Source organism: Procambarus clarkii, chromosome 30 (genome assembly GCF_040958095.1).
Source record: "Procambarus clarkii isolate CNS0578487 chromosome 30, FALCON_Pclarkii_2.0, whole genome shotgun sequence".
In the NCBI taxonomy this organism is placed as follows: domain Eukaryota; kingdom Metazoa; phylum Arthropoda; class Malacostraca; order Decapoda; family Cambaridae; genus Procambarus; species Procambarus clarkii.
In genome coordinates, this window is record NC_091179.1 from 32,441,647 (window position 1) to 32,513,497 (window position 71,851).

General features: G+C 45.4%; 1 protein-coding gene across 2 annotated transcripts; it reads left to right on the forward strand.

Moving 5' to 3' along the window:
* Positions 1-53,255: 53,255 nt before the first annotated feature.
* Positions 53,256-55,272, forward strand: LOC123751380 (cerebellin-2). Of its 2 annotated transcripts, none has more exons than XM_045733474.2 (5): positions 53,256-53,411; positions 53,738-53,922; positions 54,566-54,635; positions 54,807-54,925; positions 55,017-55,272. In XM_045733474.2, exons 1-5 carry the CDS (start codon positions 53,379-53,381, stop codon positions 55,216-55,218), a joined length of 609 nt encoding a protein of 202 aa, XP_045589430.2. In that variant the 5' UTR covers positions 53,256-53,378; the 3' UTR covers positions 55,219-55,272. The 2 variants fall into 2 exon arrangements, with proteins under 2 accessions (XP_045589430.2, XP_069189713.1); XM_069333612.1 differs by having other exon boundaries at positions 53,296-53,369.
* The last annotated feature ends 16,579 nt before the right edge of the window (positions 55,273-71,851 follow it).

The window sequence follows — 71,851 nt, forward strand, 5'->3', positions numbered from 1 at the left end:
TTAGAACTTGCATTTCCCTGATTTTATATCTACTTTTGAGTGAGGTGGGAAGGGTGATGTGGCATTACATTTGAGTGAGGTGGGAAGGATGATGTGGCATTAGAGGATATTAATAGGGTATTAAAAGTATCAACACAAGACAGAACACGAAACAATGGATATTGAATAGAAGTGTTTGTAGAAAGCCTATTGGTCCATATTTCTTGATGCTTCTATATTGGAGCGGAGTCTTGAGGTGGGTAGAATATAGTTGTGCAATAATTGGCTGTTGATTGCTGGTGTTGACTTCTTGATGTGTAGTGCCTCGCAAACGTCAAGCCGCCTGCTATCGCTGTATCTATCGATGATTTCTGTGTTGTTTACTAGGATTTCTCTGGCGATGGTTTGGTTATGGGAAGAGATTATATGTTCCTTAATGGAGCCCTGTTGTTTATGCATCGTTAAACGCCTAGAAAGAGATGTTGTTGTCTTGCCTATATACTGGGTTTTTTGGAGCTTACAGTCCCCAAGTGGGCATTTGAAGGCATAGACGACGTTAGTCTCTTTTAAAGCGTTCTGTTTCGTGTCTGGAGAGTTTCTCATGAGTAGGCTGGCCGTTTTTCTGGTTTTATAGTAAATCGCCAGTTGTATCCTCTGATTTTTGTCTGTAGGGATAACGTTTCTATTAACAATATCTTTCAGGACCCTTTCCTCTGTTTTATGAGCTGTGGAAAAGAAGTTCCTGTAAAATAGTCTAATAGGGGGTATAGGTGTTGTGTTAGTTGTCTCTTCAGAGGTTGCATGGCTTTTCACTTTCCTTCTTATGATGTCTTCGATGAAACCATTGGAGAAGCCGTTATTGACTAGAACCTGCCTTACCCTACAGAGTTCTTCGTCGACTTGCTTCCATTCTGAGCTGTGGCTGAGAGCACGGTCGACGTATGCGTTAACAACACTCCTCTTGTACCTGTCAGGGCAGTCGCTGTTGGCATTTAGGCACATTCCTATGTTTGTTTCCTTTGTGTAGACTGCAGTGTGGAAACCTCCGCCCTTTTCCATGACTGTTACATCTAGAAAAGGCAGCTTCCCATCCTTTTCCGTCTCGTAAGTGAAACGCAGCACGGAACTCTGCTCAAATGCCTCCTTCAGCTCCTGCAGATGTCTGACATCAGGTACCTGTGTAAAAATGTCGTCAACATACCTGCAGTATATGGCCGGTTTCAAGTTCATGTCGACTAAGACTTTTTGCTCGATGGTACCCATGTAGAAGTTTGCAAACAGGACACCTAGGGGAGAACCCATAGCGACCCCATCTACTTGCTTATACATATGCCCATCCGGGCTCAAGAAGGGTGCCTCTTTAGTACAAGCTTGGAGTAGTTTCCTCAGAATACTTTCTGGCATGTCAAGAGGAGTACAGGCTGGATCACGATACACTCTGTCGGCTATCATTCCGATTGTCTCGTCCACAGGTACGTTGGTAAACAGCGATTCTACGTCCAACGAGGCTCTTATCCCTGTGGCCCGTGCGCCCCGCAGTAAGTCCACAAATTCCTTTGGAGACTTCAGGCTGAAGGCGCAAGGAACATAAGGAGTCAGCAGGCCGTTGAGTCGCTTTGCCAATCTGTACGTGGGTGTGGGTATCTGGCTAATGATTGGCCGAAGTGGGTTTCCAGGCTTGTGCGTCTTGACATTTCCATACGCATATCCAGGTTTATATTCCCCAATGATCTTTGGCAGGTGGAGTCCGGATTTCTTGGCGTTCACAGTTTCGATCAGTTTGTTGACCTTTGCTTTTAATTCGGCTGTAGTGTCCTTCGTTACCCTTTGGAACTTAGTTTGGTCAGAGAGTATGATGTTCATTTTCGCCAGATATTCGTCTTTTTTAAGAATGACATATATTGGCGACTTGTCACCTCTCCTGACAACTATCTCCTTGTTCTCGCGAAGGCTTTTAGCTGCCGCTCTAAGCTCGGGGGACAGTATGGTGCTTCTGTAGTTGCCTCGATTCTTTCCTCCTTCTGCAATAAGTTCTGCTTGTAAGGTATCTTTGGTAGTGACCTTTTTTGTGTCTCGAGGTCGAATATGTCGTCCAACAGAATTTCCAACTCCACTTTCCGGGCCATTTCACTCGGTCTGGACATAACATGACAGTTTATGCCCAGATTTAGGAGAGTGACTTGGTCCTCAGTGAGGTTAATTCCTGCAAGGTTCAGGAAGCCATCTCTTGGTCGTGGAATTGCCATAGGTCCTCCATATAATGTTGTTAGTTTCTTGATAATCCTTGTTTCAGTGCTGAGGTGATGTTGGTCTGTGAGGATGTCGAGGTGTTGTTCAATGCGGGTACGGATACTATGGTCGATGTTGCTATTTCTCCACTCGTTTGTAGCATGAAGTAGTTGCGTTTTTTTGTCTTTGATTTCATTCTCTGCCTTGTATATCTGATCACGAATCAGATCCTGGCGATATTTTATCGTGAAGGCTTGATTCCTTGCTGCTGGGTCGTGCACTTTAACATTAGTATATTTTGGTAGCAGTCTTTCCTGTAGACATATTTTATTAAATATGACCGAAAAAGTAAGATTAATAATTCTAACACGAATTTTCTCAATCTTTCGTACATTATGCTTCACTGTTGGAGGTAAATCAAAAATCACTTCTCCAAAATTCATTTTTATTTCTAGTCTGACGCGACACGGGCGCGTTTCGTAAAACTTATTACATTTTCAAAGACTTCACAAATACACAACTGATTAGAACTTGCATTTCCCTGATTTTATATCTACTTTTGAGTGAAGTGGGAAGGGTGATGTGGCATTACATTTGAGTGAGGTGGGAAGGATGATGTGGCATTAGAGGATATTAATAGGGTATTAAAAGTATCAACACAAGACAGAACACGAAACAATGGATATTGAATAGAAGTGTTTGTAGAAAGCCTATTGGTCCATATTTCTTGATGCTTCTATATTGGAGCGGAGTCTTGAGGTGGGTAGAATATAGTTGTGCAATAATTGGCTGTTGATTGCTGGTGTTGACTTCTTGATGTGTAGTGCCTCGCAAACGTCAAGCCGCCTGCTATCGCTGTATCTATCGATGATTTCTGTGTTGTTTACTAGGATTTCTCTGGCGATGGTTTGGTTATGGGAAGAGATTATATGTTCCTTAATGGAGCCCTGTTGTTTATGCATCGTTAAACGCCTAGAAAGAGATGTTGTTGTCTTGCCTATATACTGGGTTTTTTGGAGCTTACAGTCCCCAAGTGGGCATTTGAAGGCATAGACGACGTTAGTCTCTTTTAAAGCGTTCTGTTTCGTGTCTGGAGAGTTTCTCATGAGTAGGCTGGCCGTTTTTTCTGGTTTTATAGTAAATCGTCAGTTGTATCCTCTGATTTTTGTCTGTAGGGATAACGTTTCTATTAACAATATCTTTCAGGACCCTTTCCTCTGTTTTATGAGCTGTGGAAAAGAAGTTCCTGTAAAATAGTCTAATAGGGGGTATAGGTGTTGTGTTAGTTGTCTCTTCAGAGGTTGCATGGCTTTTCACTTTCCTTCTTATGATGTCTTCGATGAAACCATTGGAGAAGCCGTTATTGACTAGAACCTGCCTTACCCTACAGAGTTCTTCGTCGACTTGCTTCCATTCTGAGCTGTGGCTGAGAGCACGGTCGACGTATGCGTTAACAACACTCCTCTTGTACCTGTCAGGGAAATGAGGGAAATCAGGGAAATGCAAGTTCTAATCAGTTGTGTATTTGTGAAGTCTTTGAAAATGTAATAAGTTTTACGAAACGCGCCCGTGTCGCGTCAGACTAGAAATAAAAATGAATTTTGGAGAAGTGATTTTTGATTTACCTCCAACAGTGAAGCATAATGTACGAAAGATTGAGAAAATTCGTGTTAGAATTATTAATCTTACTTTTTCGGTCATATTTAATAAAATATGTCTACAGGAAAGACTGCTACCAAAATATACTAATGTTAAAGTGCACGACCCAGCAGCAAGGAATCAAGCCTTCACGATAAAATATCGCCAGGATCTGATTCGTGATCAGATATACAAGGCAGAGAATGAAATCAAAGACAAAAAAACGCAACTACTTCATGCTACAAACGAGTGGAGAAATAGCAACATCGACCATAGTATCCGTACCCGCATTGAACAACACCTCGACATCCTCACAGACCAACATCACCTCAGCACTGAAACAAGGATTATCAAGAAACTAACAACATTATATGGAGGACCTATGGCAATTCCACGACCAAGAGATGGCTTCCTGAACCTTGCAGGAATTAACCTCACTGAGGACCAAGTCACTCTCCTAAATCTGGGCATAAACTGTCATGTTATGTCCAGACCGAGTGAAATGGCCCGGAAAGTGGAGTTGGAAATTCTGTTGGACGACATATTCGACCTCGAGACACAAAAAAAGGTCACTACCAAAGATACCTTACAAGCAGAACTTATTGCAGAAGGAGGAAAGAATCGAGGCAACTACAGAAGCACCATACTGTCCCCCGAGCTTAGAGCGGCAGCTAAAAGCCTTCGCGAGAACAAGGAGATAGTTGTCAGGAGAGGTGACAAGTCGCCAATATATGTCATTCTTAAAAAAAGACGAATATCTGGCGAAAATGAACATCATACTCTCTGACCAAACTAAGTTCCAAAGGGTAACGAAGGACACTACAGCCGAATTAAAAGCAAAGGTCAACAAACTGATCGAAACTGTGAACGCCAAGAAATCCGGACTCCACCTGCCAAAGATCATTGGGGAATATAAACCTGGATATGCGTATGGAAATGTCAAGACCCACAAGCCTGGAAACCCACTTCGGCCAATCATTAGCCAGATACCCACACCCACGTACAGATTGGCAAAGCGACTCAACGGCCTGCTGACTCCTTATGTTCCTTGCGCCTTCAGCCTGAAGTCTCCAAAGGAATTTGTGGACTTACTGCGGGGCGCACGGGCCACAGGGATAAGAGCCTCGTTGGACGTAGAATCGCTGTTTACCAACGTACCTGTGGACGAGACAATCGGAATGATAGCCGACAGAGTGTATCGTGATCCAGCCTGTACTCCTCTTGACATGCCAGAAAGTATTCTGAGGAAACTACTCCAAGCTTGTACTAAAGAGGCACCCTTCTTGAGCCCGGATGGGCATATGTATAAGCAAGTAGATGGGGTCGCTATGGGTTCTCCCCTAGGTGTCCTGTTTGCAAACTTCTACATGGGTACCATCGAGCAAAAAGTCTTAGTCGACATGAACTTGAAACCGGCCATATACTGCAGGTATGTTGACGACATTTTTACACAGGTACCTGATGTCAGACATCTGCAGGAGCTGAAGGAGGCATTTGAGCAGAGTTCCGTGCTGCGTTTCACTTACGAGACGGAAAAGGATGGGAAGCTGCCTTTTCTAGATGTAACAGTCATGGAAAAGGGCGGAGGTTTCCACACTGCAGTCTACACAAAGGAAACAAACATAGGAATGTGCCTAAATGCCAACAGCGACTGCCCTGACAGGTACAAGAGGAGTGTTGTTAACGCATACGTCGACCGTGCTCTCAGCCACAGCTCAGAATGGAAGCAAGTCGACGAAGAACTCTGTAGGGTAAGGCAGGTTCTAGTCAATAACGGCTTCTCCAATGGTTTCATCGAAGACATCATAAGAAGGAAAGTGAAAAGCCATGCAACCTCTGAAGAGACAACTAACACAACACCTATACCCCCTATTAGACTATTTTACAGGAACTTCTTTTCCACAGCTCATAAAACAGAGGGAAGGGTCCTGAAAGATATTGTTAATAGAAACGTTATCCCTACAGACAAAAATCAGAGGATACAACTGACGATTTACTATAAAACCAGAAAAACGGCCAGCCTACTCATGAGAAACTCTCCAGACACGAAACAGAACGCTTTAAAAGAGACTAACGTCGTCTATGCCTTCAAATGCCCACTTGGGGACTGTAAGCTCCAAAAAACCCAGTATATAGGCAAGACAACAACATCTCTTTCTAGGCGTTTAACGATGCATAAACAACAGGGCTCCATTAAGGAACATATAATCTCTTCCCATAACCAAACCATCGCCAGAGAAATCCTAGTAAACAACACAGAAATCATCGATAGATACAGCGATAGCAGGCGGCTTGACGTTTGCGAGGCACTACACATCAAGAAGTCAACACCAGCAATCAACAGCCAATTATTGCACAACTATATTCTACCCACCTCAAGACTCCGCTCCAATATAGAAGCATCAAGAAATATGGACCAATAGGCTTTCTACAAACACTTCTATTCAATATCCATTGTTTCGTGTTCTGTCTTGTGTTGATACTTTTAATACCCTATTAATATCCTCTAATGCCACATCATCCTTCCCACCTCACTCAAATGTAATGCCACATCACCCTTCCCACCTCACTCAAAAGTAGATATAAAATCAGGGAAATGCAAGTTCTAATCAGTTGTGTATTTGTGAAGTCTTTGAAAATGTAATAAGTTTTACGAAACGCGCCCGTGTCGCGTCAGACTAGAAATAAAAATGAATTTTGGAGAAGTGATTTTTGATTTACCTCCAACAGTGAAGCATAATGTACGAAAGATTGAGAAAATTCGTGTTAGAATTATTAATCTTACTTTTTCGGTCATATTTAATAAAATATATATATATATATATATATATATATATATATATATATATATATATATATATATATATATATATATATATATATATATATATATATATATACATGGTGTTGGTGTTGGTGACGGCTCTGGATGGTGTTGGTGACGGCTGGGGATGGTGTTGGTGACGGCTGGGATGGTGTTGGTGACACCTGGGGATTGTGTTCGATCGGCTAGGGCTGGTGTTCGATCGGCTAGGGCTGGTGTTGGTGACGGCTGGGGGTGGTGTTGGTGACACCTGGGGATTGTGTTCGATCGGCTAGGGCTGGTGTTGGTGACGGCTGGGGGTGGTGTTGGTGACGGCTGGGGGTGGTGCTGGTGACGGCTGGGGGTGGTGTTGGTGACGGCTGGGGGTGGTGTTGGTGACGGCTGGGGGTGGTGTTGGTGACGGCTGGGGGTGGTGTTGGTGACGGCTGGGGGTGGTGCTGGTGACGGCTGGGGGTGGTGTTGGTGACGGCTGAGGGTGGTGCTGGTGACGGCTGGGGGTGGTGTTGGTGACGGCTGGGGGTGGTGCTGGTGACGGCTGGGGGTTGTGCTGGTGCCTGCTGGGGGTGGTGTTGGTGACGGCTGGGGGTGGTGTTGGTGACGGCTGGGGGTGGTGTTGGTGACGGCTGGGGGTGGTGTTGGGTGACGGCTGGGGGTGGTGTTGGTGACGGCTGGGGGTGGTGCTGGTGACGGCTGGGGGTGGTGTTGGTGACGGCTGGGGGTGGTGTTGGTGACGGCTGGGGGTGGTGTTGGTGACGGCTGGATGTGGTGCTGGTGACGGCTGGGGGTGGTGTTGGTGACGGCTGGGGGTGGTGCTGGTGACGGCTGGGGGTTGTGCTGGTGCCTGCTGGGGGTGGTGTTGGTGACGGCTGGGGGTGGTGTTGGTGACGGCTGGGGGTGGTGTTGGTGACGGCTGGGGGTGGTGTTGGTGACGGCTGGGGGTGGTGTTGGTGATGGCTGGGGGTGGTGCTGGTGACGGCTGGGGGTGGTGCTGGTGCCGGCTGGGGGTGGTGTTGGTGACGACTGGGGGTGGTGTTGGTGATGGCTGGGGGTGGTGTTGGTGACGGCTGGGGGTGGTGTTGGTGACGGCTGGGGGTGGTGTTGGTGATGGCTGGGGGTGGTGTTGGTGACGGCTGGGAGTGGTGTTGGTGATGGCTGGGGTGGTGTTGGTGATGGCTGGGGGTGGTGTTGGTGACGGCTGGGAGTGGTGTTGGTGATGGCTGGGGGTGGTGTTGGTGACGGCTGGGGGTGGTGTTGGTCATGGCTGGGAGTGGTGTTGGTGATGGCTGGGGGTGGTGATGGTGATGGCTGGGGGTGGTGTTGGTGACGACTGGGGGTGGTGTTGGTGACGGCTGGGGGTGGTGTTGGTGACGACTGGGGGTGGTGTTGGTGACGGCTGGGGGTGGTGCTGGTGACGGCTGGGGGTGGTGTTGGTGACGGCTGGGAGTGGTGTTGGTGACGGCTGGGGGTGGTGCTGGTGACGGCTGGGGGTGGTGTTGGTGAGGGCTGGGGGTGGTGTTGGTGACGGCTGGGGGTGGTGTTGGTGTCGGCTGGGGGTGGTGTTGGTGACGGCTGGGAGTGGTGTTGGTGACGGCTGGGGGTGGTGTTGGTGACGGCTGGGGGTGGTGTTGGTGACGGCTGGGGGTGGTGTTGGTGACGGCTGGGGGTGGTGTTGGTGATGGCTGGGGGTGGTGCTGGTGACGGCTGGGGGTGGTGCTGGTGCCGGCTGGGGGTGGTGTTGGTGACGACTGGGGGTGGTGTTGGTGATGGCTGGGGGTGGTGTTGGTGACGGCTGGGGGTGGTGTTGGTGACGGCTGGGGGTGGTGTTGGTGATGGCTGGGGGTGGTGTTGGTGACGGCTGGGAGTGGTGTTGGTGATGGCTGGGGTGGTGTTGGTGATGGCTGGGGGTGGTGTTGGTGACGGCTGGGAGTGGTGTTGGTGATGGCTGGGGGTGGTGTTGGTGACGGCTGGGGGTGGTGTTGGTCATGGCTGGGAGTGGTGTTGGTGATGGCTGGGGGTGGTGATGGTGATGGCTGGGGGTGGTGTTGGTGACGGCTGGGGGTGGTGTTGGTGACGGCTGGGGGTGGTGCTGGTGACGGCTGGGGGTGGTGTTGGTGATGGCTGGGGGTGGTGTTGGTGACGACTGGGGGTGGTGTTGGTGACGGCTGGGGGTGGTGTTGGTGAGGGCTGGGGGTGGTGTTGGTGACGACTGGGGGTGGTGTTGGTGACGGCTGGGGGTGGTGTTGGTGACGACTGGGGGTGGTGTTGGTGACGGCTGGGGGTGGTGCTGGTGACGGCTGGGGGTGGTGTTGGTGACGGCTGGGAGTGGTGTTGGTGACGGCTGGGGGTGGTGCTGGTGACGGCTGGGGGTGGTGTTGGTGAGGGCTGGGGGTGGTGTTGGTGACGGCTGGGGGTGGTGTTGGTGTCGGCTGGGGGTGGTGTTGGTGACGGCTGGGAGTGGTGTTGGTGACGGCTGGGAGTGGTACTGGTGACGGCTGGGGGTGGTGTTGGTGACGGCTGGGGGTGGTGTTGGTGACGGCTGGGGGTGGTGTTGGTGACGGCTGGGAGTGGTGTTGGTGACGGCTGGGGGTGGTGCTGGTGACTGCTGGGGGTGGTGTTGGTGACGGCAGGGGGTGGTGTTGGTGACGGCTGGGGGTGGTGTTGGTGACGGCTGGGGGTGGTGTTGGTGACGACTGGGGGTGGTGTTGGTGACGGCAGGGGGTGGTGTTGGTGACGACTGGGGGTGGTGTTGGTGACGGCTGGGGGTGGTGCTGGTGACGGCTGGGGGTGGTGTTGGTGACGGCTGGGAGTGGTGTTGGTGACGGCTGGGGGTGGTGCTGGTGACGGCTGGGGGTGTTGTTGGTGACGGCTGGGGGTGGTGTTGGTGACGGCTGGGGGTGGTGTTGGTGACGGCTGGGAGTGGTGTTGGTGACGGCTGGGGGTGGTGCTGGTGGCGGCTGGGGGTGGTGTTGGTGACGGCAGGAGGTGGTGTTGGTGACGGCTGGGGGTGGTGTTGGTGACGGCTGGGGGTGGTGTTGGTGACGGCTGGGAGTGGTGTTGGTGACGGCTGGGAGTGGTGTTGGTGACGGCTGGGGGTGGTGTTGGTGACGGCTGGGGGTGGTACTGGTGACGGCTGGGGGTGGTGTTGGTGACGGCTGGGGGTGGTGTTGGTGACGGCTGGGGGTGGTGTTGGTGACGGCTGGGAGTGGTGTTGGTGACGGCTGGGAGTGGTGTTGGTGACGGCTGGGGGTGGTGTTGGTGACGGCTGGGGGTGGTACTGGTGACGGCTGGGGGTGGTGTTGGTGACGGCTGGGGGTGGTGTTGGTGACGGCTGGGGGTGGTGTTGGTGACGGCTGGGGGTGGTGTTGGTGACGACTGGGGGTGGTGATGGTGACGGCTGGGGGTGGTGTTGGTGACGGCTGGGGGTGGTGTTGGTGACGGCTGGGGGTGGTGTTGGTGACGGCTGGGGGTGGTGCTGGTGCCGGCTGGGGGTGGTGTTGGTGACGGCTGGGGATGGTGTTGGTGACGGCTGGGGGTGGTGTGGGTGACGGCTGGGGGTGGTACTGGTGACGGCTGGGGGTGGTGTTGGTGACGGCTGGGGGTGGTACTGGTGACGGCTGGGGATGGTGTTGGTGACGTCTGGGGGTGGTGTTGGTGACGGCTGGGGGTGGTGTTGGTGACGGCTGGGGGTGGTGTTGGTGACGGCTGGGGGTGGTGTTGGTGACGGCTGGGGGTGGTGCTGGTGCCGGCTGGGGGTGGTGTTGGTGACGGCTGGGGATGGTGTTGGTGACGGCTGGGGGTGGTGTGGGTGACGGCTGGGGGTGGTACTGGTGACGGCTGGGGGTGGTGTTGGTGACGGCTGGGGGTGGTACTGGTGACGGCTGGGGGTGGTGTTGGTGACGGCTGGGGGTGGTGTTGGTGACGGCTGGGGGTGGTGTTGGTGACGGCTGGGGGTGGTGTTGGTGACGGCTGGGGGTGGTGTTGGTGACTTTAGGGTGGCGCTACTCCTGCATTAACCTGTCCTCACACTTATTGCTCCTAAAATCACACACAATCGTATACGTTCCCCATTGATTGTATAACTACCAAAGCCACAAAAGTACAATCAAACAGAGAATATTCGATATCCTGAAGCTAAAATGAAATTGCCTTAAATTCTGTTGTCTTTCTGGTGGAGCAAATAAATTAGATGCATCGTTGACACCTTTCTTCCCTCCCTGAGTCCCCCCTCACAGTCATCTGTCTGTTACTAAGCCAGTTCAGCGGGCTTGGAGGTCCCGGGGTCCCCTTACACTCTACACAGACACCACATTAAATGAAAGTCTTTTATTCACCAATGTAACCGTTGAAGGAGACTGTTGTGGCGGGAGTGGGTGTCAAGAGACTATTGAACTGTCCCTCTTAGATTATTCCACTATTCATTAAATAACATTAATTTTGAGTAGCATTAATTTTGTGTCTGAATTTTAATCTACAAAAATATGTATTTGAAATTATTTAATAATTTAGTCATATGTTTTGTTCTTTGCTTTAATCCTCTCTCGGAGTATTTAAAAAATGTAATTTGCAATCTTAATCAATATTTCTTATGTAAGTGCGGGATATTTTCCTGTGTCTACATAGTTCTTTGGCTGATATGTAGCGTACGAACTGCAAGTAACTTATGTGTCATTCTTTACTTATTTCGTTGGGAGAGAGTGCATGGAAGTGACTTTGGGTCTTGGTTTAGAGGACAGCATGCAACCCATCCTGTAAACAATGACCCGAAGTCCATTCCATGCATCCGCCAAACCCCCTGTTTATGAATGAAAAACGGTTTCACACGACTCGCAATTGATGACGTCCGAACACTTCCGGAACAAGTGCTTCACTTAGGAATTTTGTTCGAACCACAACGCTGTTAATGCTTCACCCACGTACTACAAATACAAATAATCACTAACAGAACCTAAATACCTAACCTAACCTAACCTTACCTAACCTAACCTAACCTAACCTAACCTAACCTTACCTAACCTAACCTAACCTAACCTAACCAGTGAATAAATATGTACATTATGGTAATATAATATAATATTAATTTATATTTGAGAAAATTCTTGTTTTGAATGAACAGCATCTTAAAATTTTATGAATGCGTCTGTGGGGTCGACCGCTGGATGTAATGGACTTGAGTCGAGGACGGGTTGCAAATACAAATAATCGCCAACAGAACCTAAATACCTAACCTACGCCTAATTATATAGATAATGTTTAATTATAATAATATTAATTTATATATGAGAAGAAACCAACGTTAACATTGATGAATGCGTCTGGGGAGGACGACCGCTGCTTTAACCAGCCTAGTGTGAGGACGGGTTGCATAAACATATACATGTTAGTAGAAACAAAGACCAGATACTTAGAAAGAAACACAAATCAATATATAATATCCCGAGACATAAGGTAAAGAACTCGTTGTTTTTACTCAGCCCATCAAAATATGATTTAAGGAGTAATTTTGCAGGAAAGTTCTTTTCAGTGCAGAAAATCCCTTTTTGGGGGGGATTTTCCTTCATACACAAGAAACAACCTTTTTTCGGCCTCGTTTTACCCAGTGGGTTAAAATTATCGTGCTCAAACGCTTTTATCGTCGGACAGACAAGACAACTTTCAAGACTTCAGTTTTTTCCTCACCCCAATGTGCGTTACGATCTTCTATAACGCCAAGCAGCCGAGGGATTGTATCTTCCACAGCCTTCACTTACCGTCTTGCAGCCCCGAATAAATCCCTCGCTACATATTTATGAGATGATAATTCCAGAGGGGCGTGAGAAAATGTTCCGGGGCAGGGAATATTGACTTCCCTGGAGCTTATTACCGCGTGCGGGAGGAGAACCTTGTGGGCTCTTTAGCTCTCATTGTCTCAAGATACTACCTGATGCAAAGCTCTCTGGGATGTGCCCAGAATATTTACAGAGGACTGAAATTTGTTAGACTATTTTGGGTTGAACAGATTAGAGATCAAGGAGCTCACAGCAGATTTTCATCGTTGTGCAGAAGCATGAAGTTAAATGTTTTGGAAAGTTCTTCATCATAGGTTCAACACTGTAAATAATATTTGAATATGCTTCAAATAGATTTAACGCCTTTGATTTTAACCCGACAAAAAATTAATAATTATAAGGTTTCAAAAATAATCTTCTTTATAATTCTTATATTCCTTTTCATTTGGTAAAAAATTTAAAAAATTACTATGTATAGTTTAATTTAAAATTTGAATATACCTAAAAAGGCCCAAAAAAATTGTGCACGTCACTTAATGACTTTTTATTTTAAATTGTCACTAGCGGACGTGTCTTTAATACTGAGTTGTTGGAGTATTTTTTGTTTCTAATTTTGTATATAAATATTGAGAGATAGTAGTAACTATCAGTGTTTCATATGCTTCAAGTTTCTTGAAATACCTGTTTAATAAAAGCGTTTACTCATAATAAACGCTTCATCTCTTGAAACGCTTTACTTCATTTTGCCCGAAACGCTATGCGTGCTAGTGACTTTACAAGAAATTAAAATGAACTTCATTTCTATGTTCTCTCTTAACCCCCAATGTACTTTCTTGAATATAAATAAATAAATAAATAATAATAATATTTAGTGATATGTTGTTGTTGTTGTTTAAGATTCGCTACCTGGAACAAAACGTTCCAAGTAGCACGGGCTATGGTGAGCCCGTAGCTCAGTGATACACTCACCAATCACCAAACACGCTGGAGCAGATGCAACAATTGTACTGCCAAAGGGCAAGAACAGTGTTTTTTAACCATATGTCCCATCAATTTTTTGTTAACTTTCATTTACACTCTCTCTCTCCCTCTCTCTCTCTGCCTCTCTCTCTCTCTCTGCCTCTCTCTCTCTCTCTGCCTCTCTCTCTCTCTCTGCCTCTCTCTCTCTCTCTGCCTCTCTCTCTCTCTCTGCCTCTCTCTCTCTCTCTGCCTCTCTCTCTCTCTCTCTCTCTGCCTCTCTCTCTCTCTCTCTCTCTCTCTGCCTCTCTCTCTGCCTCTCTCTCTGCCTCTCTCTCTGCCTCTCTCTCTGCCTCTCTCTCTGCCTCTCTCTCTGCCTCTCTCTCTGCCTCTCTCTCTGCCTCTCTCTCTCTCTCTCTCTCTCTCTCTCTCTCTCTCTCTCTCTCTCTCTCTCTCTCTCTCTCTCTCTCTCTCTCTCTCTCTCTCTCTCTCTCTCTCTCTCTCTCTCTCTCTCTCTCTCTCTCTCTCTCTCTCTCTCTCTCTCTATCTATCTCTCTCTATCTCTCTCTTTGTCACGTCACACTCACATTTTCATGCTGCTGCTGACAACTCTAAGTGGCAATTTATTTTGAGCTCAATAGCGAAGGAAGTTAACAGGTAACTCAGAATTCCTGTTCACGTCTTCCTTGATGTAAGAGAAAGAAGAAGAAAAATCATAAAAAGGTGGATCATAAGGTAGACAAGAGAATGAGAAGAGGAATAAAGGAGAATATGACGAGGATAATTATTTTAAATGAAAGATCCAATTTCCTTCAACAATTTATGTTGAATTGTTCATGGAAAAAAATTACTTGACATAAATGTTATTATACAATTTTCTGGGGGCTTTGGGGGACAAGGTAACCAGGCAGGAGAAAGGGCATGAGCTTGGGGCATTAACAGAGAGGAAAAATGGAAGGAGCCAGAATGGGAGTACTCTTGCAGGAGATGGAGAAGAATGATTGAGTTGGGTAGAGGTTCAGTTGAACAGGAGGACTTACGCTAATGGAGGATATGGCAACTAGCGGGACTCGACTGACGCCAGGTTCACTAGGGAACAGAGGAACGTACTAAGCGAGTTACATGGTGATGGAACTCACCATCACCACGTTACTTGGTTGGTGAGATAAACGTTGTGATATCGGTTTTCCGTGTAGGTAATTTTTCTCTAATGGATACCGCGATTACTCTCTCAATCTATTCCATCTTCCTGTCCCATTTCTTACCTTTCTTCTTCCTGCCTACCCATGCACCATCCTTCCCTATTCCTAACACCTTTACCCAAAGCTTTTCGTTTCCATCACCAACTCACATTAATACCTTCCCTTCTCAAAACTCACTCTCCATCACTTTCCATCCCTTATATCTTCCCATCCCGATTATATTCCCTCCCCATCTCCCTTCCACACCAACATCCCATCATCTTCCCTTTTCATCACTTCCCCTCCGCATCATCTGACCTTCCGACCACCTTGTGCTATATTGTCGTAATGGCCCATTGTTAAACACCTTCAATATAGCAAACATTTATAGACTACGAACTCTCTCTCATTCCCCCTCTCTCCCCCTCCCCTCAATCTGGCAGATTCACACAAGACCTCAGACTCAAGCCTGCCCAGAGAATGGCAGAGTGCAGGGATGTAGTGGTCTTAAGAGACAGAGGAAACACGCTTTACTGGAAATAATTCCATTCCCATCCCCACTTCTCCGGTGCTCAACTTTGAAAGATTGAAGTCAAGAGTTCCCTCTCATCGGCTGGCATCCAATTATTTCTCCTCTTGGCTCGTATTACTCACTGAGAAGCGTGAAGGAGTAACATATGAAAGACTTCCGAGTCCCCCGACGAGAGCTCTTTCCCATTCTCTTCAGCCTCCTTCACTGACTCCTTCTGGTGTAGTGTTATTGACATCCACGGCTCTTCCGGATGACCCAGGCCAGAGAGACAGGAAGCTTAAGGTGGCGGAACCTAACCAAGGATTCTTGATACATTTTTTACCAGTTGCTACGAAGATCAAACAAGAAGTTAGTCCTAACGATTTATTTTTAATTTTATAATATATTTTTAATCCCTCGTGGCTTCACCAGAGGCAAATTCTGATTCAGATAGATATGCCAAGTCAGTTTATGAAATCCTTGTGAGTTCGCTCTCATACTCAGCCTTAAAATTCCAGAAACACTGACTAGGAGGCTTCCTAGTGGGACTCTCTGACCCCTCCGTCTGCTGTGTTAATCATCCAGCCTTCTCAATAATTTTGACGAAAAGTGTTCGTGGAAATCAGATTAAACGGACTCGAGGGGCGATAGTCTCAGAATCGTACTTCTCATGTTCTTTCGGAATTTCGAAGCTGCCAAGGAGATCAGAAATAAGCTGGGTAGTGTCGCGCTTGTGGCTGGGAAAGGCCTCGAGAGAATGTCGGGCAGGAGATAAACGAGTTTTCTTTCTTTTCTCTTTAATTCTTCTCCCTTCTCTCACTTTTTCGTTTCCCGGGACACACAGGAATAACATATAAACACCGCTAGTCTTAGCGGATACATGTCTGTACAGTGTACTTTCTAAACTTTAATACAAACGAGTTCATATAGCACATAGATACTGACAGATGATTCATACAAGCACACATACATACATACATACCCGCTATACCTCTCCCCCCCCCCAATACACAATGAATGACCCTCGCGGCTGAGTGGACAGCTAATGGAATGGAGTCCTAATCCTAAGGGCCGGGGTTCGATTCGTGACCGAAGCATTAACAAATCGGCACTTTCTTTCTCCCGATGCACTGTTCACCTAGTAATAAATAGGTACCGGGAGTTAGACAACTGTTGTGGACCGCTTCCTAAGGTAAGGTGTGTGTGCTACAGAGATATACATATAGTAAATATAGTAGAGGAAAACTAGATCGGCTAGAAAGGCGGGGTCCTAGAGCTAATAGCACGATTCTACCGGCAAACATATTAAATATAAATAGTAAGTACACACACCGAGCCACGACCAGGAAATTTCTCTGCCAATGAAAACTGCACAAACTATTTACACCAAAACAATACGTTAATTTGGATAAGGTGGCTGACACAATCGAAAATTGAAGAAAAAAATCTAATTTAATAAATTATTTTTTTATACATCCTATAATCTTGCATTTTTTTATGAACGATATTTGTATTAATTTAAATGATTACTGCTCATTCCAAACTTTAAACAAAAAATGGAGTTATATTCCAACTGTGAAGATGTAATTCTGAAGTTACCCCTCTTTCAAAATTACAGAATTCAGATGATTTTGCTGTATATTCTCAACGATATTGCATTCAAAACTGTCCATATATCGTCAAATTATATGGTTTTTGGGCTAAAGAACTTAAACATTGCCTTATTTACTTTATTCGACAAGTCTATTTCAACTTTCTTAGAAATTTAAATAAGGAGTATTTCAAAATATAAAAATGATCAACTAAACATCGCCTGTAAATGTGACTGTGTTGCAATAAATTATGAATAAATTGTTATAACAGTTGAAAAAATTGCTGGAACAACCGTGGACATCTTCAAGAGTGGACATCTTCAAGAGTGGACATCTTCAAGAGTGGACACCTTCAAGAGTGGACATCTTCAAGAGTGGACACCTTCAAGAGTGGACATCTTCAAGAGTGGACATCTTCAAGAGTGGACACCTTCAAGAGTGGACATCTTCAAGAGTGGACATCTTCAAGAGTGGACATCTTCAAGAGTGGACATCTTCAAGAGTGCACATCTTCAAGAGTGGACATCTTCAAATGGTGCCAGACCAACCTAGCTGTGGTGTATATATGGGCCTGCGGACCGCTCCAAGCAACAGCCTGTTGGACCAAGTTATCACAAGTCAGGCCGGGCTTGGGAAGTAGAAGAACTCCCAGAAACCCATCATGCAGGTAAATCTTAAGCAAATACTGTAAAAGTGAAGGAAAGATGAAGACATCTGCATCTGCCAATATGCAGACGATGAGTCACAATAACGTGGCTGAACACATGATGACCAAACCACACACCTGAATATAAGGAAAGAGGAAATTATAAGGGGAAAGCGCCAAGCCATTACGATTATAAAGCACTTGGATGGGATCAAGATAAGGATTTGTGTTGGGATGGAGGAAAGGAATGAAGCCCGACCATTTGGACGGTTGGGGGGGATTGACCGCCGTCTTATTTGAAGCGAGACTGTCAGTCTACCGTCCACCCCAAGTGGTTGAGAGAAACTGAGGGGACGACGACGCTTCAGTCCGTTCTGGACCATTATCAAGTCGACTGTCGAAAGTCGTCGTCCCCTCATCTTCTGCTGTGTGATTTAGTCTTCAAAAAGACCCAATGTGTGTAAGTGTATTGCAAAAACAAGTTTTCAGATGTAACCTACATCCTTTCTCAATATACTGTATCTTGAATTTATATACAGTACAAGATATATACAATGTGCTGAACACATACATACAATGAAATATACATATATACAATGAGAACATTGTATACCGTGTCTTGAGAATGAATGCAGGTTACATCCGAAAAATTACGTTTTTAATAATGTTACGTGAAGTTAGGTGCTGAGGTTATACCAGGCTGTTGGTATACTCATCCAGAATAAAGGAAACACCGCGCATGATCTTTACAATGTGACTATGAGGAACAAGAGTAAAGTAAACAAACACGTTTACAAATATAAGTTAATTTAATAAAAGAAATAAAAGTGACTTTATTATGTGCAATATAACTGGCTGTGCACACTTGAAATAATGAATTAACAAAAATGTTAATACTGATTTCAACTCAATGACCTGGACACTAATGCAATAAGGTAATAAAAGCAAAAGACTACAACATACTTTACCTAACACCATAACTCGCAATGGTGTCCATAAGAGTGTCCGGCCTGTGTCATCAGGAGGTAGATGTGAATTGAGCTCCGGAGCGACTTAAAGTCAGAGCTTGTGCTACTACTTGGACTATCAACTCTAGACGCTCATAATACAGAGGCTGAGACTATCTAGTCTAGACGCTCAGTATACAGTGGCTGAGACTATCTAGTCTAGTCGCTCGGTATACAGTAGCTAAGACTATCTAGTCTAGACGCTCAGTATACAGTGGCTTAGAATATCTAGTCTAGTCGCTCAGTATACAGTGGCTGAGACTATCTAGTCTAGTAGCTCGGTATACAGTAGCTGAGACTATCTAGTCTAGTAACTCGGTATACAGTAGCTGAGACTATCTAGTCTAGACGCTCAGTATACAGTGGCTTAGAATATCTAGTCTAGTCGCTCAGTATACAGTGGCTGAGACTATCTAGTCTAGTAGCTCGGTATACAGTAGCTGAGACTATCTAGTCTAGTAGCTCGGTATACAGTAGCTGAGACTATCTAGTCTAGACGCTCAGTATACAGTAGCTGAGACTATCTAGTCTAGTAGCTCGGTATACAGTAGCTGAGACTATCTAGTCTAGACGCTCAGTATACAGTGATCGCGTTAAATGCCAGCAGGGTAGTTAACTAGCGGTGTCGTCACCTGTGGAGGTGCGATGCTCTGAGCGATCATACACAATTTTATTTTACAAGATACTACTATTTATTTATATAAAAACCGAAATTTGACTAAAATTTACACTGACGATTTACTGTTGACGTTGACTGCAGAAGTTACTACGTTACTTGAAAAGGTTAAATTACGTGACAAAATTATTTACATATATATTGAGTACTTACTTAATTCAAGCACTCCAGTACTGTTGTAAGTTTTCCCACTGAGAAGGTATTAATTAACTCGACTATAACCGGGTACAAATTTATGAATATCATAGTTTGAACAAAATTTCACTCTAAGCAAATTTTGCTGATATTTATGAAAGTATGTAAACAATAAACAATATAAATATATAAATGTTTCAGCATTGATTTTCATGTACCAATTTCATTTGCACATGAAAAACACAACTCTGTTTGGACTCTAACAAAGATAACATATTTATAAGGTTATTATTGATTATATTTTGAATGCAAATAATCCAACACTTATTTTGAAAATCAAAGTGAAGACGATTCGCTCCGTCATGGACCATAATCAAGTTGAATCTGAGGGAAGAGACGGGTAGCGTCCATAAGCAGGTAAGACAGTAGGTGAGGCGAGAGGTAAGGTGAGTTCTTGAGGTGAAGTTATATGAGGTTAAGTTATATAAGAAGAAGACCATAAGGATAAATGTAACTTCAGAAGTCCTATTGGCCCATACAAGACAGTTCCTATTTATAACCTCCCAATATCATTCATATATATGTCTAACCAGATGCAGATGATGAGTCACAATAACGTGGCTGAAAAATGTTGACCAAACCACACACTAGAAACTGAGGAGACGACGACGTTTCGGTCAGTCCTAAACCATTATAAACCATTATTGGGAACCATGACCATTATAAAGTATTATCGAGCCCATTATCATAATCGACTTGATAATGGTCCAGGACGGATTGAGATGTCGTCGTCTCTTCAATTCCTAGTGTGTGGTTTGGTCAATCAAGGGATCCTACCTCTATTACGTTACGCGGTAATTGGTTCCACAAATCAACAACTCTGTTATCGAACTAGTATTTACCAAGGTCTTTCCCAAATCTAAGCTTATCCAATATATACCAATTGTTTCGTGTTCTCTCTTGTGTTAGAGAGAGAGAACACGAAATATGTTCTGATGTGCTGATACTTTTATTACCCTATTAATGTCCCCCTTTGTTATGTCCATTCATCCACTTCAACACCGCTATCATGTCTCCCCTAATTCTTTGCCTTTCTATAGAATGTAATTTAAGATTTGTCAATCTTTCTTCATATGACAGGTTTCTAATTTAGAACACTAACTTTGTCATCCTACACTGGACGTGTTCTAGTGAATTTATATCCATTCTTTGGTGCAGCGAACAAAACTGAACTGCATTATCTAAATGGGGCCTAACCAGAGCAAGATACAGCTGAAGAACAACACCAGGGGTTTTATTACTAATGCTTTAATAAATAAATCCCAGTGTCTGATTTGCCTTATTAAGAACATTTATGCATTGATATTTTTGCTTTAAATTCTTTTTAATAATAACTTCCAGGTCCCTTTTGCAATCCGACTTCACAATCTCAACACCATCCAGCAAGTATCTTGTAACTCTATCATCACTACCTAGCCTCAAAACCTTACATTTGTCAGCATTAAACTGCATCTGCCAATCTTTTGACCATTTCAAAACCCTATTTAGATCGTCATGAATTGTTAGCGAGTCTTTTTCCGTGTTTATTTCACTCCCGATTTTTGTATCATCGGCAAATTTGCAAATATTGCTGCTCAAACCGGAATCTAAATCATTTATATATATTATGAATAACAGAGATCCCAGGACATAGTCTTGAGGCACGCCACTTACAACATTTTCCCACTCTGACTTAAGCCCGTTGATACTAACTCTTTCTTTCCTGTGGTATAGCCATGCCCTAATCCAACTTATGAGGTTAAATTATATGAGGTTAAGTTTCCTCTCGAATAACTTCATCTCGAAGTTATTCGACTTCGAAATGAAATTATACGAGGTGAAGTTATACGAGGGGAAGTTATACGAGGTGAAGTTATACGAGGTGAAGTTATACGAGCTGATGTTATACGAGCTGAAGTTATACGAGCTGAAGTTATACGAGGGGAAGTTATACGAGATGAAGTTATACGAGCTGAAGTTATAAAAGGGGAAGTTATACAAGATGAAGTTTTACGAGGTGAAGTTATACGAGTTGAAATTATACAAGGTGAAGTTATACGAGGTGAAGTTATACGAGACGAGGTTATACAAGGTTAAGGTACTCGAGGTGAGATGTAAGTGAAAGAGGACAGCATAAATACCGACCTCAAGGCAGCTTCCTTCGTGAAGAAAGTAATAATACAAACGTAAACAGAGGAAGGAATCAAACTAAACGCGAAAAGTAAACAAAGGACAAGGAAAAAATGAATAAGAAGTAAATTAGAGACTCAAAGGTATAGGAAGAAAGCACACAGGGACAGATACCTATAAGATCGCGATTGCTAAGAAGATTAGAGCATGTAACTATTATCTGAGAAAGGCAACAGCAACATTGTGACTCAACAAAAAGTCGTCTATGGGGATTAGAAGCAAAACAAACTGTTTTATAAGACCAAAACTTAAATTTAACATGATGCCGCCTATCAGTAGAGGCGTACACTATCAGTTTAACGTCAGCGGTGGCAGCAGAGCTGATTGAAGATTCGTGACACTATCAGTTACCTAGACAATGAAGCTTTTTAGGATAATGCGTACTACCTATGTTTCACAAATACTAGTACCATGCAAAATTATATACTGTTCAAAGATTTACTAAATGACTGGTCCCTGCACTAAATGGACTGACCTACAAGGACAGGATGAGAGAACTAGTCTTCAGCATGCTAGAGAGAAAAGGGGAATGGGGAGACATACGTACTATATGTAAGATTCTCAAAGGCATTGACAGAACCATAATGTTTAATATGAATGGGGAAATAGAAATATTAGAAAATACTTCAAGGAAAACTTGTTAAGCCAGTGCAATGAGCTGAAATGAGGAGGTTCTTGAGGACATGCATACTATACATAGTGTATACAACTAGTATGCTATTAAACAAGGATTGTGAGACAAAGTACTAGGCGTCCATAGCTGCAGCTCGCCCTGCATGCATGTATAGGTGAATATATATACTGACTGAAACTCATCCTCGCCCTCGATGTGTCACACCTTAACATTATAGACGATGCAATTCCACTAGAAGTCAGTGGCCACTGTATTTTGACTTGTAAGATAATCGTTAATATATATATCAAAGGTAGAGGTATAGGAAGGAGGACAAAAGAGCAGCATACGAGAATGGGGATTATCCAATTATAACAAAATTCTTAGAAGGATTCCAGTACTCAGTTAAATATCTATGCAATCCACGATGAACTAAATGGTGTAAAAATGCTCAGATACTGAAGAGCTTTTCATTCCAAGATGAACGAGAGAGGAGTAAAGCACATTATCACTCTGTAGTTTAACAAATAATGCCTAGAAGATAGAAAGACAAACAGAAAAACACGACTGAGCAACAAGAATACGAATGGATAGAAATCCTGAAACAGTATGATTGGGCAAAGGAAGAAATATGTGATAATCCAGTTTTTTTTAAATATATGAAAATTTTAAATAATATAGCATATTGGCCTAAAATACAACATAAAAAACTTTACAGCATAATCAGGTGAAAAATGAGTTAGAAAAAGCAAATAATTTTACTAGTTAAGGGTGAAAAGGAGGAAATGAGAAAGATATGTTTAGGGTCATAACGTTAAGTTTCCAGGAAATTGTCAAACTAGAATATGAGTAAATCCATAGAAAGACGACTGTACTTCTATATTTAGATGTTACAGTAGACTAGAAAAAGAAGCTTCATGAAGATCTAGATGTACTGAAAGTCGGAGGATCAGAAAATGTCAACCCACGGAAGCTAGAGCTTCCTTAGAGCTCTAGCTCTAAGCAAATCTCTTTTATTAGTCAACAACACTACAGACTTACAAGGAAAGATTAATATACACGAAACATCAAAACACTGAAAGAACAAACAGGAATGCCATAACCATAATATTCCCAATTCTCAAGGCGATTAACGATAGAAAAATACTAAGTGTCTGACGTGGGAAGAACTTGAACAATGAGACACAAGTTGAAACTGATGACAAGAATACACCATAAGAATGATAGAACAATTTAAAGTGGAAGTGATTAGTGTTCAAGCTGAACACAAGTATGTTATTATTTAATGAAAAAGTGGAGAATCCTAAACGGACAGAACACCTATACACCAATCGAATGAAGGTTTAGATGCAGGACGCAGAACGCAAAACACTTGATGTCAACCTCAGGAAGCAGAGCTAGGCGAGTCCTAGCCAGAGGAATTACCCAATGCCGTTATTCTTCTCAGCTTGGCCAAGTATTACGAACTGTTCCAAGTAGCTCACATGTTATACTCGCTACAAAGATACTACACAAAAATTAAAATGATATCAAAGCAAAATATGAAAAAAATTAAAGAATCAAATATTCTAGCTGGAGCTCAGCTTTAACTCAACACGTTTCGTCGACAAAAATAGGAAAAAAACCTACGAGGAAGCAACAAGCGAGGTCGTGCAGTAGATAACCAGCTTATGAGCCATTTCAGGTTTCTTTTGGAGGAGAGTTTCGCTAATTTCCACCGTGGGAGAGTTACGGTGGGTCTTTTGGAGAGACAGGAATAGGACGATAATTCTTACAGCTTTTAGGGCAAAGACACGGATTCCACAGTGTTTCTCCCAAGATCCAATTTACACTCAGCTTCACTAATGCAATTTCCTGGACCTAACCTTTCGAGGGAATTGATGGGGTGTCAGGCAGAGAGCAAGCGAGATTGCTGTGTTTATCCTGCGTGTCCCTGTTAGCGCCTTTTATCACCTGTACTGCTACTCTATTTCTTACGATCTCTTAATCCTTCGCTTTGCTTCATCACTCCTTATTTGGATCCTTTCTTCCTTTATTTAATCAATTCTTTCGCACTCCTTCAAATTTCTCTTTCCCCGTTATTTTTCTTGTTATTTATTTGATAAGAGTTAATATATTACGTATTTAAATTGTTTACTTTTCCAGAAGCAGTTATCATAAGAGCCGCCATCTGCCTCAGGCGTGTGCCCAGTCTGATGCACTTGCTATTGTTGTTGCAACAACGAGGGTTAAACTGGTACTTCGTATGTCGCTTTTGCTATTCTTGCAGCTGTTGTCAGTGTCAAGCTGGTACACCCTCAGGTAGTGCAGCTGCTACTGCCACAAGTGACAGGTTACAGTGCCTCGTCTCAATTTATTTGGCAGTAGCTGCTGCGTCTGCTCTGTCAGGTGAGTGTTGGTGCGTTCACGGAAACTTTTGATATTGCTGATTCCACTGACAGCAGAGGCAGGCTTGTGCCACCGATCGTGATGAAGCTGCCTGAATCTGTGCTGTTGATGCTGAGTGGTGCAACCCCTAGTGGCGCTAGGGGTTTCCTCTGACATTGACGCTATATAATGCTAATCTGACGATACAAACAGTGAAGAAAATCAAACACTAACACTCACTAACAATTCTATTGTTCACAATAGAGATGTAAGTGTTTATACAGAGAGAAGCCTGTTTAACATCTCGGTGTACATAGTCATGACGTGTAAATGATTGTGTTAAAGCACACACAAGCAGTTTATAAGTCCCATTTGTTCTCCTACAACGTGATATAGGACAATCTCAACCCGCTGTTTGTAAGCAAAATAAATATATTTGTGGGAAATAATTGTTTTTCCAGGAATTTTTGCATAAAGTTTTGCAATTTCCCTGCATCTCATTATAACAAAGAACTACTTACCATACTGATTCATACAATAATTACCTTTACTGCCCATCATTGTTTACTGAACAGAGCACCTCTGTATACAGCTTCAACCACTATAAACTACAAAATAGTGTCCTTTAATAGGGTGCTAGTCATTCCGGTATAAATTGTGTATCAACTACATATTCCAAAAAATTTCATATCAATATGTAAAGATTTTAATGCATGTTACTTAAATAGTAACTTGCAGCCTCCTATAAAGAAACAGTAAATATTAAGAACTTTTACTTGCTGTGTATCAGAAGTAACGAAAGCAATTCACATGCAAATATTCTCGTTATCGCTCTCACATGACGTGCAGGAAAAAAAAATATTGGCGCAAAACGATTTTTTGCCACCTCGTGGTTCAGTATTTCCTGAGCAGTAAAGTCGTTATATGTGTGTGTGTGTGTGTGTAATTACCTAAGTGTAGTTACAGAATGAAAGCTACGCTTGTGGTGTCCCGTCTTCCCAGTACTCTTTGTCGTATAACGCTTTGAAACTATTGATGGTTTTGGCCTCCACCACCTTCTCGATTAGCTTGTTCTTTGTTCGTGTGTGTGTGTGTGTGTGTGTGTGTGTGTGTGTGTGTGTGTGTGTGTGTGTATGTGTGTGTGTGTGTGTGTGTGTACTCACCTAATTGTACTCACCTAGTTGTGCTTGCGGGAATTGAGCTCTGGCTCTTTGGTCCCGCCTCTCAACCGTCAATCAACAAGTGGGCAGGTTCCTGAGCATATTGGGCTCTATCATATCTATAGGATTGCACTTAGCTACATCATCACAGTGTGATTCATTCCAAGTTTCAGACAAGGAACTCGGCAATCATACTATAAGGTGGTTTGCAGGGTCTCAGACAATTTTGAGGTGGGGGGTTCATGGGAAGGGGAGACCGGTAGGCTATGAGGTGAAGAGATAGGAAGGGGGGGGGGGAAAGAAGATACGGGGTGAGGGGGGCGGAGGGACAGGGAAGGTATGGGATGAAGGGGGAGGGGGGGCAGGGGAGGGAAAAACGGGAGGTGGGACGTGGTGGGAATGGGGAAGGGGGTGACAGGGTCGGAATTGTGTGTGTGTGTGTGTGTGTGTGTGTGTGTGTGTGTGTGTGTGTGTGTGTGTGTGTGTGTGTGTGTGTGTGTGTGTGTGTGTGTGTGTGTATGTGTGTGTGTGTGTGTGTGGGGGGGATATTCTATGCAGTCATGTGCATTTGTGTGTGTGGGATGGAGGGTTCTGGGCAGGGGTGAGAGAGGGAGTGGACAGAGAGGGAGGGAGAGAGTATGTGTGTGTGTACTCACCTAGTTGTAATCACCTAGTTGTGATTGCGGGGGTTGAGCTCTGGCTCTTTAGTCCCACCTCTCAACTGTCAATCAACAGGTGTACAGGTTCCTGAGCCTACTGGGCTCTATCATATCTACACCTTGAAACTGTGTATGGAGTCAGCCTCCACCACATCACTTCCTAATGCATTCCATTTGTCAACCACTCTGACACTAAAAAAGTTCTTTCTAATGTGTGTGTGTGTGTGTGTGTGTGTGTGTGTGTGTGTGTGTGTGTGTGTGTGTACTCACCTAATTGTGCTTGCGGGGGTTGAGCTTTGGCTCTTTGGTCCCGCAGTTCTGTGTGTGTGTGTGTGTGTGTGTGTGTGTACTCACCTATTTGTGCTTGCGGGGGTTGAGCTTTGGCTCTTTGGTCCCGCCTCTCAACTGTCAATCAACAGGTGTATAGATTCCTCAGCCTACTGGGCTCTATCATATCTACATTTAAAACTATGTATGGAGTCAGCCTCCACCACATCACTGCCTAATGCATTCCATTTGTTAACTACTCTGACACTGAAAATGTTCCTTCTAACGTCCCTGTGGCTCATGTGGGTACTCAGTTTCCACCTGTGTCCCCTTGTTCGCGTCTCACCAGTGTTGAATAGTTTATCCTTGTTTACCAGGTCGATTCCCCTGAAGATTTTGTAGGTTGTGATCATGTCTCCCTTTGGTCTTCTGTCTTCCAGTGTCGTAAGGTGCATTTCCCGCAGCCTTTCCTCGTAACTCATGCCTCTTAGTTCTGGGACTAGTCTAGTAGCATACCTTTGGACTTTTTCCAGCTTCGTCTTGTGCTTGACAAGGTACGGGCTCCATGCTGGGGCCGCATACTCCAGGATTGGTCTTACATATGTGGTGTACAAGATTCTGAATGATTCCTTACACAGGTTCCTGAACGCCGTTCTGATGTTAGCCAGCCTCGCATATGCCGCAGACGTTATTCTCTTTATGTGGGGTTCAGGAGACAGGTTTGGTGTGATATCAACTCCTTGATCTTTCTCTCTGTCTGTTTCATTAAGTACTTCATCTCCTATTCTGTATCCTGTGCCTGGCCTCCTGTTTCCACTGCCTAGTTTCATTACTTTGCATTTACTCGGGTTGAACTTCAACAGCCATTTGTTGGACCATTCACTCAGTCTATCCAGGTCATCTTGTAGCCTCCTACTATCATCCTCTGTTTCAATCCTCCTCATAATTTTTTCATCGTCGGCAAACATTGAGAGGAACGAATCTATACTCTCTGGGAGATCATTTACATATACCAGAAACAGTATAGGTCCAAGGACTGACCCCTGCGGGACTCCACTTGTGACGTCTCGCCAATCTGAGACCTCGCCCCTCACACAGACTCGTTGTCTCCTGTTGCTTAGGTACTCCTCTATCCTCCGGAGTACCTTCCCTCTCCCTCCAGCCTGCATCTCCAACTCTCGCACTAGCCTCTTGTGTAGCACTGTATCAAAGGCTTTCTGACAATCCAAAAATATGCAGTCTGCCCACCCTTCTCTTTCTTGCCTTATTTTTGTTGCCTGGTCGTAGAATTCAAGTAACCCTGTGAGGCAGGACCTGCCATCCCTGAACCCATGTTGATGCTGTGTTACAAAGTTCCTTCGCTCCAGATGCTCCACTAGTTTTTTTCGCACAATCTTCTCCATCAGCTTGCATGGTATGCAGGTTAGGGACACTGGCCTGTAGTTCAGTGCCTCCTGTCTATCCCCTTTCTTGTATATCGGGACTACGTTAGCTGCTTTCCAAATATCTGGCTGTTCCCCTGTTGCCAGTGATTTGTTATACACTATGGAGAGTGGTAGGCACAGTTCTCTTGCTCCTTCCTTTAGAACCCACGGGGAGATTCCATCTGGGCCTATAGCCTTCGTCACGTCCAACTCTAGTAAACACTTCCTTACTTCCCCACTGGTAATCTCAAACTCTTCCAGTGGTTCCTGGTTAGCTATTCCCTCACTTACCTCTGGAATTTCTCCTTGCTCTAAGGTGAAGACCTCCTGGAATTTCTTATTCAATTCCTCACACACTTCCTTGTCATTTGTAGTGAATCCTTCCACCCCTATCCTTAATCTCATAACCTGTTCCTTTACTGTTGTTTTTCTCCTAATGTGGCTATGCAACAATTTTGGCTGAGTCTTTGCCTTTGTGTGTATGTGTGTGTGTGTGTGTGTGTGTGTGTGTGTGTGTGTGTGTGTGTGTGTGTGTGTGTGTGTGTGTGTGTGTGTGTGTGTGTGTGTGTGTGTGTGTGTGTTTGTGTGTGTGTGTTTGTGTGTGTACTCACCTAGTTGTACTCACCTAGTTGTGTTTGCGGGGGTTAAGCTCTGGCTCTTTGGTCCCTCCTCTCAACTGTCAATCAACAGGTGTACAGGTTCCTGAGCCTATTGGGCTCTATCATATCTACACTTGAAACTGTGTATGGAGTCAGCCTCCACCACATTACTTCCTAATGCATTCCCTTTGTCAACCACTCAGACACTAAAAAAATTCTTTCTAATATCTCTGTGGCTCATTTGGGCACTCAGTTTCCACCTGTGTCCCCTAGTGCGTGTGCCCCTTGTGTTAAATAGCCTGTCTTTATCAACCCTGTCGATTCCCTTGAGAATCTTGAATGTGGTGATCATGTCCCCCCTAACTCTTCTGTCATCCAACGAAGTGAGGTTTAATTCCCGTAGTCTCTCCTCGTACCTCATACCTCTCAGCTCGGGTACTAGTCTGGTGGCAAACCTTTGAACCTTTTCCAGTTTAGTCTTATGCTTGACTAGATATGGACTCCATGCTGGAGCCGCATACTCCAGGACTGGTCAGACGTATGTGGTATATAATGTTCTGAAAGATTCCTTACACAAGTTTCTAAAGGCCGTTCTTATGTTAGCCAACCTGGCATATGCTGCTGATGTTATCCTCTTGATATGAGCTTCAGGGGTCAGGTCTGGCGTGATATCAACCCCCAGGTCTTTCTCTCTCTCTCTGACTCTTGAAGTATTTCATCTCCCAAATGATACCTTGTATCTGGTCTACTGCTTCCTACCCCGATCTTCATTACATTACATTTGCTTGGGTTAAACTCTAACAGCCATTTGTTCGACCATTCCTGCAGCTTGTCCAGGTCTCCTTGAAGCTTCAAGCTGGCCTCCTCTGTCTTAATCCTTCTCATAATTTTGGCGTCGGCACCAAACATTGAGAGGAATGAGTCTATACCCTCTGGGAGATCATTTGAAACAGGATAGGTCCAAGCACAGAGCCCGTGGGACTCCACTGGTGACTTCACGCCATTCTGAGGTCTCACCCCTCACTGTAACTCTCTGCTTCCTATTGCTTAGGTACTCCCTTATCCACTGGAGCGCCCTACTAGTTACTCCTGCCTGTTTCTCCAGCTTATGCATCAACCTTTTATGGGGTACTGTGTCAAAGGCTTTCTGACAGTCCAAAAAAATGCAGTCCGCCATCCTTCTCTTTCTTGCTTAATCTTTGTCACCTGATCGTAGAATTCTATCAAGCCTGTAAGGCAAGATTTACCCTCCCTGAACCCATGTTGATGGGTTGTCACGAAGTCTCTTCTCTCCAGATGTGTTACTAGGTTTTTTCTCACAATCTTCTCCATCACCTTGCATGGTATACAAGTTAAGGACACTAGGCTGTAGTTCAGTGCCTCTTGTCTGTCACCCTTTTTGTATATTGGTACTACATTAGCAGTCTTCCATATTTCTGGTAGGTCTCCCGTTTCCAGTGACCTACTATACACTATGGAGAGTGGCAAGCAAAGTGCTCCTGCACACTCTTTCAATACCCATGGTGAGATTCCGTCCGGCCCAACAGCTTTTCTCACATCCAGCTCCAATAGGTGCTTCTTGACCTCATCTCTTGTAATTTCGAACCTTTCCAAGGTCACCTGGTTTGCTGCCACCTCTCCTAGCGTCGTGACTTCTCCCTGTTCTATTGTAAAGACCTCCTGGAACCTTTTGTTGAGTTCTTCACACACATCTTTGTCATTCTCTGTTTACCTGTCCTCGCCCACCCTAAGTTTCATCACCTGTTCCTTCACTGTTGTCTTTCTCCTGTTGTGACTGTGTAGTAGCTTTGGTTCGGTCTTGGTTTTATTAGCTATATCATTTTCATACATTTTCTCAGCTGCTCTTCTCACACTAACATACTCGTTCCTGGTTCTCTGGTATCTCTCTCTACTTTCTGGTGTTCTGTTATTAACTAAGTTCCTCCATGCCCTTTTGTTCAGCTCCTTTGCTTTCATACATTCCCTATTAAAACACGGATTCTTCCATTGCTTCTCTGTTTTTTCCTGTCGGGCTGGGACAAACCTGCTTACAGCCTCCTGACATTTTTGGGTGACATAGTCCATCATGTCTTGTATGGACTTGGTTCCAAGTTCTGTGTCCCAATGTATATCCCATAGGAATTTATTCATCTCCTCATAGTTTCCCTTTCGGTACGCCAGCCCTTTGTTTCCCAGTTCTTTTTTGGGGGTGATAATTCCTAGCTCAACCAGGTACTCAAAGCTCAATACACTATGATCACTCATTCCCAAGAGGGCTTCCAAGTTAACTTCCCTTATATCCGACTCATTTAGGGTAAATATCAGATCAAGCAAGGCTGGTTCATCCCCTCCTGTGTGTGTGTGTGTACTCACCTAGTTGTGTTTGCGGGATTGAGCTCTGGCTCTTTGGTCCCGCCTCTCAACCGTCAATCAACAGGTGTACAGATTCCTGAACCTATCGGGCTCTATCATATCTACACTTGAAACTGTGTATGGAGTCAGCCTCCACCACATCTCTTCCTAATGCATTCCATTTGTCCACCACTCTGACACTAAAAAAGTTCTTTCTAATATCTCTGACTCATTTGGGCACTCTGTTTCCATCTGTGTCCCCTTGTACGTGTTCCCCTTGTGTTAAATAGACTGTCTTTATCTACCCTATCAATTCCCTTCAGAATCTTGAATGTGGTGATCATGTCCCCCCTAACTCTTCTGTCCTCCAGCGAAGTGAGGTTTAATTCCCGTAGTCTTTCCTCGTAGCTCATACCTCTCGGCTCGGGTACTAGTCTGGTGGCAAACCTTTGAACCTTTTCCAGTTTAGTCTTATCCTTGACTAGATATGGACTCCATGCTGGGGCTGCATACTCCAGGATTGGCCTGACATATGTGGGGGGGGGGGATGGGAGGGGTTTGAGCTTCGGCTCTTTGGTCCCGCCGAGTTGATAGCGCAATCCTGGAGATCTTACCTTGAGGGTTACCTTGAAGTTACCTGGAGGTGCTTCCGGGGCTTAGCTTCCCCGCGGCCCGGTCGTCGACCAGGCCTCCTGGTTGCCGGACGGATCAACCAGATTGTTGGACGCGGCTGCTCGCAGCCTGACGTATGAGTCACAGCCTGGTTGATCAGGTATCCTTTGTAGATGCTTATCCAGTTCTCTCTTGAACACTGTGAGGGGTCGGCCAGTTATGCCCCTTATGTGTAATAGACATGCCCCTTATGTGCTAGGCGTTTCTAATCCTCTTAACTCTACAAGTTGCATAAGTTAAGAGCCAATATCATAAATTTAGAACATGAGAAAATAGTTTGGCAAAAAGTAAGGTTAGAGTCGCATCAATGGCTTCTCGATCTTCAGAGAGGTATCTCGATTATTTTTTGCTGATATAACGTAAAGGTGCTGTCAGCAACAACAGGAGAAATAAAGTTGAAAACAGACTTTAAACTCCATGCTGCCCCAATACACTCAACTGACAACCTCAAACTCTTATTGCCTAAATACAAAAATGTAATCGGGAGAAATTAATTTTAGAAGTTTTTAAAATATAAATTAAATATATAACCAATAGATCATAATACAAATCCATAAACAACATTGTTGCCCTTTTTTCACCCTCTGAAATCGATGTTCATATTCTTGAAGTCAGCTCCTAACATAAATATTGATGTTTTGTTAAGTTCACTGCAAACGAAAGTGGGTTCGATTTCTGGGCTGATCGTGTTCTGGGGGAGAGCATGGCACTGGACATTCTAGCCAGATCCAGTACTTGGTCCGAGACATGATTTCCAAGAAATTGAATGATTAAGAATAGATCTCAGTATAGAACTACAATATCTAATAACAACTTCTGTTGCCATTAGAAAACTAGTAAAGAACTTAAAGCAGAAAGCAAATAAAGAAGCATAATACAACCAATTTGCAACTTGAGAGAACAAGAAATAAAAATCAGGACTCGAATTCATTATTGCTTTCGTATTTACTGAGCAAGGGAGAGATAAATAGCATGATATTGGCGAGACTGTAAGAGGCGACGTAGGGACACCAGTGAACCTTCAAGCCCCAAGGAGCAAGACCCAGTTTTCCTTCCCCTCTGCCTCACCGTCTCCTTGGCCCGTGTTAGCGAATCCAGCGGCATAAATAACACATTCCCTCTCACTAAAAGGCTTCTTGTATGCGTCTAAATGCCGCACTGTGTCCCCCAGCCCGCAGATACAGCGTCTATAATTTACCCAACACAAAGCCGCACGGTGCGTCCTCAGACAGGAGACGAGGGATTCTTTGCAGGGAGATATCCCCTTCACGATCAGGATCCCTGTGGTGCCAGCCTGATAGTGGAGCCTCACTGGTGCCAGCTTAAGAGTGGAGCCTCACTAGTGCCAGCCAGAGAGTGGTGCCATACTGGTGCCAGCCTGAGAGTGGGGCCTCACTGGTGCCAACCTGAGAGTGGGACCTCACTGGTGCCAGCCTAAGAGTGGAGCCTCACTGGTGCCAGCCTGAGAGTGGTGCCTCACTGGTGCCAGCCTAAGAGAGGAGCCTCACTGGTGCCAACCTGAGAGTGGGACCTCACTGGTGCCAACCCGAGAGTGGAACCTCACTAGTGCCAGCCTGATAGTGGAGCCTCACTGGTGCCAGCCTGAGAGTGGTGCCTCACTGGTGCCAGCCTAAGAGAGGAGCCTCACTGGTGCCAACCTGAGAGTGGGACCTCACTGGTGCCAGCCCGAGAGTGGAGCCTCACTAGTGCCAGCCTGATAGTGGAGCCTCACTGGTGCCAGCCAGAGAGTGGAGCCTCACTAGTGCCAGCCTGTTAGTGGAGCCTCACTGGTGCCAGCCAGAGAGTGGAGCCTCACTAATGCCAGCCTGATAGTGGAGCCTCACTGGTGCCAGCCCGAGAGTGGAGCCTCACTAGTGCCAGCCTGATAGTGGAGTCTCACTGGTGCCGGCCTGATAGTGGAGCCTCACTGGTGCCAGCCCGAGAGTGGAGCCTCACTAGTGCCAGCCTGATAGTGGAGTCTCACTGGTGCCGGCCTGATAGTGGAGCCTCACTGGTGCCAGCCCGAGAGTGGAGCCTCACTGGTGCCAGCCCGAGAGTGGGGCCTCACTGGTGCCAGCCTGATAGTGGAGCCTCACTGGTGCCGGCCTGATAGTGGAGCCTCACTGGTGCCAGCCTGAGAGTGGGGCCTCACTGGTGCCAGCCAGAGAGTGGGGCCTCACTGGTGCCAGCCTGATAGTGGAGCCTCTCTGGTGTCAGCCCGAGAGTGGGGCCTCACTGGTGCCAGCCAGAGAGTGGGGCCTCACTGGTGCCAGCCTGATAGTGGAGCCTCACTGGTGCCAGCCTGATAGTGGAGCCTCACTGGTGCCAGCCTGATAGTGGAGCCTCACTGGTGCCAGCCCGAGAGTGGGGCCTCACTGGTGCCAGCCAGAGAATGGTGCCTCACTGGTGGTGCCTCACTGGTGCCAGCCAGAGAGTGGTGCCTCACTGGTGCCGGCCTGAGAGTGGTGCCTCACTGGTGCCAGCCAGAGAGTGGTGCCTCACTGGTGCCAGCCTGAGAGTGGTGTCTCACTGGAGGCAGCCTGAGAGTGGTGCCTCACTGGTGCCAGCCTAAGAGTGGGGCCTCACTGGTGCCAGCCTGAGAGTGGTGGCTCACTGATGCCAGCCTGAGAGTGGTATCTCACTGGAGGCAGCCTGAGAGTGGGGCCCCACTGGTGTCAGCCAGAAAGTGGTGCCACACTGGTGCCACCCTGAGAATGGTGCCTCACTGGTGCCAGCCTGAGAGTGGGGCCTCACTGGTGCCAGCCTGAGAGTGGTGTCTCACTGGAGGCAGCCTGAGAGTGGTCCCTCACTGGTGCTAGCCTGAGAGTGGTGTCTCACTGGAGGCAGCCTGAGATTGGTGCCTCACTGGTTTCAGCCAGAAAGTGGTGCCACACTGGTGCCAGCCTGAGAATGGTGCCTCACTGGTGCCAGCGTGAGAGTGGTGTCTCACTGGAGGCAGCCTGAGAGTGGTGCCACACTGGTGCCAGCCTGAGAATGGTGCCTCACTGGTGCCAGCCTGAGAGTGGGGCCTCACTGGTGCCAGCCTGAGAGTGAGGCCTCACTGCTGCCAGCCTGAGAGTGAGGCCTCACTGGAGACAGCCTGAGAGTGGGGCCTCACTGGTGGCAGCCTTAGTGGTGCCTCACTGGTGCCAGCCTGAGAGTGGGGCCTCACTGGTGTCAGCCTGAGAGTGGGGCCTCACTGGTGCCAGCCTGAGAGTGGGACTTCACTGGTGCCAGCTTAAGAGTGGAGCCTCACTAGTGCCAGCCAGAGAGTGGTGCCATACTGGTGCCAGCCTGAGAGTGGGGCCTCACTGGTGCCAGCCTGAGAGTGGGGCCTTACTGGTGCCAGCCTGAGAGTGGGACCTCACTGGTGCCAGTCTAAGAGTGGAGCCTCACTGGTGCCAGCCTGAGAGTGGGGCCTCACTGGTGCCAGCCTGAGAGTGGGACCTCACTGGTGCCAGTCTAAGAGTGGAGCCTCACTGGGGCCAGCCTGAGAGTGGTGCCATACTGGTGCCAGCCTGAGACTGGAGCCTCACTGGTGCCAACCTGAGACTGACACTGGCGCCTCAGTCAACAATCTCTTGGTTTTCTCAAACGCCTCTTGTGCTACTTCATTCCATTCCCACTTCTTATTTGTTAACAACAAACTTGTAATGGGAGTTGCTACTGTGCGAGAAATTCTTGCAAAATTTCCTATAATAGCCAAACATTCCGAAGTACTTCAGCAACTCTTTCTTTCATTTGGGTTCCAGGAAATTATCGATGTCTTCAACCTTCGTCCTCACTGGAGCAACTTCACCTTGCCCTACCACATAACCTAGGTACTCCAGTCGGGCTCTTACAAACCCATTTTTCGCCAAGGTAATTGTCATATTGGCCCTCTCCAATAGGCCGAACAAATCCAATAGTCTTTCTACATTCTCTCTCCAGGAGTCTGCAAACACCACAATATCGTCGATGTATACTGCTCAACCCGTTGCGCCTGGCAACACCTGGTTCATCACTCGTCGGAAACATCGTCTTCTTCTAAGTGACCCAACTTTTCTTTCCCGCGCCTTGGCTAGGCTGTCCATATTGGACACCTACGCTCCATCAACCCTCTCTAACTTACTGCTGCCTTCCACCGTATATTCTTCTTGCATTTCACACGTCAAGAGTTAGACATTTATTGTTCGTACCTCCGCTGTCTTCCTCATATTTCGGTTCATCGTCCACATGCTTCAGTCTGTTGCCATCATACTTTACTCTCTCGTCTTCATCGACGATCCATTCTTGCATCTCCTTATTTGTCTGTAACCTCATCTTCTTCAACTTTGATCAAACCTTAGACTGCTTCTACTCCTCCATGCTCGCATTATTATCTTATTCTTCTCCCGTTTCATGCTACTACACAACACCAATCCTTCCCATTCATCTCTTCTTCGTTCCCTCAAGGCTTCCTCGAGTACTGTACTACACTCAACCGAACTCGAACGTACTTGTTGCTCTACCTCTTCTAGAGTGCTAGTAAGCTTCTCCGCGCAAACTGTCTCCTCTCACTTCCTCTTCTTGACTATCACTCCTCTTCACTATCTTTTCTTCACGCTCCCAGTGAAATGTGTCAACTTCTGACATCTCACACAACTCAACTTCACAAGCCCTACACTTTTGTTCCCGTGGAAAACTTGTCACTCTACTCTCGTCCTCAGTCTGTCCACATTCTTCTTCACCTCTTTTCAGCACAGTTATCTCCACTTTCTGACTCTCGAATTCAGTAGGCTGGGCTCTAATCAGGTCCCCTCTCTTCACATTCTTTCTGGCAGGGTCATCTTCACTTATGACCTCTCCATGCCCTCATTTTCATGAGCTGAACCTACACCAAACATCCCTGCCACTTCCACATCAGTCTCTTCACTCAGTGAAGTCGACACTGTCGTATCATCTCCAGTGTCTCCCTCGTCAGCAACCTCTGCTCTTGTCACTACCCAGGCAAGGTATTCAATGACTTCACTGTCCTCTGATTCATCCTCTAGGATGCTAGCCAGGACTACTCTATCAGGTTTCCCACCAGTACTGTGGCCCTTCTGGTTCCCTTCCGGCACAACTTGCACTATGAGTTCCGGTAATACCTTCGACAATTACAAGTCATTACCCCAGGATCACTTGTATCCCTTGAACAGGTGTGTCAGGACACTCTCCCAACATTACCTCCGCCGACAAATAATCTGACTTCAGTCTGCAGACGAGGAGTCTCAATAACGTTACTGAAAAATGTTGACCAAACTACACTAGAAAGTGAAGAGACGACGACGTTTCGGTCCGTCCAGGACCATTATCATGTCGATTGTGTGACTTCAGTCTGACAGCACAAATGGACATGTCACTCTCAGACAATACCCTATGCATCTTTATTTTCCTACTGTTAACTAAAATTCTATCATCTGCGATCAGTCTTCTCAGAATCAGGCTCTGATTCGCTCCTGTATCTCTGAGGATACTTATTTCCGTTTCAGGTTCGCCTTCTATGCTAACCAAACCTTTACTAATGAACGAGCTATCCCTCTCGTTCGTCAAATTCACTTTCTGCCGTTTGTTCTGTATTAAATTAACACATGCGTTTCGGGGGTCACACATTGTCAGGGTCACAATTCTCTTGCCCAGCCTACAGTCTTTAATCATGTGACCATATCCGTTACATTTATAGCATTTTACTTGGGAGACGTTTCTTCCATATCCCCCTGAGTGGCTTCGACTCTGTCTACTGGCATTAGAGGTTCTCTGCACAGGCGCACTATCTGCACTCTGCTTGGTCTGGCTGGACTCCTGAGTACATAATCAGTTTCTCGCTTAACTCAGGCCAGCGAACTCGCCAACTTTCCTTTATGGGGTTTAGGGCCGCCATACTTATTTACCTCGCTCCTGACACTTTTGTCACCCCATGCTCCATTAGGTCTGCCCTAATTACGTCTCACATCGCTCTTCATCCTGCTTTCCCTTAGACTCCGATAGGCTTCCGTAATCATATCTGCCCTATCGGCTGCATCTTTCACATCCTTCACTCCTGCCTCAAGGATCTTAAATTTCCTTTCAGGGTGCATAATTTCTAGAAATTTCTCCGCAATCATCAACTGTTTCAAATTATCATAGGACTCTACAACGATAGCTTCTATCCACCTGTGGCAACGCCTTTCCAGGTCTCTCGTTGTCTCAGAAAATGTGCTTGCAGGAGCCTTCATCATCTCTCTGAAACGCCTTCTGTAAGCTTCAGGAGTCAACAGGAAAGAACGCCATACTCTGCTCTTCACAGTCCAGTAATCTTGGCATTCCTCCAAAGTCAACTGGGTATATGCCTCTCTGGCAGTGCCGGTCAACCGTAACTGTACCAACTGAGCCCACTCCTTTTGCGGCCACATTCTGATGTTGGCTATCTTCTCAAAGTGCTCAAAGAAGCTTTCTGATCCCTCAGGCACGAACAGTGGAATATCTTTTTTCCCTAGCTTTACTATCCGGTGGGTGTGATACGTGCGTGATGCTCTCTGGCCACCCACGTTCAATCCTATGCTCTGCCAAAGCTCTATTGGCATCTATTTCCATTTGTTTTATTTTATCTTTTTCTTTTTCTATTTCCAATTTAGTTTTCTCTTTTTCTTTCTCTTGTTCCAACTCCAGTTCTCTTCTTCTGGTTTTCTCCTTTTCTTTCTCGTGCTCCAACTCCAATTCTCGTATTCTAGTTATTTTTTTTTGCTTCATTTTTCATCTGCAGTTCTAACTTCAACTTCCCTAATTGGAACCGCCTCTCTTCGTCCTCATATTGCATCTGGAGTTCTAGCTGGAACCTTTCCAAGCTTTTTTTCCGGCTACTCCTGCTACTGCCTCTAATCCTACTTGATTCTTAGGATCTCTCTTCCTACTGTCAATCGTCATCCTTTTCACCTTCGCTCCTTTTTGTGATGTTTGCTCTGCTGCTTCACTCCTAACTCTCAACTGACTAACAATCTCCTCCTTCATTCCAGCCTCTTTAGATGACTTCACCTTAACACCACAATTCTCTGCTATCAGCTATAATTGCACTTTGGTGCAACCTTCCAAAACTTCAGGTTTCCCTGACTACAAATGTTTGCCCCTTCTCCATCTTGTCCCGTGAGTCTTCCCAAGAGAGGGAGAATATCTACCTGCAGGCACATGGGCTACCTACTGCTGAAATAGGTGTGTTAGTCCACTCTCCTGGACATTATATGGGTGTGTCAATTCAATCCCGGTCAGGCCTCCAATATTCTTTCATCAGAAAAATCTGGTTGGGGATTTAAACCCAAAAGGGAGCTCTGGTTGATGCACCAGACTGTTACATGCATACAGGCGGACTGAGTTCCCAACCACTCCCTGATAGAACAACAGCCGACCCCGAGCAGCAACACTCCCACTTCCGTCGGTCGAGCAGCAAAGGACACTGGAGTTCTTGAAATTTATCTAGGAGATTACCCGGTACGCATCTTGATCTTTGAGATGGGTTTAGCATCACCTATTTTGAGGTGCGACTCCAAAACTGGCCTCGTTTTGGAAACGAGGTTAGCTGGAGCAAACACCAGCTAACATATAAAACATTTAATACATAGAAACGTACATAATAAAAGATATATAATATTCAATATTACCATAAAACACTTTAAGCTGTTACAACCCAGTAGGATTCCACACTCCAATATCATATCTTGGATTCACCAATTATCTGTATCAGGCGACTGCAGAACTCTTGGCTCAAAACCTACTACCCCCTCACTGCTTGGGGCTAAAATACCTGGCACAACAATACTGTATGTTCAACCATAAAAGTATATGAAACTCTATTTGTGGCTGAAATACCTGGAACATCTTCATAAGTATCCCCCAACAAAAGAAGAGATCAGTCTCCCACCTTATACTGCATCTTACATGTCAATAAGCATTCAAGCACTCCCCTCATACATTAATGTTCTGTTCTTAGAGGCTCAATACCAATGTTTATATCTAGGTCCTCCAAAAATAAGGAAAAGCACTTCTGCATTTCTCCCAGTCTTCCGCGCAACAAAGCCCTTCTCCAACATCAGCGACGTTCCTCCACTGGTTCCACAAAGGAACGTGTAGTTCCCCTTCATTGCTTGAAATTAAACCCACTATAGAGCTCTGCTCTGCCTCAGAGTTCAGAATACACTTCTTCTCCAGCTTCGAAATTCCTCCATTAACGTCTTCCCACATAAACCTGCAATTCCATTACCATGCCAATGAAAAGGTTTTCCAAGCAAAACATAAGTAATAAACATATATCCCAGCATTAAATCTTGCCCTCCGACGCCGTACCGCGCCGTCCAACTGTGGTGAGTACTCCGCCATCCTAGACGAGTCCAAGCTGGAAACATGTCTTGAAACACCGTTGGGAGTTTCCGCTCCGGGTATCGCTGGGGGCGTCCGTTCCTCAGTCCTCATTGACCTCCATCGAAAGAGGATGTATCACTCCTCCCTCCAGCATGTTCTCTTAACTCTAACTCCATATTTTAGTTCACTTGCTAAATAAAATCTCTTTTCTATATAACCATATGTTCACTATGATTGCTGGCCACACGATCAAACGCTGGTAGGTAGTCTAACAACTGATTAAACAAGCTTACCGCAGAAATCTATGACGTGGGACGCTCACTCACTGCCGCCTAACATGGTGCTCATTCAGGTCGCCCACCCAATTTGCTTTAGGACTGCTTCACAAAGCTTCCTCCAGTCCTGACTTGAGTACACGGAGTCGCCCAGCTGGCTCCACACAGAAAGGCCTGCTTACTTCCTTCCTCCTGATGGAGCACTCAGTTAGAGTTCCACAGGTTCGACCAAACACTCGCTTCCAGGCCGCCTCTAATATATTCAAATAACAGAGAAATGTTGAACGATGTCCCCAGCAGCTTCCTCACACTTAAAAAGAAGTAGCCTTCGCTTCAGCTCTAAAATAGGAAACTATATTCTTCCTTCTTCCAGATCAACAAAGTCCAACCATCTCTGACGACTGCTCTAACTCAAATAACGTCACAACGTCCTGCTAGTGTCATGTCACGTCACCAAAATGTTGACATCTGATTCCATGTCACTTGTATCAGACGCTCATTCTCTGCTCGTATTGTTAAATTACTCACTGACATTTATTATATATTTTCTTCTTCTGACCTCTTAATCTCGTGTCCGGAAAGCAGAATAAGTCTCACCGGGTAGATTCGTTCCACCTGACTACATGGGGTCATAACACTCATCTACCCTTTTTTGAGAGTCATTCTCAGTGGCCAGGCTCGTGACAAAGCATCAGCCACCACATTATCTCATCCTCTTATATGTCTTAACTTCAGATTATATTCATGAATTAACATGAACCACCTGGTTAACCTCTGACTTGCATGCTTCATCTTACTCAGAAAGAGTAGGGAATTATGATCCGTATACACAGTAACTTGGTGCCCTGGGTGTCCTCCCCCACTTACGTATACCTCAAAATGTTTTAATGCCAGGACCAATGCCAATGTCTCCTCGACCGTACTGTATGATCTCTGATGCTTGACAAACTTCTTCAAAAAGTATGGCATGGGACGATAAATTTCATGCTTCTGCTGTGACAGTACAGCTTCGGCCCCTATATCACTGGCATACACAAATAACTCAAATGGTCTCCGAAATCCGGCGACTAACACTGGCGCCTCAGTCAACAATCTCTTGGTTTTCCCAAACGCCTCTTGTACTACTCCATTCCATTCCCACTTCTTATTTGTAAACAACAAACTTGTAATATGAGTTGCTACTGTGAGAAAAACTCTTGCAAAATTTCCTATAATAGCCAAACATTCCTAAGTACCTCAGCAACTCTTTCTTTCATTTGGGTTCCAGGAAATTATCGATGTCTTCAACCTTCGTCCTCACTGGAGCAACTTCACCTTGCCCTACCACATAACCTAGGTACTCCAGTCGGGCTCTTACAAACTCATTTTTCGCCAAGGTAATTGTCATATTGGCCCTCTCCAATAGGCCGAACAAATCCAATAGTCTTTCTACATTCTCTCTCCAGGAGTCTGCAAACACCACAATATCGTCGATGTATACTGCTCAACCCGTTGCGCCTGGCAACACCTGGTTCATCACTCGTCGGAAACATCGTCTTCTTCTAAGTGACCCAACTTTTCTTTCCCGCGCCTTGGCTAGACTGTCCGTATTGGACACCTATGCTCCATCAACCCTCTCTAACTTACTGCTGCCTTCCACCGTTTATTCTTCTTGCATTTCACACGTCAAGAGTTAGACATTTATTGTTCGTACCTCCTCTGTCTTCCTCATATTTCGGTTCATCGTCCTCATGCTTCAGTCTGTTGCCATCATACTTTACTCTCTCGTCTTCATCGACGATCCATTCTTGCATCTCCTTATTTGTCTGTAACCTCATCTTCTTCAACTTTGATCAAACCTTAGACTGCTTCTACTCCTCCATGCTCGCATTATTATCTTATTCTTCTCCCGTTTCATGCTACTACACAACACCAATCCTTCCCATTCATCTCTTCTTCGTTCTCTCAAGGCTTCCTCGAGTACTGTACTACACTCAACCGAACTCGAACGTACTTGTTGCTCTACCTCTTGTAGAGTGCTAGAAAGCTTCTCCGCACAAACTGTCTCCTCTCACTTCCTCTTCTTGACTATCACTCCTCTTCACTATCTTTTCTTCACGCTCCACGTGGGAATGTGTCAACTTCTGACATCTGACACAACTCAACTTCATAATCCCTACACTTTTGTTCCCGTGGAAAACTTGTCACTCTACTCTCGTCCTCAGTCTGTCCACATTCTTCTTCACCTCCGTTCAGCACAGTTATCTCCAATTTTTGACTCTCAAATTCAGTAGGCTGGGCTCTAATCAGGTCCCCTCTCTTTACATTCTTCTCCGGCAGGGTCATCTTCACTTATGACCTCTCCATGCCCTCATTTTCATGAGCTGAACCTACACCAAACAGCCCTGCCACTTCCACATCAGTCTCTTCACTCAGTGAAGTCGACACTGTCGTATCATCTCCAGTGTCTCCCTCGTCAGCAACCTCTGCTCTTGTCACTACCCAGGCAAGGTACTCAATGACTTGACTGTCCTCTGATTCATCCTCTAGGATGCTAGCCAGGACTACAATATCAGGTTTCCCATCAGTACTGTGGCCCTTTTGGTTCCCTTCCGGCACAGCTTGCACCTTGAGGTCCGGTAATACCTTCGACAATTACAAGTCATTACCCCAGGATCACTTGTGTCCCTGGAAGAGGTGTGTCAGGACACTCTCCCAACATTACCTCCGCCGACCAATAATCTGACTTCAGTCTGCAGATGAGGAGTCACAATAACGTTGCTGAAAAAGTTGACCAAACCACACTAGAAAGTGAAGAGACGATGACGTTTCGGTCCGTCCAGGACCATTATCTTGTCGATTATGTGACTTCAGTCTGACAGCACAAATGGGCTTGCCCGGGAGGTGTACTCACATGTGACAGCCTGAGAGTGGTGCTCACATGTGACAGCCTGAGAGTGGTGCCTCACGAGTGACAGCCTGAGAGTGGTGCTCACATAAGACAACCTGGTAATGGTGCCTCACATATGACAGCCAGAGATGGCTGCCCCACATGTGATAGACTGTGAGTGGTGCCCCACATGTGACAGCCCCAGAGAGTTGCCTCATATATGACAGCCTGAGAGTGGTGCCACACATGTGCCAGCCTGAGAGTGGTGCATACAACTGACAGCCTGAGACTGGTAACTCACATGTGACAGGTCGAGAGTGGTGCCTTACAGATGATAGCCTAAGAGTGGTGCCTCACATGTGACAGCCTTAGAGTGGTGCCTCACATGTGACAGGTCGAGAGTGGTGCCTTACAGATGATAGCCTGAGAGTGGTGCTCACATGTGACAACCTGAGAGTTGTGCCGCACATATGACAACCTGAGAGTTGTGCCGCACATATGACATCCTGTGAGTGGTACTCACATATGACATCCTGTGAGTGGTACTCACATATGACATCCTGTGAGTGGTACTCACATATGACATCCTGTGAGTGGTACTCACATATGACATCCTGTGAGTGGTACTCACATATGACATCCTGTGAGTGGTACTCACATATGACATCCTGTGAGTGGTACTCACATATGACATCCTGTGAGTGGTACTCACATATGACATCCTGTGAGTGGTACTCACATATGACATCCTGTGAGTGGTACTCACATATGACATCCTGTGAGTGGTACTCACATATGACATCCTGTGAGTGGTACTCACATATGACATCCTGTGAGTGGTACTCACATATGACATCCTGTGAGTGGTACTCACATATGACATCCTGTGAGTGGTACTCACATATGACATCCTGTGAGTGGTACTCACATATGACATCCTGTGAGTGGTACTCACATATGACTGCCTGAAATTGGTACTCACATGAGACAGCCTGAGAGTGGTGCCTCACATGTGACAGGTCGAGAGTGGTGCCTTACAAATGATAGCCTGAGAATTGTGCCGCACATATGACAGCCTGAGAGTGGTGCCTCACATATGACAGCCTGAGAGTTGTGCCGCACATATGACAGCCTGAGAGTTGTGCCGCACATATGACAGCCTGAGAGTTGTGCCGCACATATGACAGCCTGAGAGTGGTGCCTCACATATGACAGCCTGAGAGTGGTGCCTCACATATGACAGCCTGAGAGTTGTGCCGCACATATGACAGCCTGAGAGTTGTGCCGCACATATGACAGCCTGAGAGTGGTGCCTCACATGTGACAGGTCGAGAGTGGTGCCTTACAGATGATAGCCTGAGAGTCGTGTCACATATGTGACTGCTTAAGAGTCGTGCTCACAGATAATAGACTGAGGTTGTTGCTCACATGTGACAGCCTGAGAGGCATAGGAGGCATACCAGCAACAGGCGGCCATACACTTTAATGCATACCAACAATAGGTGGCCATACACTAGGAGGCATAACAACCACGGGCTGCATACACTAGGAGGCATGCCAACAATGGACGGCCATACACTAATAGGCATACAAACAATGGGCGGCCTTACACTAGGAGGCATACCAACAACGGGCTACCATACACTAGGAGGCATGCCAACAATGGGCGGCCATACACTAGGAGCACACCAACAAGGGGCGGCCATACACTAGGAGCACACCAACAAGGGGCGGCCATACACTAGGAGCACACCAACAAGGGGCGGCCATACAATAGGAGCACACAAACAAGGGGCGGCCATACACTAGGAGCACACAAACAAGGGGCGGCCATACACTAGGAGCACACAAACAAGGGGCGGCCATACACTAGGAGCACACAAACAAGGGGCGGCCATACACTAGGAGCACACAAACAAGGGGCGGCCATACACTAGGAGCACACAAACAAGGGGCGGCCATACACTAGGAGCACACAAACAAGGGGCGGCCATACACTAGGAGCACACAAACAAGGGGCGGCCATACACTAGGAGCACACAAACAAGGGGCGGCCATACACTAGGAGCACACCAACAAGGGGCAGCCATACACGAGGAGCACACAAACAAGGGGCAGCCATACACTAGGAGCACACCAACAAGGGGCGGCCATACACTAGGAGCACACCAACAAGGGGCAGCCATACACTAGGAGCACACCAACAAGGGGCGGCCATACACTAGGAGCACACAAACAAGGGGCAGCCATACACTAGGAGCACACAAACAAGGGGCAGCCATACACTAGGAGCACACCAACAAGGGGCAGCCATACACTAGGAGCATGCCAACATCGGGCGGCCATACACTAGGAGCACACCAACAAGGGGCGGCCTTACACTAGGAGCATGCCAACATCGGGCGGCCTTACACTAGGAGCACACCAACAAGGGGCGGCCATACACTAGGAGCACACAAACAAGGGGCGGCCATACACTAGGAGCACACAAACAAGGGGCAGCCATACACTAGGAGCACACAAACAAGGGGCGGCCATACACTAGGAGCACACAAACAAGGGGCAGCCATACACTAGGAGCACACAAACAAGGGGCAGCCATACACTAGGAGCATGCCAACATCGGGCGGCCTTACTCTAGAGGTTAAACTTAAACCCAGATGAAGTTGTCTCTTGTGTGTTCGCCATTAGTGGAAAATTAATGATAATGCAATAAATGCAACACTTTCAACAATTATTTGTTCAGTCACCTTACACATCGGTGCATATTTTTTGTAAGAATGACTTTACTAGTTGTTATCTCAAAACCTGTTGTTATCTCAAAACCTGTTGTTATCTCAAAACCTGTTGTTAGATTTTGTACAGGTGGGACAAAACTAACAATAGATTTGTGCTCTATCATTCCTGGTGTATGGAACTGACTGATGTAGGTATGCGGGGGGGGGGAGTACTTCTGTTGATATTTTTGGAGCATTTGGATCCTTTCGCTGGAACGGGAAGTGACAGATATCAACGATATAAATCTCCCATTCCATTCACCTGGTCTCTAGGAGACTCGAACCTTGAGCCCCACGCGTGTGTGGCCGAATCTCTAACAATTTTTTTATCATGAAAATCTCTCTTGTGTACCGCGTTCTCTGGACTGTGTTAGAATCCCACACACTCAATGTTTTTGTATTTTATGAACGTTTAGGGACATATTTATCATCATGTTTGATCTCCAGAGATCTGGGCTTCATTAAATGCTGCATTAGCGCCTAGAAAGTAGAAGGAGCAGTAAATATTTTTGGCAAAATATACATTTTATTGGGCAAAGAGAGGACATAATTGTACTATTTTAGAATACTGGAACTAAATCCTGTTGGTTTGGTGTAGAATTTAAGTTTAATACCCGCAGGTGGGGTTTAAGGCCCTGTCACTAGCTAACTGTACAAACAGCAAATATACTCTAGTCGTGAATAATGAAGGACTGAAATATGCTCTCAGGGTATAATGTCCGGGATGCGAGGTATACTTCGCGATGTATATATCCCGCAACTCAATTTTTCACACATATCTTTAAGTATAATTTCTGCATTTTCTTTTAAGTTAACCCATGCAAACTGAAGACAGGCGGTAGTCACGTTCTCTCAGCCACATGCACCCAGCGGTGGAGTAATTGACCTCTGAGGACGGCCGAGTCCGACCAACACTATTGGGGGGGGGGGAACTTAGCTATTGTATCCATGTAGTTAATTTAACTGTTTATTACCCCCCCCCCCCCCCCCTCCCCCATCTTCTAAATAATTTGTTTTAAATTCTCATTTGTAAGAACAAATCCACAAGGGCCGTGACAAGGATTCGATCCTGCGTCCGGGAGTATCCCAGACACTGGCTTAATCGACTGAGCTACGACAGGGTTAAAAGGGTTGAAACCTAAGTTCTACTGAACTTACTGGATCCCGTAGCCTCTCCGAGGCTCAAACCAGGCTTTTGCACAACCCTGGTAACCCCCCCCCCCCTCCAAAAGAAAAAAAGCCTGGTTTGTGCCTCGGAGAGGCTACGGGATCCAGTAAGTTCAGTAGAACTTCGGTTTCAACCCTTTTAACCCTGTTGTAGCTCAGTCGATTAAGGCAGTGTCTGGGACTCTCCCGGACGCAGGTTCGAATCCTCGTCACGGCCCTTGTGGATTTGTTCATTTGATGCATCACGTTAGTGTGATCTGTGTGTGTTCTCATTTGTACATAAAAAGGGTTTTCTGCCGGTAAATATAGTTGCAATTTATATATAAAATAGAAAGCTCGCCAATCTGTCTTGTTGTCTGTCTAGGGGGAGAGAGAGGAGGGAGAGGTTGTCTATCTGTCGAGGGGTAGAGTGACGGGGGGTTGAGGGGAAGGCAGAGGGGATGACTAGAGCAGAGAGAGAGACGCAAAAATATTAAAATAACCCATATTGGAGCGACATCGAGGACCCGGTCGTTCTCTCGATCAAGAACCGTACACTTCCTTATTTTCCTTATTTTATTAGTTATACTTTCTAACTAAGAATAGACGAACCCAGCCAACCCTTCTAACCTTCCGAGGCCGGTGCACTGATAACGTTATAATTAGGTTGCTCTAAATTATTTACTAACGTTAAAAGTGCGACGAGTTAGCTGAGCAGATGGGTCGCCTCTCCTGCACACAGTAATAGGGGCGTGAACTATCAAAATGCACATTGGTTTGATCTTAGTTGCAACCTTGTTGCATATCTGTGATATGCAACACCAGTATATTCCTCAATAGCTCTAAAAAAAAGAGAACTTCTCAATTATCTAAAAATCTGCAGCAAAAACATAATAATAATATGCAGATATAGAGACAAAATTACACAATTGAATGGTTTAGAAATATTGTTACTTTTCCTAGTAAATAGTTTATGATTAATAGTTTAAGAGTATTTAGAAATTGAGAAGGGTAAATGCTAACGAACATGTGGTTACTGGTAACGTATGAATGATTGATGCTAACGAACAGGTGAAATTGGGGAAATAAATGGAGCGTGGAGGGAAATAAGGACGATTTGGAGGAAAATAACAAGAGACTAGGGGGAAATAACGTGTATTAAAGGGCATGATGACACCTGATGAACCAGTTATCGAAGGGAACGAGATAAATTGGTCCTAATATAAACATCTGACTTGAAAGTGAATCAATATTTGTATGAAATATGAACAAATATGAACAAAATAATATTGGCAGGTAAAGAACCTGCTCCTGGCTAGAGAGATCAAATGATTGAAGGATGAGAGAAAATAGTTTCAGTTAGAGAACGAGTGTTCTTCCAGGTAATGAACTTCATTTCCCAGGCTCCTCTAGATACAGAACGAATAATTGGGAGAAAGAGAAAGAGAGAAGAAGGGAGGCAAGGGGGGGGGGGGGAGAGAGGGAGGGAGAATTATCTTGAGATGATTTCGGGGCTTAGCGTTCCCGCGTCCTGGTCCTCGACCAGGCCTCCTTTTTTGTTGCACATCCCCAGAAAACAGCCCGTAGCAGCTGTCTAACTCCCAGGTACCAATTTACTGCTAGGTAACAGGGCATCAGGGTGAAAGAAACTCTACCCATTTGTTTCCGCCATCGCCGGGGATCGATCCCCTGTCCACAGGACTACGAATCCTTACAGCTGACCACTCAGCCACAGGCTCCCCTATGAGTAGGCTAGACGCGTTTATATTACTAATGTTTACTTAGTTTATAAAAGTCTGTAATAATAATTTATTTAGTTAAAGACTTCAGCTCCATTAACCGAGCCATTTGCTTATAATATAACATAAGGTAAATATTTTTTTTTTATAATCCCTTTATAAGAAGGGTTAAAAGTATTATTTTTAAACTACTGTATAATAAAAATATTAATGATGTTTTAGCATTGCCAGATAGTATTCTAAGTTATTTGTTTTTATTTTTTAACAAAACAATATGCATTTGGTTTTGTCATTATTTCCTATTATACACTATTGAACATTAGTAAATATGTAACTTGCTCACCACATATGTAAGTCGCTCTGTTTATAGACTATTGTGGTCCAGTTCTTGAATCAATTTTGCTGCCAAGGACAATTGATTTACTTCCACATTAACTGTGTAAGTATCTTATCAGATTGTAACTTACAAAGCTAAATGAATTTATGGTTCAGTTACTGAGCCCATTACGTGTCTCTCTGACATTTGAGGATGCATAATAAATTAGCAAAATCAACAGACGGTGCAGGCTGCCCATATATAACCGGCAAACTATTGTCACACTACTGAAAGTTAAAGTATGGTTTGCAATAGAGAAACAGTATACTGAATATTTAAAATTTTAAAACTAATTTTGTCCTGCTTGGTTTTCTTTGAGATTAATTACAACCCTGTGAGAAATATTTTTCATTTGAATCTATAATCCATCCCAGTAACTTGATACCGCCTGGTAGTGAGTCAATGCTCCCTGCTAGTGAGTCAATGCTTCTGCTAGCAAGTCAATATTTCCTGCTAGTGAGTCAATGTTTCCTGCTAGTGAGTTATACTCCCTGCTAGCGAGTCAATGGTCTTTGCTAGTGAGTAAATATTCCCTGCTAGCGAGTCAATACTCCCTGCTAGTGTGAGTCAATGCTCTCTGCTAGCGAGTCAATGCTCCCTGCTAGCGAGTCAATGGTCTTTGCTAGTGAGTAAATATTCCCTGCTAGTGAGTCAATGCTCCCTGCTAGTGAGTCAATGCTCCCTGCTAGTGAGTCAATGCTCCCTGCTAGTGAGTCAGTGCCCCCTGTTAGTGAGTCAATGCTCTCTGTTAGCGAGTCAATGTTCCCTGCTGGCGAGTCAATGGTCTCTGCTAGTGAGTAAATATTCCCTGCTAGTGAGTCAATGCTCCCTGCTCGTGAGTCAATGCTACCTGCTAGTGAGTCAATGCTCTCTGCTAGCGAGTAAATATTCCCTGCTAATGAGTCAATGCTCCCTGCTAGTGAGTCAATGCTCCCTGCTAGTGAGTCAATGCTCCCTGCTAGTGAGTCAATGCTCCCTACTACTGAGTCAATGCTCCCTGCTAGTGAGTAAAATTCCCTGCTAGTGAGCCAATGCTCCCTGCTAGTGAGTAAAAGCTCCCTACTAGTATTATTACTATTAAACTATTATTTCTCTGCATAAATCAGAGTTGGATTATAAACAGTAAAATAAGCATATGCTGTACAACAGTAGAAAATTGGGGTCACATATATAAATAAGAACAGTTATTAAATTCCAGGATTATAGATTCTTGCCGCAAGAGCTGAGAAATTAGAAATGATTGTAATACTGTACATAACAGTATTGTATTACAGTACTATTATGTAAATGTAAAAAATATAAGTACTGAGATTTATGACTTCAGTCGTTAAATTTTAGAAGAGAGTAATATGAAGTTGCTTGTACTATATGATGTAACTTAACTTTCTATGTTTTCATATTATTACAATCAAACTTTATCAATTTTCTTTATAATCTTCCTTCTCATTAGCAAAGCAGCTAATGAGAAGGTAAATACCTATGAAGCAATAATATTGGCAGTTACATAATATTTGAACTTATAAACATTAAACTAGAGACATGACCAGTGTCATGTGGAAGGAACTTATTCTGAAATGCAAAGGAACAGCTTTCAATGTATAAATGTATAAAATATATGTAAAATGACCCTATACACTAGCAGTGAAAATAGAGAGAGAGAGAGAGAGAGAGAGAGAGAGAGAGAGAGAGAGAGAGAGAGAGAGAGAGAGAGAGAGAGAGAGAGAGAGAGAGAGAGAGAGAGAGAGAGAGAGAGAGAGAGAGACAGAGAGAGAGAGAGAGAGAGAGAGAGAGAGAGAGAGAGAGAGAGAGAGAGAGAGAGAGAGAGAGAGAGAGAGAGAGAGAGAGAGAGAGAGAGAGAGAGAGAGAGAGAGAGAATGGCAATGAAAATGAAGAGCCGCTTAACCTAGCTAAAAAGGCAGCCAGGAAACTTACAGTTCTACGGCGCAGCTCTCATTTTCTTGACAACATGCGCCCAACTCCGTGGAGTACCAGTAGTTCCCACTCGTAACACTAGGCTCTCAACCTTCAACAGTCTCATGCTTGAAGTGCCATTCTCAAGAACATCACTCCATCAGCGTTCATTCATTCCGAGGCTTACTCGCATCTGGAACTTATTCGCTCAACAGGTTGATACACGGGAGATCAGGTCAACTGTTCACATGAAGACTCTGGCACACAGTTGGCTACAAGCTCGTCCTGTTCCTTATATGATTGTTACCTAAGGTTTTTTAATGAATAAAGGCTATTCCTACTGATGCATATAACAGGCTCATGATATAAATGGGCCTCTAGGAGTAGGTTTCAACTTGCTCCTTATATGATAGTTCCCTATGTGTTAGCTTCAAAGTATATTCTCATAAAATATATGAGTTTCTAAGTGTAGGCTTCAGATGAGCTGCGGTAAGATAACATCTCTTGCTTGCAGTTTCACTAGGTTCGTCACTAGACATCCCTAATGAATCCTAGTCTTAGTCTACTTAGTCTAAAGAGAGAGAGAGAGAGAGAGAGAGAGAGAGAGAGAGAGAGAGAGAGAGAGAGAGAGAGAGAGGGAGAGAGAGAGAGAGAGAGAGAGAGAGAGAGAGAGAGAGAGAGAGAGAGAGAGAGAGAGAGAGAGAGAGAGAGAGAGAGAGAGAGAGAGAGAGAGAGAGAGAGAGAGAGAGAGAGAGAGAGATAAACAAACATACAGGATAATGGGTTGAATACGTTCGTACGTTTCTGGTTAGATTAGTATTTTCTATTGTGCATGTCGTGGCAAATCAGAAGGTCTGGGCTACGCAGACAATGCGCGCAGTTGTTGGAAGACAACGAGTGCCGTAAAATATTAAAACAAAATAGGAACCGTTGCCTTACTTGTGTATAACTCCGTCCATTCGTTGCACTTAAATGATTTCCCGACCGGCGCCTCACAGTGGGCCGGCCAGGTGAGCATTTACGAGGATATTTGTAAGTGTAGGTGCAAGTGTAAGTGCAAGTGTAAGCATAAGTGAAAGTGTAAGTGCAAGTGTAAGTGTAAATGTAAGTGTAAATGTAAGTGTAAGTGTAAGTGCAAGTGTAAGCGCAAGTGTAAGTGTAAGTGTAAGTGTGAGTGTAAGTGCAAGTGTAAGTTTAAGTATAAGTGCAAGTGCATGTGTAAGTGCAAGTGTAAGTGTAAATATGGGCTTAGTAACACCTGGACGAGGCCATTCAACACCGGCACGAACTATCTCCATGATCGGAGCTTTATAACCCTTTATAACCCATTAATTCTTACAGCCTGCAGCTTTATGAGCAAATTCACGACTCCCTAATGACCTTCAACGGCAGAAGGCAGCACTCTCTGAAAATTTATCAGTCCCCACTCAGTGGTGCCAGCCTCCATGAGGGCGATGGTGAGGCATTCATGAGGAACACCGGGAGGAAGGAACTTCTTGGATGCAGTCAAGGTATTATTGGATGATATTAGACATAATGGAAGCGTATTACCTCTCTCAGAGTCATTTTCCTTCATATAAAGGTCCGTCTTGCTGCGGGGATCGATTATGTTTATTTGCTGTGTTAATAATCTGCTCTACAAGATCGTTAAAAAACAATTAAATTAAAGAAATTTCTTTATTTTATTTTGTGTTTTGTGTTCATTTTGTGTGCTTACATTGCTTGAAAATGACGGTGCATCCACTTTCTAAACAACCTTGTTGACAAGAAGTAGTTCACATACTTTTACTCATTAAATATTAAAATTGGAAATTCTTTCAAGTTATATTCGGCCTAATGTAGTTTGTAGTTGTTGTGTCGGCCTAATAGTTCCACACACTCTTGCGTGATCCTCGTCGTTTAGGGCAGCTTGGTTGGAGTCTAAGCACGCCTGACGCTGCAGGTCTGAGCATTCATACATCGTAAACACTTTTCCACTTGCAGCATCTTAGGAATTATTATAAGTGCCACGGCATATTGCACTTGTTTTACTTCCTTGTAAGAAGTGCTGTGATATCCCCTACATTAGGAGAAACAGTGACTTTGTTATTATATGTGAACTCTACGACAGCTGCCAGTGAAGTTGGGAGGCAGCTGGTCGAGCATTATATATATACAGTTCTACAAGCATCCGGAGAGTGTTTTATTGACTTTTAATCTTATGGATTACAATAAATCAATTATTGCTCAAAATTGCTTACCATGAGGATAGATAACTGTTGTTCCCTGATGCATGACGGGAAATGTTTTCCTAGTGTCTATTGTACTCAACAGATGGCACTTTTATGTTATTATTTGTTGGCAACTCACATTATGTTTGCTTCACCTTTCCTATACTTTAAAGTATTGAGGAGTTGATATGAGTTTACGTATAGTAACAGTCCAGAACGTTGGTCAGTCACAAGTGTGCCCTGGTGTTGGTAGGACGTAAGTTGCATGGTGATTGCGAGAGCTCGTGTAGTCTTCAAGGCGAGTTGGATATTTTTATACAAATTGTTGTAACGTGTAGCAGTTATTTTTATTTCCATTAATTTTGAATATGCACGAGCGTATTATTTATTTTTAAATAGATGTGCTTTAATAAATTTTTGTACAAAAATTAATTTTCTCAATTTTAGAGATACGTAATATGATTACATTTTGTTTCTGCTTAACTAAAGAGGGTTCTGTAGTCTTATTTTTGACAGCTCTCCCTTTTTGAGCTCCATGACTCGGAGAACATAACATTCGCTTGTTTAGTCTGAATTCCCTATAAAAATTCTTAAACTTATTATTTTTCGTATCTACTTCACCAGATGCAGAACAAAATTAGCATGTTGGCCGTTTTGGCTATTACCGTTACTGTGGCAACGGCGCGGGAAATTTCTCCTACTCCTGTTAATGTAACAAAGATTGACAACTCTACGGACCCGGAAGTTCCCCGCCTAGTGACGGCCAGACAACTTATCCCGCCACAGTTCCCACCTCTTCCAACATTATCGTAAGTTGTCTAACTGGTTTCATAAAATTATCTTGTACAAATGGTCTTGGACAGTCTTATTAAATTAGTTGATTATTGTTGGGTTATTATAACCCTTGAATAAAATTGAACTTTCTACCAGTGGATATGTAGTGTGGCGTTTGTATTTTGGGGGGAGAGGTTGGTGAACCACTGAAACATTAAATTGTTCCAGACTAGGCACTTTGTACTGGTCTCTACCACCACTCAAAATTAGATCACCTTGGTTCGATCACGGTAACTCTTGTATCTAATCCTTTAGCTTCCTCTTGATTCTCTTAATGTTCTTACATTCTTAAGAATGTTCTTACCAGTGGTTTTTGGTTTATCCTGTTCGTAATGCCAAATTATGGAAAGAGTGTTGTGGTACCAGTGTCTTTTCTCCCCATATCAATGTGTAATTAGCTATTGGTCTCTTGTCAAAGACGTCACAACTACAGTTTCACAATTAGATAAAAGATTCAAACGCACTCCTGAATTTGAGATTTTCCCAAAAGTCAGGCAGGACTCTTGCTATTAGTTCTTCTAATGAAATGAAGTGTTGCATACTCGTACGTGGCAATGAATCGGTCCTTACACGCCTGGAACTCGATAGAAAAGTACTAATAATTTTTTTCTTTATTAGCCAGAACGTGGCCTTTAGTGTGAGGAAGGCTACTGAAAGTCTCAACGCTGTGGCCCACGTTCACTTTCTGGCAAGTACAATAATAGATGAATGAACTTACTCGGGTAGAATAAAGGTTCATGAAAACCTGGTCTATAAATTTATTCCCTTAACTAGGATATACTACATTAGTGTAATATATAGGTGTAAGTAATAAGATTCTCATAATAAAAGGAATTTTTTTGTCCCTTCTCTCCTCTAGGACGTCTTGTCAAATGTTGGCAGCGGATGGGACCCCGCTACCAGCGAATTCACGACTCCATATGATGGTGGCTACTTTTTTATTTTTCATGCAATAGGTGCAAGAAACAGCGACTTTACGTAAGTTACTACAGGGAGCATGGGGAGGGGGGGGGGCTAGTCCTCTATGCATATAAAATTCGCACTAGAGCTTCATTTATCCTCCTTTTAGAATGGCCTTGACGAGAAATGGAGAGTATCAGGTGACTGCCTACGGTACTAGGCCAACCTTCGAACACGGGTCTAACTCTGTATTCCTGGTGTTGCGTCGCGGCGAAAAGATATCCCTCGTGCTGCAACAGGGCGGCATCTATGAACACCCGGCTAACGAAGCTTACACGACCTTCTCCGGCTTCCTACTCTTCCATGTATAAATAACACTAGATAAAATCTTGCTGTCTTTGTCTTCCAATAAAAAAGTGCATATCTGCTGTATTTAGATTTAATAACTAATGGCTTAAAGCTGGTACGTAACATCCCTACTACCTGGGTTACTGGCAGCCTATATTTCTTAATATTATGTACCTAGGAATTGAAACTAATCTGGTATTGGTTCTAGACTTGCGATTTTGTCATAACTTGAAGGCATCCTGGTCATAATTTGTCCTAAAAAGCATAATGTATAATATTCCTGGTAATTAATAAAGTTATAACGTTCTAATAACTATCGAAAGTCCATTTTTTTATTAAACAGAATAAAATAAGGGCACCAAAGGTGAGCAAATCGCCAAAACAAAACGGGGTGAGAACCACTAAAACGGAATAGAAAAAGTTTAAGTGCATTAAGAAAAATTTCATATGCCACACGCCTGAAGAAAACCAAATCCACCCAGTAGAGGCGTGCCAAAAAGTTGCACACTAAAACACGCAAAGTATAACAAATGGGAAAAAAAATGACATGTGAATTAGAACATGGAAAACAGAACATGGAAAACAAAACGCAACACACAGATGAAGAGCTAAAAGGGGGGGTGGGGAGATCCCTTAAGGACTTTCGCTCTATTGCCCTGTCTAGTTGTCTGCAAACTATTTGAACGTATGGTTAACGTTCGTCTGATGTGGTTCTTGGAACATTATCACCTCCCCTTCCCTTCTCATTTTGGTTCCCGCAAGTGCCGCAGCACAACAGATATCCTGATGGAACTTGGAGGTCTACAATCATATTGCTTACTTGCTGCGAAGACCTCCGTTGTTGCCGTCCCTTTTGACCTGGAAAAGGCTCAAGACACCACCTGGCGATATCATATTCTGTCCCAACTTTCTTTTCCTTTCTTAATTCTGGTGTCTTCTCTGCTGACGATCGTACCCTTTACTGCTGGGGTGATTCGCCTCTCCTAAAACCATGGCTTCAAATTGCAATTCATGCCGTGTCGTCTTGAGCCACCGATCATGGCTTCAGGTTCTCTACGTCTAAGACTTGTGTTATGACTTTTACTTGGAAGCATGTCGTTCTTTGTCCTTTGTTGCTTTATGGTCACCCCATTGTGTACAAGGCCTCTAGGCTTTTGGGGTTGATTTGACACTCGTTTGTCTTGATCGCCCCATATCTCTTACCTCAAAGTTGAATGCTCTAAGCCCCTTACCCTCCTTCAGGTGTTGTCCTGTACCTCTTTTGGAGCGGATAGTGTCGGAAAATCCGAAACATTTACTAATATTAAATACAATAGGCAGATAATATTGTTCTTGTTGTATACACATTTTAAATCATAGAAAATGTAGCTTGTAGTGGAATTTTTAATCAATAGAAAACGGGATATCATTGCCACAGTGCTATAAATTCACCAGCTATTCTGTTGGGAATTATTCTTAATACAGTAGTCTTTGAACTTATAATATCATTAAAACATCTCATTTGAATTAACTTAATTATCAGTATCAAAATAAGAGTAAATGTGACCCTTCTACCACATCTGGACAAAGAGAGCCAGGAGCGTCAGTGGTGAGGGAGGTCAGCCATTAAGACCAGAGTCGTTGGAGCAAATTAAGCTCCTATAATTCTCTAGGACGAAGTGTTATCGAGATCAAATTAGTGCTTCTATCATTAACAACCACAATGGAAGTGTCTTTCCGAGATTTTATCAGTCATTATTGGCCAGTAATGTTATGTAGATATAATTATTTCCGGTTAGCACACAAACAAACGACTCAACCCAGGTAATTAAGCATTGTCCTTATCTAATAGCTATATCAGATGAAACATTTATATATTGTCATATATTAGGATTCCGGCTTACTGCTAGTGCCCTTTGATAGGAACGAGAAGAGGAAACAATAATAATCTTGGTACATCAGTTACTTGGGTGGTGGATCTAGCCTTGTGCTCCTGCTGCCGTCCTCTCCAATTCTGCTGAGCATCTTTTCCTTTTCCTTCTGTTTCGTTTTTCTCCCCCCTCTTCTCCTATCTGCTTGCCGTTTCCTGCCGACCTTTTGCTTGTTCTGGTACTCTTGCACCTGTAGAACTGTAGTACCCCACGTCGAGAGCGAGGGGAACCTTTTATTGTCAATCCCCCTTTCGTCACTGAACCCGATCTCGACGAACTGTCGGTTCTTAAGGTGGCGTTTGTGGGGCGTATACTCACGACGCACCCCTAGGAGGCCCCGGCAAGATCGGCGATAGCTTCTTGTTGGGTGTCCTGCCTCTAATTGTGGCTCCATGGTGGGTGTGGGGGCACATTCGTGAATGAATTTTCCTTTTTTGTAATGATGATAACCCCTGTTTCGACGGTTTCTGCTTTACCTTCTCAGGCTCGTGGGGTGGGCGACCAAGCCCCCGAGTCGGTCCGTGTTGGAAGACTGGGCTCTGTAGCCTCCGCTGCATTGGGCCCCGACCTTGCTCCTCCTTTGGCCTCTCTGACTCCTTCCCCTGGCTCCCCTCCCTCCTCTGTGGTTGGGTCGAGCCTCAAGCCCCCAGTGGTGACTACCTCGTCCCCTGGCGTGGCTCCATCTCTAGTTGTAACTACTGCACCTTTTAACCCCTCTCTCTGGGGGTTCTCAACGCCGTCCTCGTCACGGCCGCCCTCGCTCGATTCCTTCCAGTTCTGCTACCTATCAAGCCTTGTTTGGTCCCGCTTCGTGGGCCAAATATTTTGATCTCCCTCTTGATTCTGCGCCTCCTGACGATTTCTTCCTCCATCGGCATCTCGTTGATTCCGTAGATGCCTCCATTACTTTTAACCCCACTCGTCTCGGTACACGTGTCGTTGCTGCTCCTTCTCAGGATGCTGCTTCCCGCTTGGCTGCCTTATCCTGCCTTGGCGAGACCCCTGTTCGGGGCTCGAAGAACGCTCAGTTGAATGCCAGTGTTGGCACTATTCTGATCCCGCCCCATGTTGCGACCGGTGTTCGGGACCTGCGCGACTGCCACGACGATATTCGACATATCCTTGCTGCCCAGGGCCATTCTATTCTCCAGGTGGACACGTTTACTCGTCCCCCTCGTGGTAGTCGCCGTCAACCCCTCCGGGTTGTGAAGATTACCTTTGATGGTAGGACCCTTCCACCCTCTGTCATTCTTGCTGGTGCCAGGTTCTCTGTCCAGGAGTACATTCCTTCTCCTCGGCTCTGCAACAAGTGCTGGAGGTTTGGACATGGTGCCCTCCGCTGCTCCAGGACTGTCTCTCTCTGTCCTTTGTGTGGTGGCGAAGGTCACTCTAAGTCGGAGTGCACTTCTCCCCAGGCTCGTTGCCTCAACTGTGGTGAGGCCCATCCTACCTTCTCCCGTGCGTGTGTCCATTACAAGCTTGAGGCAGCCGTCCTCAACTTGAAGCACCGAGAGCGTTTTTCTTTTCCTGAGGTGAGATGTCAGGTTCGCCGGCTCCCGCCTTATGCTAATATCTCTTATGCTAATATCTCTTATGCTCGCGTGTTGCGCTCTTCCTCTCCTCGTCCTTCCCACCTTCCTCAGACTCACAACCGTTTCCGGGCCTTGGACCCTGATACGCCCACTGCCCCCTCCTCTGTTCCTTTGGGTTCTCTCCCGAAGGATCCACCTCCTGGTCCTCTGTCTGGGGTTCCCCTTCTTTCTACCCGGTCTGTCTTGTCTCCTGTGTCTTCTTCCTCGTCGCCCTCCGTTCCTCCTTCCCATCCTTCCCCTCCGTCTCTTGACTCACCCCGCCGCCTGTCGGTGCGGGCTGATGTCCATTGCTCTCCAAACGGCCGTCATGTGTGCTCTCGTTCAACTTCTCTTGTTGAGACGCTAGAATCCGTTGCCCAGTACGTGGTTGCTGGGACACCTGTCTCTTAAAGTCAGAAGCGTATGCCTGGCTCCTCTCTTTCCTCCTCCCCGGCGGGTAAGAAGGTTTCGCTTTCTTCCTCGGCCCCTACTTCTGCCTCTCTCGCTCCTTCCCCTCCTAATTTCGGTGGTTGCGCCCCCCTGTTCCTGCTATGGAGGTTTCTTTAGCCCCCGCTTCCCTCTCGGTTGCTGCCCTTGCTGAGGTGCGCTCCCCTCTTTCTACCCCCCCTCTTCCTGCTGCTGTCCTTGCCTGCTCCCCTCCGTTGTCTCCTCTTCCTCCTCCGGACCCCGCCCGCGCACATCTGGTCTGTTCTCCCGCCTCCTTCCCTCCGTCTTTGCTCAGTTTACCCATGCCCCCTAACCCTGACTTTGCTGACCCTGATCCCGACCCTGATATTCTTTAACATGCTCTGTTGCTCTTTCGCCTTTGTGTCTTCCTTGTTCTCTGTTTTTGTCCTTTCTCTTCTCGTCGATGTCTATTCTTCAATGGAACGTTCGAGGTTATTACGCCAATTTCCTCGAACTCCAGCTTCTGATTTCGCGGTTTTCGCCCCTTTGTGTCTGTCTCCAGGAGCCGATGCTTGGTGCTCGTCCTGGTCGTTTTCATGGCTATTCCTTTCTCTCCCCCCCCCCCAGCCGTTGCTGGGGCTTCTAATTCTTCTGCTCTCTTGATCCGTGCTGATGTTCCCTTTGTTCCTTTACTTTTTCCTTCGCCTCTCCATTGTTCTGCTGCTCGTATCTTTGTGGGGAAATGGTACACAGTTTGTTCCATATATCTCCACCTGAGTGTCCCGCTTTCTCTTCCTGATTTGAAACACCTCCTAGACTCCTTGCCGGAGCCTGTGCTCTTGCTGGGTGACTTCAATTGTCGTCATTCTCTTTGGGGTGACGTTCTGACGAATACCCGGGATCGCCTTCTTGAGCCGTTTCTCCTCTCTTCTTCCTTGTCTCTTCTGAATTCTGGTGAGCCCACTCATTTGGACTCTCGGACTCGCACCCTTTCTTGTCTTGATCTTTCACTCTGCTCTTCTTCTCTTTACTTAGATTTCACGTGGCAGGTTCTTGATGACCTCCATGGAAGTGATCATTTCCCCATCCTTGTTTCCTTTTTCTCTTTTCGCCGTTCCCTCTCTTTCCCTAGGTGGCAGTTTGCTAAGGCGGACTGGACCCTATTTACCCTCAGTGCTGCTCTCTCTGACCTCTCCCTTCTGCCTCTCTCTCGCGCTCTCCTCCTTTTTCATGACACTGTCTTCAACGCTGCCCTCTGCTCTATTCCTCGCTCTTCCTCTCGGGGTCCATGATAGTGTGTTCCCTGGTGGAATGCGGACTGTGTTCGGGCTATCCGCTGTAAACGTGGAGCCTGGAAGAGGCACTGCCGTAGGCAGACGACCGATTCTTTTCTTTTCTTTCGGAAAGCGAGTGCAGTGGTCCGTAGGGCCATCCGTACGGCAAAACGTGAATGTTGGGCATCTTAAGTCTCAACATTTACGTCCGAAACTCCTCTGGCCCAGATCTGGAAGCGTATCCGCAAGATAGCAGGTAAGTTCGTTCCCGATGTTTCACCGGTCCTTCACCTACATGATACTCTTGTGGCGGACCCGTTGCAGGTCGCTTCCGTACTGGGTTCCCACTTTTCTTCTGTTAGCTCTGGTCTTCATCTTCCCCGATCTTTCCTTCTTCGTAAACCTGTCCTTGAGTCTCGTCCTTTAGATTTCTGCACTCGTCTTCAGCTTCCCTATAATGATCCCTTCTCTCTCTCTGAACTTCGTTCTGCCCTGGCCCTCTGCGGTTCTACGGCGGCGGGCCCCGATGGTATTCATTATGAGATGCTTCGCCATCTCCCTCCGTGCACGTCTCAGTATTTACTGAGTCTGTATAATCGGATCTGGGAGTCGTCGTCAGTCCCTGAGGACTGGCTCGATGCCGTTGTCCTCCCTGTTCGCAAACCGGGGTCTCTTCCCCTAAGGACTTTCGCCCTATTGCCCTCACGAGTTGTGTCTGCAAACTCTTTGAACGTATGGTTAACGTTCGTCTGATGTGGTTCCTGGAACACCATCACCTCTCCCCTTCTCAATTTGGTTTCCGCAAGTGCCGCAGCACGACAGATGTCCTGGTGAACTTGGAGGTCTATATTCGTACTGCTTTTGCTGCGAAGACCTTCGTTGTTGCCGTCCTTTTTGAACTGAAAAAGGCTTACGACACCACTTGGCGGTATCATATTCTATCTCAACTTCATTCTTTTGTCCTTCGTGGTCATCTCCCTCTCTTTCTCCGCAGCTTCCTCTCTCTTCGTTGCTTTCGGGTGCGCCTTGGTACCGCTCTCTCTCCCTCTTTTCAGCAATACGAAGGTGTGCCCCAGGGTAGTGTTCTGAGTACTACTCTTTTTCTGGTTGCCCTCAATGGTCTTCTTTCCTCTCTTCCTTCAGGTGTCTTCTCCGCTCTCTATGTCGATGATCTTACCCTTTGCTATCAGGGTGGTGATTCGCCTCTCTTTCAGCGCCGGCTTCAACTTGCAATTGATGCCGTGTCATCTTGGGCCACAGGTCATGGCTTCAAGTTCTCTTCTTCTAAGACTTGTGCCATGACTTTTACGCGGAAACGGGTCGTTCTTCGTCCTTCTTTGTCACTTTATGGTCATCCCCTTGAGTACAAAGATTCCGCGAAGCTTTTGGGGTTATTCCTTGACACTCGTTTGTCTTGGTCACCCCATATCTCTTACCTCCGTGTTGAGTGCTCTAAGGCCCTTACCCTCCTTCGGGTCTTGTCCCATACTTCTTGGGGGGCAGATAGGCGCACTATCCTTGCTTTACATTCCTCTCTCGTCCTGTCTAAGCTCGATTATGGTTGCCCTGCTTACTCGTCTGCTTCTCCTTCTACTCTTCGCCGTCTTGATGCTTTGCACCATACTGGGTTGTGCCTCAGTTCTGGTGCCTTTCGTTCGACTCCCGTCCTTAGCTTGTATGTTGACACTGGCTTCCTGTCTCTCCAAGACCGCCGTGATCGCTACTGTCGTCGCTATCTTGCGCGGTCCTTACAAAATCCTTCCACTCGCCTCTGTCGTGCTTTAACTTTTACCCCTCCTGCGGTTCCTGTTCCACTTCACCACCTCCCTCTTTCTGTTCGGTTATCTCGCCTCCAAGACTCTCTTTCCGTTCGTATTTCTAATGTTTCTCCTCGTGTTGTTCCTTCTTTGCCCCCGTGGAGAGTCCCTCTTCCGCGGTTTTGTACATCCTTGACCCGTATCACTAAAGCTTTTACCCCTCCTACGGTTCTAAAACGCCTTTTTCTTGAGCACTTTTCTTCTCACTCCCGCTCCGTTTCTGTCTTCACCGATGGGTCTAAGTCAGCGGACGGTGTTGGCTACTCTGTTGTTTTTCCTGATCGCACTTATATGTGTCGCTTACCTCCGGAGACTAGCATCTTTACAGCGGAGCTATATGCTATTCTCTATGCTCTTCGTCTCCTGTTTTCTCGTTGTCAGTCTTCCTTTGTAGTTGTTGTTGACTCTCGTAGTGCCCTCATGGCTCTCGGGTCCTTTAATCCAGTTCATCCAATAGTTGTCGAGATCCAGCATTGGCTGTTTCTTGTTCACAGTAAATTTAAGTCGGTTGAGTTTTGTGGGGTTCCCAGCCATACTGGTGTCTCTTTAAATGAGCGTGCAGATGCTGCCGCCAGGAGAGCAGTCCGCTCTTGTCCCATCTCTCGTAAAGGTATTCCTTATTCCGGTAACAAACTGCATACTCTTAAGAGTAGTGTGTCCTCATGGCCGTCCTCCTACCACTGTAACCGGCGATGGGAAATGGCTCTGGCGAGGTAGCGTATTGGCCATACTCGGTTAACTCATGATCACTTAATGGAGTGCCGCCCTGCTCCTTATTGTCCAAATTGCATTGTCCCTCTTACGGCCGTGCATATCCTTGTTGAATGTCTTGACTTCCAGGACGAGCGTGTCTTGTTTTCCGACCGTTCCCGGCGGTCGCTTGTCCCTCGATAGAATTCTTGGTGATTCGGATACTTTTGACATCGTTCGCCTTATGCATTTCTGTTCATGTATTGGCATCCTTGGTGATATTTAGCGCCCTCTGATTATTCCGCACATTTGATGGTGCTATGTAGCCTTCTCGGTTTGGTGCCTTCTTTTGATAATTACTTACTTGTATTTGTAGTATGTGGGCGAAGCATTTATAGCGTTGTGGTTCGAAGAAAATTCGTCAGTGAAGCACTTGTTCCGGAAGTGTTCGAACGTCATCAGTTAAGTCGTGTGTAAAACATTTTAATTCACAAATCCCCCTTCCGAAGTTTTGTACATCCTTGACCCGCACCACTGAAGCTTTTACCTTTCCTATGGTTCTGAAACGCCTTTTCCTTGAGTACTTTTTTTCGCACTCCCGCTACATTTTCATCTTCACCGATGGGTCTGTCTGCAGGCGGTGTAGGCTACTCTGTTGTTTTTCCTGACCGCACTTATATGTGTCGCCTACCTCCGGAGACTAGCATCTTCACAGCTATACTCTATGCTCTTCGTCTCCTGCTTTCTCGTTGTCATTCTTCCTTTGTGATTGTCGTTGACTCTCGTAGTACCCTCAAGTCTCTTGGGTCCTTTAATCCGGTCCCTCCCGTGGTTGTCGAGATTCAACATGGGCTTTCTTATTTCCAGATAATTTAAGTCAGTTGAGTTTTCTGGGTTCCCAGCCATGTTTCTCTCTTTAAATGAGCGTGCGAACGCTGCCGCCAGGGAAGCTGTCCGCTCATGTCCCATCTCCCATAAAGGTATTCCTTATTCCGACTTTTACCTAGTTCTCCGTTCATCCGTCCTTACCCGTTGGCAGGATTGTTGGTCTTCTGTTACTGGTAACAAACTGCGTACTCTAAAGAGTAGTGTTTCCTCATGGCCATCCTCATACCACCGTAACCGGCGATGGGAAACAGCTCTGGCGAAGTTGCGTATTGGCCATACTCGCTTAACTCATGGTCACATAATGGAGCGCCGCCCTGCTCCTTATTGTCCAAATTGCATTGTCCCTCTTACAGTTGTGCATATCCTTGTTGAATGTCCTGACTTCCTGGACGAGCGTGTCTTGTTTTCCGACCGTTCCTCGCGGTCGCTTGTCCCTCGATAGAATTCTTGGTGAATCGGATACTTTTGATATCGTTCGCCTTATGCGTTTTTGTTCTCGTATTGGCATCCTTTGTGATATTTAGCTCCCTCTGATTATTCCGCACATTTAATGGTGCCACATAACCTTCCCGGTTTGGTGCCTTCTTTTGATAAACATTACTTCCGGATCACCTACTGTCATTTACTTGCCACTGTCCAGTCCCCTAAGTGACCACACGGCAGCTCGCTACTGCTGGGTCTGTCATCACCTCTTTGTCCCCATCCTTTCACATACTTCTTAACTCAAATTATTCTTGGTTCACCAATATTTGGTATTTTGATGGCTCTGCCGTCCCCGATTACATTTTATATATAAGCACTTCACATTGGTGCGGTAGATTTGTTTAAGCACCGTCACCGCTAGCCTGGTGCGCTAGTTATATAATATCATTAGAGATGCTGGTGACTACCTAGCCGGCGCCTCGTACATTGGCAAGTTCCAGGTTTGGGCCTCCTAGTGTGCAGTTGGCAGAGGCCGTAAAGCCGAGGAATTAAATTACGCTAGAGAAGGAATACCGTAATTGCGGTGGGGTTATGAACGCATATATTTGCAAGATATTCAGTTACAGTTGATCAGTACATGCAACCCTCTCTTACCCTCGTATGCATCAGCCAAAAGAAGCCATAGCAGGCAGGCGAACTAAATTTTTCTCTAGGCCTATATTAACCTTAGATACTTATTTACCCTAGGATTGGTTGAGTTTTCTTGGTCAGTTACTGTTCTAGTTTTTTTTTTAGTTGCAATCTGCCAGTCTATAATTTAAAATGGTTGAAAGTGAGAATTTTTTATAAAATACTTTCGATCAAAGGTTGTCATCAGAACTATTATTTTTAGTGAATGGGTTGGCTCTTTTATTGTTAACTGTTGCCCTGACCACTATGAATTGAATTGAAGATGAGGTATATAGCAGGGTTTTTTCCTTGTATTAAATACATCATTTGACGTCATCACTGTACCTGCCTAGTGAGCACACTCAAAAACCGGAGTTAGTCCGATGTTAAATCAACGTTGATGACGTTGATTTGGCGTCGAATTGGCGTTGCTCATTGACATTGTACCTACTGAACATCCGCTCATGCGGCTTCGAAACACTTGGAAAAAAATTATATAACATGATAATTACGCCAGAAAAATGGCCAACAATTGAATGGGATCTGGACTATACAAAACATTCAAGGACGTGACATCTGTAAAGTGTGCCTGGGAGAATGGTCGCAGTCTCCTCGGGGAAATTTCCTAATTAAAGCCTGGAGCAGGAGTCATCCATCAGTGTCCTCCCCCATCATCAATCTTGCTCCGGGAACCTTTTACTCTGTTTACACCTCAAAATTTCTCCCTTTATCACTGGTATTATATGTCGAGACGCGACTGCATGACCAAGGACTGTGACATAATATTAGTTTTCTAAGCTTTAGTGGTAAAGCATTTTCAGAAATGTACATGTGTACATTTTCAAAAGTGTACATGTATATATACAAGTGCACACACACACCACACATACACAGTCGGGTGTATGTGTCGTGTGTGACATTTGAGTGATACAGAGGAAAATCATTGTGAAGTGATATTACAAAGTGAAATACACAGGATAGGAAATATCGGTTTCATTGTCTGTGTCTGATAGTGTTAAGATGTCAATCAAAGGCATCAGTGCCATGAAGGAGGAAACCTGGCACCTGGCAGCAGTGCGAGCATAAACAAAGCCTACAGCGAACGCTTCATAACTCACCTTGCTTATGTTTGGGGGTTGAAGTGGCCTGTAAGTCAACACAGTGTACAGTGTCCTTTTAGTGTAACAGTTAGTCTTGGGCATAAACTAAGAAACGTAAACGAATCTAGACGATATACGGCTCATTTGGAACTGGTTCTCTCACCTACACTCAGGGCAGGAAACCTGTCATACATCAGTGCGAAGGTCAAGGACCACCCAGACCAATCACTTTCCCACTCCCTCACTCTCCATAAACACCCCCTCCTCTTCCCCCCTACGTGTAAACTGGCCACCATAGATTGAGTAACATAAGATCTCCACTAGCACCCACATCTACCATTCTCCCTCCTCTCCCACATCTTCCCCTCTCTCTTGCCCTCTCCCTCTCTCACTCTCTCACCCTCTCTCTCACCACTCACTCTCTCACCATCCTCTCTCTCTCTCTCTCTCTCTCTCTCTCTCTCTCTCTCTCTCTCTCTCTCTCTCTCTCTCTCTCTCTCTCTCTCTCTCTCTCTCTCTCTCTCTCACTCTCATAGGGAACAAACATGACAAGCAGGCAAACACAGAGAGACGAACGCAGAGAGACAAACACGGCAGGAACAAACTCAGAGGAAGGTGAGGAGCAAGATGACTAGATTAAGGAAGCAATCACCCAAATGTGGAGTCGTATCAGTGAAGAACTTAAAGAAATAAGGGAGAAAGTAACCAACCTGCAGGATGAGCTGAAGGCAGCAAAGGAAGAAATAAAAAGCCTGAAAGAGAATGCGCCTCAATAACAGATACGAACTATCACTCAGAGATATGGATTTGTTCCTGTGGAAGTGGACTTCTGCAATACAACCCTCATTTGCAGATTTGTTTAAAAGAACATTGAAGCTATGGCTGCATCCGGCTGGTAGAGTGAAAAAGAGCAGTAGTTGTAGTAGGAATTAGGGAACAAAGAGGGACCAGTCCAGAGGAGTGGAGAGACAAGGACAAAAGCACAGTTAGAGATCCTTAAAGGGGTAAAGATGAAGAGGGCTGACCAGAACATTGAAAAGGTTTTCTGGCTTGGACAGTACAACAAGGTCAGACACCGATTAATGGAGGTGGTATTCATGAGCGAGAACAAAAAAAGAGGACCTGTTTGCAAGAAGGAGCACAGGAGTAAATGTGCCAAAGTTAAAAACAGTATTCCTGCAGAGGAATATGACATGAGAAGAGAGAATGAGGGCAGCAGCCGTGAGGACGGAGTGCAGGGTGAGAGAAATGTATCATAGAACCACAACCCCGAACCGTGCAATCCCAGAGGGGAGGGGAACCCTACACAAGCCTTTCAACAGCCCCAGCGACAGGAGCACCACCCCCAACTTCCAGCCAAAAGAAGTGCTATCTACCCCAACCCCTGTTAGCCCCCTACGTAGTGTCCATCTGGGGCAACCTCCCCCCACTCTCCCCTCTCCCCAGGACCTCACTTTTTTCCCCACCCCAAGCCCTCTCTTCTACAAATTCTCCCCCACAAGCCACTTCCTTCTCCCCCACCCCCTCTAGCCCTCTTTTCTCCCCCATGCCTCCTTCTCCCCCAACCCCTCCCTTCTCCGCCAACCCCAAGCCCTCCATTCTCCCTCACCACCCTAAGCTCTCCATTCTCCCCCACCCCCATCACCCCTCCCTTCTCCCCCCCCCCTCCCCTAAGCCTTCTATTCTCCCTCACCCCTTTAAGCCCTCCCCCCTCTTCTGTTCCCCAATGCAGCGTCAAGGAGATGGTCATCCCGGGTTGCGAGGGATTCAGAGACTACATAACAGGCACCATGACGATGGGAGGACCAAGAGTAGTAGTAGCAGTGATATATAACCCTCCACCAAATGACAGAAGACCCAGGCAAGAGAATGACAACAACAACAACATGGCCTTTAACACTATAATTGAGGGGGCAGCCTCAACTGCCTGTGGGAAAAGATCCCATCTGCTCATCATGGGGGACTTCCATCACGGAAGGATAGACTTGGAGAACAAGGAACCACATGGAGGTGAGGATACATGGAGAGCTAAGCTATTGGAGGTGGCGAATGAAAACGTTTTAAGCCAGCATTTCTGGGAACCCACAAGAATGAGAGGTAACGATGAACCAGCGAGACTCGACCTAGTCTTCACCCTGAATGACTCCGACATAAGGAAAATCAGTTTCGAGGCCCCAGTAGGAATGAGCGATCACAGTGTACTGACGTTTGAGTATTTGGTCGAAGAAGGGTTAATGAACTCAAGGAAGGAAACTGAAAACAAAATGCTCGCATTCCGAAAGGGAAACTATAAGGATTTGAAAAAGTTGCTAACATATATAACATGGGGAAACAGAGCACAGGGAAAAGATGGCCAAAAACATGATGGACTACATCACGCAGAAGTGTAAGGAGGCAGCAGACACGTTTGTCCCGGTTCAAAAGAAAAAAAATACAGATGAGAAACCCGTGGTTAAACAGAGATGTAGGCTAGCTAAGCAGCAAAGTAAAAGGCTGTGGAGAAACTATAGGAATAACAGTACACTTGAGATCAGAGAAAGATACCAGAGTGCCAGGAATGAATATGTCAGGTTGAGAAGAGAGGCAGAAGGGTAATACGAAAATGACACCGCAAGCAAGGCAAAGACTCAATCTTAATTACTGTACAGCCACATCAAGAAAAAAAATAGTAAAGAAACTAGTAATGAAACTGAGGATAGAGGCAGACAGATTCACTAGAAACGACATGGAAGTGTGCGAGGAACTGAATAAGAAATTCCACGAGGTCTTCACATTAGAGCTAGGAGACGTTCCAAAGATAAGAGAGGGAATAGTTAACCAGGCACCACTAGAAGTGTTTGGGATTAACAGAGGGGATGTATGGCAGCTCTTGCTAGAGTTGGATGTGATAAAGGCTCTAGGCCCGGATGGAATCTCCCTTGGATCCTAAATTAAGGAGCAGAAGCACTGTGCCTGCCACTCTCCATAGTGTATAACAAATCACTGGTAACTGGGAAACTGCCAGAAATTTGGAAGACTGCTAATGTATTCCCGATGAACAAGAAAGGAGATAGACAGAAGGTACTGAACTACACGCCAGTGTCCCTAACTTGCATACCATGCAAGTTGATGGAGAAAATTGTGCGAAAAAAGCTAGTGAAACATCTGGAGCGAAAGAACTTTGTAACACACCACTAACATAGGATGGCAAGTCCTGCCTCACAGGATTAATTGAATTCTATGACCAGACAACAAAAATCAGGCAAGAAAGAGAGGGGTGAACACACTGCAAATTTTTGGATTGCTAGAAAGCTTTTGACACAGTACCACACAAGAGGCTAGTGTGAAAGCTGGAGATGCAGGCAGGAGTGAAAGAGATGGTACTCCACTTGATAAGGGAGTACCTAAGCAACAGAAGACAGCGAGTCACTGTGAGGGGTGAGGTCTTAGATTGGCGAGGCGTCACTAGTGGAGAATCGCAGGGTTCAGCCCTTGGACCTATACTGTTTCCAACTCGTCCTCCAAACAATGACGCAACAGTGATTCCATGCACCAGCCAAACCCGTTGTTTATGAATAAAAACAGTTTACACACGACTCACAACTGAATTCGTTGGAACACTTCCGGAACAAGTGCTTCACTGACGAACTTTGTTGGAACCACAAAGCTATAAATGCTCCACCCACGTACTACAAATACAAATAATCGCCAACAGAACCTAAACACCTAACCTAACCTAACCTATTTCTATATATATGAACAATATGCCAATATATTATATTAATTTATTTTTGAGAAAATTCCTGTTTTGAATGAATTAGCATGTAAAAATTTATGAATGCATCTTTGTAGTCGACCACTGGATGTAATGGACGGATTGACTGTTTCTGATATATGTAAATTAGCTCCCAGAGGGTATAGAATCGTTCCTCTCATTGTTTGCTGATGATGCAAAAATTATGAGGAGGATTAAAACAGAGGATGATAGTAGGAGGCTACAAGATGACCTAGACAGACTGAATGATTGGTCCAACAAATGTCTACTAAAGCTCAATTCGAGTAAATGAAAGGTAATGAAACAAGGCGGTGGAAACAGGAGGCCAGACACAGGATACAGAATGGGAGATGAAGTACTTCATGAAACGAACAGAGAGAAGATCTAGGGGTTAATATCTCACTAAACCTGTCTCATGAAGCCCACATAAAAAGAATAGCTTCTGCTGCGTATGCGAAGCTGGCTAACATCAGAACTACATTCAGGAACGTGCATAAGGAATCATTCAGAATCTTGTACACCACATATATAAGACCAATCCTGGAGTATGCGGCCCCAGTATGGAGCCCGTACCTTGTCAAGCACAAGACGAAACAGAAGAAAGTTCATAAGTATGCCACTAGGCTAGTCCCAGAACTAAGAGGCATGAGTTACGGTTGAAATGCACCTCACGACATTGGAAGACAGAAGAGTTAAGGAGACAGGATCTCTACCTTCAAAATTCTCAGAGGAATTGGCAAGGTAGATAGGGATAAACTGTTAAACATAGGGGTTACGCGGACAAGGGCACACTGATGGAAACTGAGCACACAAATGAGCCACAGGAACGTTAAAATGAACTTTTTTAGTGTCAGAGTAGTTAACAGATGGAATGCATTAGGCAATGATGAGGTGGAGGCAGACCCCATACACAGTTTCCAATGTTGATATGATAGAGCCTAGAACGCTCAGGAATCTGTACACCAATTGATTGACAGTTGAGAGGCGAGACCAAAGAGCCAGAGCTCAACCCCTTCCCGCAAGCACAACTAGGTGAGTACAATTAGTTGAGTATACACACATGACAAATCAGGCAAGATAGAGAGGGCTGGGCAGACTGCATATTTTTGGATTGACTGAAAGCCTTTGACACAGTATCCCACAAGAGACTAGTGCACAGGTTGGAGATGCAGGCGGGAGTGAAAGGGAAGGTACTTGATTGGATAAGGGAGTACTCAAGCAACAGAAGACAATGAGTCACTTTGAGGGGTGAGGTCCAAGAGTGGCGAGATGTCCCCAGAGGAGACCCACAGGTCCAAGAACCTGTACTGTTTCTGATATATGTAAATAATCTCCCAGAGGTTATAGACTCGTTCCTCTCATTGTTTGCTGATTATGCAAAAATTGAGGAGGATTAAGACAGAAAAAGATAGTATGAAGCTACAAGATGACCTAGACAAACTGAAGGAATGGTCCAACGGAATGGCTATTAAAGTGATGGCTATTAAAGTTCAACACAAATAAATGTAAGGTAATGAAAGTAGGCGGAGGAAATAGAAGGCCAGACACTGGATACCGAATGGGAAAGGAAGTCCTTCACGAAACGAACAGAGAAAGATCTAGAATTTGATATAACGCCAAACCTATCTCATGAAGGCCACATCAAAAGAATAACATCGGCGGCGTATGCGAGGCTGGCTGAAATCAGAAATTACCTCAGAAACCTGTGAAAGAAATCATTCAGAACCTTGTATGCCACATATGTAAGGCCAATCCTGGAGTATGCAGCCCCAGCATGGAGCCCATACCTGGCCTAGTACACGAAGAAGCTGGAAAAAGTTCAGAGGTATGCCACTAGGCTAATCCCAGAACTAAGAGGCATGAATTACGAAAAATGGCTTCGTGAACTGTACCTCACGTCGCTGGAAGACTGAAGAGCTCGGGGAGAGATGATCACCACATACAAAAATTCTCATGGGAATTACAGGGTAGACAACGATGGATTATTTAACACGGGTGGTACACGAACAAGGTATCACAGGTGGAAGCTGAGTACCTAAGTAAGCCCTAGAGACATTATAAAGAACTTTTTCAGTGTCAGAGTAGTTAGTAAATAGAATGCACTAGGAAGTGATTTGGTAGAGGCTGACTCCATACACAGTTTCAAATGTAG

What these genes read in the sequence shown, in the direction of transcription:
- LOC123751380 (XM_045733474.2), top strand. Translation starts at nt 53,379, where the DNA reads ATGGTGATTGCGAGAGCTCGTGTAGTCTTCAAG. An exon ending in CCACCTCTTCCAACATTATC is followed by an intron (nt 53,923 to 54,565) that starts GTAAGTTGTCTA and finishes TTTCTTTATTAG; the next exon opens with CCAGAACGTGGCCTTTAGTG. An exon ending in GCAAGAAACAGCGACTTTAC is followed by an intron (nt 54,926 to 55,016) that starts GTAAGTTACTAC and finishes TCCTCCTTTTAG; the next exon opens with AATGGCCTTGACGAGAAATG.